Genomic DNA, 71740 nt, shown 5'->3' on the forward strand with positions numbered 1-71740 from the left:
CTGGGTGGCTCAGTCAGTTGAGCATCTGACTTGGGCTCAGGTGATGATCTCACAGTTGGTGAGTTCGAGCCCCGACTTGGGCTCTGTGCTGACAGCTCGGAGCCTGGAGCCTGCGTCAGATTCTGTGTCTCCCTCTCTCTCTCTCTCTAACTTTAAATATATATATTCATTTTTTAAAAAAGAAAGCAAACACTTTGAGGGGTGCCTGGGTGGCTCAGTTGGGTATGTGTCCAACTTTTGATCTCGACTCAGGTCACGATCTCATGGTTTGTGAGACAGAGCCCCACGTCTGGCTCTGCACTGACAGAGAGGAGCCTGCCTGGGATTCTCTCCCTCTCTGCCCCTCCCTTATACACACTGTGTATGCATGCACTCTCTTGCTCTCTCTCTCTCTCAAAATAAATAAATAAACTTAAAGAAAAAAACTAGAAAACACTTTGAGACAATGAAAACCAAAACACAACATACCAAACCTATGGGAGGCAGGTGAAAGCAGTGCTGGGAGACAAATATAAAGCTAGGACTACCTTGAAAAAGAAGAAAGATCTCAAAGCAATAACCTAATCTCCCACCTGAAGGAAACGGCCAAGAGCAAACTAAATGCAAAACCAGCAGAAGGAAAGAAAGATTAGAGTGGAGATAAATAGAGACTCAATAAAACCGAAAGTTGGTTCTTTGAAAACAGAACTGATACAAACAAAATGGATAAACCTTGGCCTCACATTCCCTTCTCAACTTAATTTTTGTTCCCACCACTCGAGACTGCACCTGTCTCATCCAAGGACCACTGCTGTTCACAACTTACTTGAACTCTTACCAGCATTTGAGCACCTGAGCACTGCCTTCTTCATTGGACTGTCCTGCCACTCTCTTGGTTTCCGTTCCTTGATGCCCAATCCTTTCGTATCTCCTTTGCTGGCTTCTCTCCTTAGCCTGTTCCCTAATACTGGAAACCAAGAGCTCTGCCTAGGCTCTCTATCAACAGACTCTTCTTATGTGGCCACATTTCATGGCTTTGTTTTTGTTCACTGTTTATAGACTGCCTCCCCCAAGGATGGATGTACCTGCAGAGTAGGACAGGACTTTGACCCCTGACAGCAGATCCAGGGCACAATATAGATGCCCTTAAATCGAACAAATGTTAACAGTTCATGCATTTCTCCCCCAGGATTTCTTCTATGCATGCATTCACCAACCCCCCAACACACACACACATATATATTTTTTTAACACATACCTATCAATATCTGAATGAATAACTTGGCCTAAATCTAAGTAACTTGGGCAAGGAAGGTGAATTCTACTTCTCTTGGTTACTCTGATGTGTTAGCAAAAACTGCAAATTATTCTTCCCCATCTGGGGCTCAAGTGGTGGGATAATAAATTGGGCACATATTATATTCAACTTGGTACTCTGATAGGAATTTTAAAAACCTGAAAAGAAGTTCTTTTTAACACTACCACTGGAAAAACTAGCTATCCAAAAATGACCATTTTGGGCTTTTGTTTTTTTATGTGACTTGGGGAATAAAAGGAGAAGAGGAATGTTAGTGGGTGGATTTCATTCAGGATTATTGCCATTTTTTCCAAACTATTCTGACTCTTGCAACATCATGCTACAGGCTTTTAAAGATAATGAACTATACTCGTTATTCTCTCTAAATGCCACCTCTTAGCTCCATCTGCTGTATCTATCTGGTGGCCTCACACTTGACAGGGTCTCTGGGTCAACAGCACCATCTGCTGGGCAAAGGCTGCTGTGCATTTTTCTCTGCATTATGCCAGTGGCTCTCAATTTTTGTGCAACTCTAAACTGGACATCAGTTAGAGTTAGCAACTAAGGCTAGTCTTCCAGGAAGCCAAGCAAGAAGCCCTGATACTCCAGAAATGCTGATAAGATTAGAGAAGCCCCTTTGTCTGAGGATTCCCTTCTAAGAAATCAATTTAGGTTTTTGGGATGCCTGGTTGGCTTAGTCAGTAGAGCTTGCGACTCCATCTCCGGGTTGAGTTCAAGCCCTACGCTGGCTGCAGAGTACTTTAAAATCTTTAGGGGCACCTGGGAGGCTCAGTCAGTTAAGCGTCAGACTCTTGATTTTGGCTCAGGTCATATCTCATAGTTGGAGCCCCATCAGGCTCTGCAATGGCAGTGCAGAGCCTGCTTGGGATTCTCTCTCTCCCTCTCTCTCTCTCTCTCTCTCTCTCTCTCAGCCCCATCAGGCTCTACAATGGCAGTGCAGAGCCTGCTTGGGATTCTCTCTCTCTCTCTCTCTCTCTCTCTCTGCCCCTCCCCCACTTGCACTCTCTCGCTTTCTCACTCTCTCTCAAAATAAACTGAAAAGAAAATCTTAAAAACAAAAACAAAAAAAAAAAAACTTTAGAAAATCAACTTGAGTTTTGATCCAAGACTGGAAATCAGTGCCATTGTGAGAAAGAGCATGACTGAGGTAGATGTGGATTAACAGGAATAAAAAGGGCCACAGTTTTAAGAGGTCTTTGTTCCCTACATTCTCCGCATACAAAATGTTGACAAAATTTAGTGCATTTGTTCTCTTCTTGGATATTCCAGAGGTGATATTTTTCCTCCTTCCCTTACTAAGGACCATGAATTTTTACGGATGCACCATCTACCTCACTATCTTCTTCCTAGGCAGTTTCCTCCCTCACGACCTATCTACTTTATACCTCAAGTTCTTCCTAAGATCTTTTTTCCATCACATTTAACTGTGAATGAGTTTCTTAGGGTCTAAGAAATATTCCACTCATCTTTTTCCCTTCCTTTCACTTGCCCCTTTGACAAACTCAATCTAATATTGGAACTTTCTCTTTATTCCTGAATCTATTTCCACCTTCAATTACTCAAAATGAATTATAGATTTTCTGGTACCCTTTTCATCATGGACAAGAAATGCTTCTTGTAGACTGTAGACTGAATATCTGTGTCCCCCTCAAAATCTGTATGTTGAAATCTAACCCCCAAATTGATGGTATTTGGAGGTGGGGGCTTTGGTGGAGCCCAAGGATAGAATTTGCACCCTTATGTATGTATATATCTTAAAGCAATCTCTGTGCCCAACGTGGGACTCCCACACACCCTGAGATCGAGTCTCATGCTCTACCAACTGAGCCAGCGTGGCAGCCCAGATTAGCGCCCTTTTAAAAGTACCCCAAGGTACCTGGGTGGCTCAGTCGGTTAAGCGTCCAAGTCTTGATTCCAGTTCAAGTCATGATCTCACGGTTTGTGGGAACGAGCCCCACGTCGGGCTCTGTGCTGACAGCTTGAAGCCTATTAGGGATTCTCTCCCTCTCTCTGCCCCTTCTCTGCTCACACTCTCTCTCTCAAAATAAGTAAGTAAACAGTTAAAAAAAAAAAAAAAAAGTAGCCCAAGAATGCCCCTTTGCCCTTCCACCACATGAGGTTACAGGAAAACGACCTTGGTCTGTGAGGAAATGGGCTCTCACCAGACAAGGAAGTTGCCAGCACTGGGATCTTAGACTTCTCAGCCTCCAGAACTGTGAGAAATAAAATTCTGTTTATAAGCCACCCAAGTCCTGGGATTTTGTTAGAGCAGTCCAAACAGACTAACCTCTCCACCCCAACTCTCTGTCAGCTACATAGTGAACACCCTTTTCCGTTAATTCCTTTGTCATCTAGACTCTGGTGCATAATTTTCTCTCATTTCTTCCTTACTTTTCCAATTATTCCTTTACTGGCATTAAGAGACATCTTACCTGTCATCTTCTCATGAGCTTTTTCAAAACTGTAGGAAGTTCATCCTTTTATTGTCATTTGTAGCTTTATCATTTACAAATTACTACCATTTCTAAAATTTACTTGAACTCATTTCCTTTTTATTACCCTTCTATATTTTCATAGTCCTTAGACTTCTTAATTAGTTACTGGAAGATAAAAATTATCAACATAAAATCTTTTATATTCCCTGTCCTCTCATATTTGTAATCTTTTTCTTATTCAAAGCATTTCCAAAATTATTCCTCCAGGATTCATTACAGCTTTTCTTAATTAAGAGAATACTTGCCTCCTTCTAACATTATTTTATATACCTCAAACGTAAGAGTCTCAAAAATCTAAGAAACCCCACTCATAACATGAATGCTTACTATCCAAATGGAATAATAACCAGTGAGGTCATGTATGTGTATATAACTCAAATAGTAGTCAATGACTTTTCACGGCAATGCATTAAAATACACACACAACACACACACACCTCCCATCCACAAGATTCAGGCAAAAACCAGAAGTTCTTATTTTCTCAATCTCTCTTCAGTTTCTCTTTTGCTTACGGCAATAGGTGGCATGGTTCAGGAACCTACACAAAACTGAGTGAAGAAGAAAATGTTTTTATTAATCACAACATGAAATTGACATGACATCCCATTAGGATTGAACCAGGATAAATAATGCTGTTATAAAATTTACACTCTTCATATCCATTTCAGAGGAAAATATTACATTATTAGGGCTCTTCTAGAAGGGTCTTACAGAATGATTTCAGTAAACCTTTTGCTTTTCAATAGTAAATAGCAACATATATTCTCAAACTGCTAAAAAGTAGTTAGAAAGGCAACCAGAAAACTTATGATGATAACAACCGGCAGGATTAGTGCTATTCTGTTAAACATTAAGAACCACATTCCTATTTTAGCTGTTACATCAATGCACCTTTATCATTGGTAAGGCAACCGTTTGCTGGGGCCGCCACAATGATGAGCAAGTTTCCTTGGTAATGGATACCTGCGTCAAGACTCAAATGAGTTTCCTTTCCCAGGTTTGCTGTCTTTTGGAGCAGAAACAAATGGCTTTGACTTCTGTAGAGAAGGAGGCTAATACTTTGAAATTTAGCTGTCGCAATCTTCTAACTTATAATTCGAAAGGGGAATGAATTATTATTAGGAGTAAGTCTGTGAAACACTTCCAGTTTTTAAAATAACAAGGCTTCTGAATAACTTCTCAACCCTACCTTTCCATGTTGGTACACGACTTGATAAACCTAACACGTGTGATCTATACTGCAGTAATTCTTCTATCAGCTATAGTTTGCTTTCAGTTGGGGTTAGGGTTGTGGTTTCAAACAATTTCTACATAGAAAGCATCTTTAAATAAGTTTCCTTTTCACTGAACTGAGACTTTTTTTCACTTATGTGCCCGTGGAAGGCAATTTAAACATACACATATATACACGCGCATACCTGTGTGTGCGTATATATGTCTTTTTTAAGTAAGTTACTTTTACCATTGGAATACAACTAGACTACAGGGACGACTCTGTGAAGATAGGCTGGTCTTCCCTATGAGTCGTCCTCTAGGTTGAGGAAGGCAGGTACAGTTCGCTGAAGGATGTGATGAGGCTGTAGTAAGTCTTCTCATCATCCGTCAGTCCCGCATTGCCGGGTCTCACCACCACAGCGACATGAACATCTGCTTCCTCAGCAGCACTGGCCTCTGTGAAAATCAAAGTATGTGTCAGAGACATCACAATATGATGTCTGAGATTTGCTTCAAAGTAATTAGGGGGATGTGGAAAACTAGGAAACAGGTTTGACCCTGATTTGATCATTGTTGAAGCTAGAAGTTGGCAACATGGGGGTCTGGCCACATTATTCTCTTTTATGTAACTTTTAATGTTTCCATAATAGAGTTGCTTTTTTTTTATTCTTACTATAAAACTATACCTGACAGACTAGAATGGTTTAGACTTCCCTGCCCAGTGTATAGTGTATAGCGTACCCTAGACTTCCGAGCTTTTATTAAGTACTTATGAATGCAGAAGGTAAAGGCCATGTTCTGTCCACGACTCTCCTCCATTCCCTCTCATCAGTCCCACATAAAACTGAGGGTTTCCCAAAAGGCAGGCTGTCCGTAATAATACCAGTTAGGCAGAGATGGGACAAATGGAAGCCCATGATTCAATCAGGTCAAAATTCCTGCTGTCACTTGCCTGGAAAATTCCTACTCTTCAAAATTCAGCTCAAATATCTTATCTTCCAGATAAGATATCTTCCAGGTAAGATTCCTACCATGTGTATTAGAGCATCCCATGTGCTCCTTTAACACCTTGTATTTAGCTCTCTCATGACTATATGAATTGACATGTTGTTATCTGTTGTCTCTCTTCTCATTAGACTTAGTGAGTACCTTAAGATCAGTGACTGCATGTGGACAGAAGTGAAAATAGGACTAGTAAAATGAAACTAGGTAAGCTAGGTATAGCAGGGAACATCTCTAATATGCCTTGGGTTACAGTCCTCTCTCCATTGTTTCCATGTGAAAGATAACAGCTAATGCCTTATATTAGTTTAGCACCTACTATGTGCCAAGTACTATTCTAGGAACAGACATATGAACAAAACAAAGCTCCTGTCTTCATGGAGCTCCCATTCTCATTTAAATCTTCACAACAACCCTGAGGTAGTTAGTATTACTATCCCTATTCTACAGACACGGAAAGTGAGAGCTAGCAAGTGGCAGAGCTAACGTTTCAAAGTGTCAACCTGACTCTATGGTCTCTGCTCTAGAACAAGGGCGAAAAAATTATGACCTACCACCTGCTTCTGTAAATAAAGTTTTATTAGAACACAGCCATGCCCATTCATTCGTGCATTGTCTATGGCTGCTTTTCCACTCCCAGGACAGAGTTTTAAGAGTAGAAACAAAGGCTGTAGGGCCTGCAAAGCCTAAAATACACTACTGGCCCTTTACGGAGCAAGCTTGCCAACTCCTGCTCTAGAGCAATACTACTCCAAGTGTGGTCTATGTACTTATAGTTGGGGCAACCACCTGGAAGCTTGTTAGAAATGCAGAATCTCAAGTCCCCAACATGGAACTACTGAATTAGGATCTGCAATTTAACAAATGACTGACTTCTGAGCACACAGGGTAAGTTTTGATCAGAAGTCTCAAGGAAAGAAAACTGGCAAGAGAGGAGGCATTCTGGGCAGACATAAAGCCATGTATAGATATTGGAAGAATAGAGCGAGTGAGTGTGGGAGACAGCACACAGGTAAGACAGAGCCAAACTGGTGAAGAATCTGAAACACATTCTATGGAGTTTAGATTTGATGTAATACGAAACCACAGTCATTTCCTATCATTTGGAAAACAGTTACACCATCAAAATGGGTTATAGGGCAACAGTGCAGAGCGAGTAAGAAGCTCCCAGAGGGAGTGAATGGGGCAGAGCCATCTCTTCCACGTCCAGCTTCTGCCCTTCCTGTGAAAGGGCTGTCACCTCCCAGAGCAAACAAAGTGCTCAGCAATCCCCTCTTCGTGTGGAAATCCCATCCTCAGGCAAACTCTGCAGACCCCTTCACCCCCAGTTCCCAGCCTGACTGCCTCAAGCAAAGCTTTCCTCTTGACTAGCAACCCAGGATCTCAACTAAGTTGAGCCACCACAATCCACGATCCACGTGGGACCTGACACTAGCCAATGACTTTTGCACACTCAGCCTCTTACCGGCATCACCACGGGGCAAGTGTTGTCCTTGTGCATCTGTTTGCCCTGTTGGCACAATATTGACTTGAAACCCTGGGCCTCCTTCCTTTCCTCCAAGAGGAAAAAGCCTTTCAGGGTCTCTTTTTCATACTTGGATCTTATTTGGGATACCAAATAGTCTTCCATTCTGTCTTGGCAGTGGAGTCTGGGCATGTGGTACCAAAAACACAGGATCAGAAATAACAGAAAAGAACAAGGCAAGCAGCCAGCTGCCTGGCCGCATCCCAGCTACACATGAGCCCAGTTCTGGCCCTACTGCTTCACTGGGTGTGGAGCTGGCAGAAGATGAGGGACAAGAACAAAACCTCCGTGCGGAGGCCTTGGAGAAAGTCAATTTTGTTTTGAGGCCAACTTGGGGATTATCTCTATTCGCTGAAGTTAAGAATAGTTTCTGGGACTGAAGCCTAAGGAAATCACTTCAGTGAAAAGAGAAAAGACATAAAATTATAGATGTACTATGATAACAATTAGAAAAAAAATGTGGCTACAGACAAGACTATGAAGAACCTGTATGTGATCTTACTAGGGCAGGGATTATAATTATTAATAGTAACCATAAAGTGAGGGAGGGGGGAAAGTCTGGGGATCATAACACATTCAATCCCAGAATGCTCGAGACAGACTCCATGCGGAGCTCCGGCCACAAAGCAGGTCTCTGATGCTAAGCCGGCAGAAACTTATCATCCAAACTGCTAGGAAATTAAATAGAAGGCAAACCATTCATTTATATGAATGACAGAAAAGCAATTCACAGATTAAACCAGCTAACCTCAGCAGAGCAGGGCCTATCTCCTTTCCATAAGGAACAAAGCAAAATAAAAGGTATTCAAATTATCATTCCTCACAGAAACTGCTGGCTTTCATACCCTTAACCTGTGTAGACAGTAGAGCAACCTCCCCACCCCACCACTCTAAGTCCCCAAAAGCCATTCTTAAAAGAAGGTAAATCATAACTTTAAATCGGAAGAAGTTTCTGTACAGAAATAAGATAGGCGAATATTTATAGTATATTTATAGTCCGGGGGGAGAAACTGGGTAAAATGGCTGTTATCAAGGTTGATACTTGTTGATGGTACATTTATGTGGCCTGGCTACCTAGTTACACAGCAAACGTTGAAACATCTGTCTCTCTTCTCCCTCGGTGCAGTCAAGCAGTAAATGTAAAGTTTTCCAGGATAGGGAAAAACAAGACAACAGTTTGTAGGAACCCTTGGACTTTGAACTGACCCAAGCCAGGATATGCAAGACAGGGGCTGATCCCCACAACATCTGCTGAGTTTTCAAACTCGAGATAACAAATGGCTGTGATCTGGTACCATCCACCTGGATCAAAATTTCAGTCTACATTCACCAAGGCTTAAAATTTAACAGAAATATTAACAATTACTATATGTCTACCGCATGCTAGGTAAAATTAAGTTCCTCTTTCTCTAGAAAGCATTATTATAACTTTTGGAAGGCATTATATGTGATCTACGCTGGTTAGGATTTTTTTTAAACCGCTTAGCAAATTAGTACTTGCTTAGATACCTGTAACTCTTGCCTAACAGAACGGACCAAAAGCTGGAGGGTCGGCAGCAGAGAGAGAATACAGTTCATACACACTTCTTCTGCTAAGATACCTCTGTCAGCAGCTTGGGTTTGCCTTTGGGCCCTATCTCTGAAAGTCCTAGTGGGTGGGGGTTTCTCGAAGGACTAGAGAGAGGGGTTTGGCCTGCAGACCATTGTAGCTGCCGCCAAGGGGCTCTGGAGTCACATGGAGCCAACTAGGCAAGAGAGCACCCAGCCCTGCACCTCTTCTCCCTGACGCCCTTCCCAGCCTGCTGGGGAACAGTGTGTCAGGGCAGCCACACAATACACAAAGTCTTGTTCTGGGGATAAATGGAAGATGAAACTTCCAATCCAAGGTAAACAGAAGAAACAAATATAAAGAACTGCCCTTGGGGCACCTGGGTGTCTCAGTCGGTTGAGCATCTGACTTCAGCTCAGATCATCTCAAGGCTCATGAGTTTCAAGTTCTGCATCAGACTCACAGCTATCAGCAAGGGAGCCTGCTTCAGATCTTCTGTCCCCCCCCCGCCCCCCCGCTCAGGCTCTCTCTCTCTAAGATAAAAAAACATTAAAAAAAAAAAAAGATGGGGCACCTGGGTGGCTCAGTCAGTTGAGCGTCCGACTTCACCTCAGGTCACGATCTTGCGGCTCATGAGTTCGAGCCCCGCATCTGGCTCACTGCTGTCAGTGCGGAGCCTGCTTCGGATCCTGTCCTCCCTCTCTCTTTGCCCTTCCCCACTTGTACTCTCTCTCTCAAAAATAAATAAATCTTAAAAAAAAAAAAAAAATTGCCCTCAAATACAGGTGCAATTATAAACACACCAAAATTAGGCCCCCTGGAAGACGCACAAACTCTAAGGACAATGAGCATGCAATCAACAGCTGGCACCAGGTGAAGGTGTCCGGGCAAGTCTAACCAAGCAGAGGCTTTCACAGAACAACCAGAGACCAACCTTCCCCCAGCACCCACTATCTCTTCACCTGCCACTGCTTGTTTCCTCATTCACTACCGTTTCCTTCTGTAAATCTCTAGAGGATCTACATTCATACACAGAAACTGGAGTGTGAGCTTTCTATTCTGACCCAAAGTACTCTTGAAGTCACTTATATTACCAGTACGGTACAGTATATACTGTTACGTGGATTCAATACTTAAAATAATAATGCATCTGGCTAACGTACCCCATATAATAAAGTACTATTATAATGGGTAAAAAAGATGTGTATCTTTAAACAGGTGGATCATGCCAAGAAAGTCCTGAGGTTCAGAGCATGACGGGTGCCTGGGGACTGGGGTCACCTGAGGGAAGGTGGAGAGGAGGCTCCTAGTCACCAGGGAGGAGTGCTTATCAACTGGAACAAGAATGACACAAAAGCTCTCAAACCATTCAGAGTTCTCCTCCCCTCTAGCTTTTTGTTTCTTTTTTTGGTATTTTTCTGAGTGTGCATAGCTCATCTCAGTGCTATTAAATACATATGATCACGTCTACTGTAAGCTGATGTCCCTCACCACACACCTACCCTCATACTCGTGTCTGCATGCTCCATCACCCAGTGACATCCCTTAAGTTGTCCTTTGTTATTTTGCCATTTCATCCATGTGTGTGTATATACAGAAGGATGGGTGGGAGACCATGGATAAGAGTTACAGTGAGAAGATCTAGTCTTTCCAGTACTACTTGCCCACGCATAACCCCCAAGGAAGGGTAAATGGAGAGAAACATGGGTCATTTGATTCACTGCTCCCTTTTATAAACCCGTTTCATTTTTCGAGGATCCACACAAACTTTCTTTACAGAGGCCACATGTTTGCAGTGCCAGGCCCAGCACTTACCCTGGAGTATACAACAGAAGAAGTCAGATTACTCGGGGCACCTGGGGAGTTCAGCCAGTTAAGTGTCTTAACTCTTGATTTTGGCTCAGGTCATGATCTCTCACGGTTTGACAGTTCGAGCCCCACATCAGGCTCTGAGCTGACAGTGAGAAGCCTGCTTGGGATTCTCTTTCTCCCCCTCTCCTAACCACAACCCTGCCCCCCCGTCTCATGCATGCATGTGCTTTCTCTCTCTCTGTCAAAAAAAAAAAAAAAAAGGAATCCAATTACTCACCTAGAGTAACATCTGTCAAAAACAAGATGTTGTTGGTTGAGCACCCAATGCTGTTGGCAATCTTTCGGTAACTCTCACTCTCCACTTTGTGTCCAATCTTGGTATCAAAGTGACCATCAACAAGCTGCACAAACGGAAAGAAAAGACTGACGTCATAAATACACTTGCAACCCAACTCCTTTGTCTTTCCATTTTCTCGGAGATACGTAACAATCATAGCGATTTCATCCCCTCAGTAAATAATCCCTGAAAGCCTTATGGAGGCTACAGAAAGAAAACATAATGTAAGATTTTATAGAAATAAACATTTGGAAGAAGTAAACAATTCAATGTATATAAGATCATATTTTAATTTACTTAGTTTTCTTTGAGAAGCATTAATTTTATATCCAAAATCTTTTAAAACACACATGCCCTACTTTCTATCCTTAAAACCCCATTTATACTCAAAAACTACTTATTGGACTGGGTTTCACTCCTGATGACAGGTCCTGAACATTGTCCTCTGATCCCAGAATGAATAGATCTCTCTAACCTGTCTCACTAATAAGCTGTTACTTAACTTTCAAGAAACTTTCATTTTTTACATTTTGAAATTCTACCCAAGAGCTAGTATATATATCCTTCCTGTCTTAAAGATAACTGGGATCAAAATATGTAACTTGCTTATTTAACTAACATGAACCAAAATAAGTCCACATTTAGGATCAGCTATTATGTGATACTTTGAATATTGTCAGAACTTTTCACAAACTAAAAACAAGCCTAACAACACTCAAAGACAAATTAAGGTAATATTAATACTATGATTTTTTAAAACTTTTAAAAAGTTAAGATCGGTTTTATAGATTTTCTTTCTTTCTCAAGTCTGCCTCACTTAGTACTTTTTTATTATTGAATTCAGTAATTACTGTGTCTTATCTACTATCACCTTAATGTCTGTTCCACTAGAGAGAGCAAAACGGTAGTTTACATCTGTATTCAGAGATACAGATATCTGTACACCAATAATGCAAGGGTTTTATTCCTGACTTAATATTTGATTTAAACTAAAACACAGGGAAGTACTAAAATGAGAATATGACAATCTCCAAAGCCAAAGTATTCTCTGTGCACAGTAGAGACTCAATGAATACTTGTTTAAAAGATAGCTGGCTGGATGACCTACTATATATCACTACATTCGGCCTGTATTTGGTTAGCTGGCATTTCTTTTTCAGGTCCTAAACGCCTGCCTTCTTCCACTGACCACCGTATCCTCCAGAAGGTGTAGGGATGGTGGGACAGAGGAGCCGGCAGGAATTGTCTCATCTACAAGAAACGTAATAGGTGGCCTGCACGTATCACTCTTCGGTAACATGCCCAGTTCTCTCTTACAGAGAATGAAATTTCTGAAATGTCTCTCCAAATCGCCAGAAACAAATGAACCCACACTGCACTCTGCTTCATGAAAGAAGTTTATGTGTGCATGTGTTTGGATGGGGTATGTGCCACTATGGACCACTTACCTGACTTTAAACAACCAAAACAAGCGGGCCGTTAGTGTCCTCTGAGTTGACAATTTTCTGATGTTGGCAAGGTAGCTGATTTATAAGCCAGCTCCTATTTTATTAGCTGTATTACATATACATCTATATATAATATACATTTATATATTCCTGACCCCATCCCAGACCTGCCAATTCAGATCTGCTAGGAAGCATGGCCCAGGGATCTACACTTTTAACAGACTCCCAGGTGATCATTATTCACAATATCTTAAGAACCTCCAATGCCAAGACTGGCTCCACAGAAACAGTTTATCCTTCCCTCGAATGTATTCTCCAGTTTATCCAGTCTCTTTACCACCTGCTTAGCATATATGCATGCAATGATCTGATTGCTGATTTAGCTTATAACTGTAGAATATTCCTTTAAGATTCTTTATTTCATGCTTTGATAGTGTCCAAAAACAAAGTAACCTACCTCAGTTAACCTACCTCAAGAATATCTCCCTCTGTAGAATGCCCAAATAATAGCTTCTGGGCCTCTACACTCCCTGAAGAATAGATGTACACCTTCATTCCAGCCTCTCTCCATTTCCTGACTGCTGGAACTACATCTTCAAAGAACCTGGAGGGAAGAGCACCAAGGTCAAGTGAGGGAACACATTATTCAACCAGATGAAAACCAGGCAAAATAGTTGGAACAAGTTTCTCTATTTGTGCCCATGAGAAGCATCTCCAAGAGACTTCGAGTCCGGTCTGATAAGCTTGTCACTGGAGATTCAGGATCACAGTGGATTAGAAGCAACAACTTAGGTGGAGAGGACAGTTTTGGGCAGACAGCCACACTAATGACAGTAAAAAGTGATTACAAATAAGGGATGAAATAACAGTGTTTTTTAAAGTTCCCAAGGAACTCCAAAAAGCAAATAACAATCATGGAATCTTTGATGTAATCCATGACAAGAAAAGGTTAAATTATGTCCAGTGTGTCTTCACAAAGCATGGCAATGCCTTTAAAAAGATGTGCTTCCAAACAATTAAAAGAAAAACATTTGCGGGTTCAAAGCTATTAATATCTGATCAGCTAGAAAATGGAACTTCACTTCTTGAGAACTAAGAAAACCTAAAGTTTTACTCTATAGAAAAAAAATTACAGAATAAACCAGTTAAGAGACTTGTACCATCTCACATTGGCAGGTCAGCAGTGTCTAGCTTTTGATTCCGGACACTAAGTCCTGCTTACCCGTTCCACAAGGTCTTCCCTATCCGGTGGTGGAAATAATATCGCAGGAAATAGGTGCAAAGAGAAGCATAAGAACTTGGAATGTGGAACCAGTCATCTCTAAAAGATTAACTGGAAAATGTCAGAGAAGTCTCCTACTGGATAAAAGAGCTTAATATGTAATATTAATTGAAGGAAAGAGATCAACTAGTTCAAAACCAGTATACATAATTATGGGTTACTTTGTGCATTACTTTATACTCCTAGAGACAGGATTTCTTCCACGTTGCCAGTGCAGGGCTTAGAAGTCTAAGAGAACTTATTTCACGTCTCTGGTTCTATAATTAAGGAAACCAGACCAAGAGAAGAAAGGACTAACTACTCCAAGCATTCTCTCCTGGCTCCACTCTTGTGTTTTACAAAGTGAACCAGCAGACATTCCCAGATCATTGGCCGATCTGGAAATTTTTTTTTTTTTTTTTTTTATTAAAAAAAAAAATTTTTTTTTTACATTTGTTTTTGAGAGACAGAAAGAGAGGGAGACACAGAATCAGAAGCAGGCTCCAGGCTCTGAGCTGTCAGCCCGACGCGGGGCTCAAACCCACGAACTGTGAGATCATGACCTGAGCTGAAGTTGGACCCTTAACCGACTGAGCTACCCAGGCTCCCCGGCCTATCTGGAAATTCTAATGCAGCCTTTAAAAAGGGGAAGCCCCTTGTAAAGTACATAAAGGAATGGTATCTCATTTGACAGAAAAACAAAAGAAATACAACAGCTAGAAGTGGACTTGGATCTTAGGGTTTACATCAGGCAATGGCCTAAAATCCTTAGTTGGCAGTGTCTAAGAATTTCTTGGGCGCCTGGGTAGCTCAGTCAGTTGAGCGTCTGACTCTTGATTTCAGTTCAACTCATGATCTCATGGTTCGTGGGTTCAAGCCCCAAATCTGCCTGCATACTGACAGTGTGGAGCCTGCCTGGGATTCTTTCTCTCCCTCTCTTTGCCCCTCCCCCGTTCTCGCTGTCTCTCAAAATAAATCAACTTAAAAAAGAATTTCTTAGCAGGGTGCCTGGCTGGTTCAGTCAGTAGAGCGTGAGCTTCTTGCTCTTAAGGTTCTAAGTTTCAGCCCCACATCGGATGTAGAGATTACTTAAAAATAAAATATTGAAAAAAAAAAAAAAAAAAAAAAAGAATTTCTGAGCAATACAGGACTCCTGGTCTCCTTTGACAGGAGCGCTCCCAGAACACCACAGCCAAGACTCCAGTCAGGGTGGTACTCCTAACACCCTGAGTAACCCCAAAGTAACACGTAAATAATGGCACCCATCTTTCTCCTCTAACAGAGCAGAAAGCAAGTGATTGAACGGTCCTGAGACATAGCCCGACAGTGCCGCCACTCGTATGCTAAGGATCAAACAGGACTTAGTTCAAGGAAGTCACCATCTTCTAGGAAGCTGTTTTACACTGGGATAAAAAGTCCTTCGGCCATCCCACAAAGCCAGGCATGCTGGTCTGGGGAATTTAGCCGGATGGAACGCTTTCCCCCGGCTCTGAAACAAACAAAACAAACACTCACTTGTTAAAATAAAAAGAATGTTGACTTTATCTATTTTATGAATCACACAACGAACACTGGACAGAGAGGACCAGTGGAAAACGCATTCGGTTTTGGGGCTGGTGAAATGTTTTGAGTTACATACTCTGCTTTCATGCGCCCAGCTGCAAAAGCCGCCCTCCACATGTGGCCCTGCAGCTGTTTCAGCGCCGTGGTCTTTCGATCCAGAGACATCTGCCAGCGCACGTTATCCACCACGGCCTGGATCATCTGCTGCAGGTCATCCGCTCCATTCCCAGATGCAGCAGGGATGGGAACAGCCCCATCCAGGTGGGAATCCTCTTCAGCCTTAAAGTCGTAAACAAGATGTTTGGTTCGGACTTATTTTTAAAAAGATCACTTAAAATGAGACCTGAAAACCAAGCTGAACAATTTTCTCCAACTATCATTAGCACCTAGCACTGTGACAAATTAAAGTGTCTTACACTTTGGAGAAGGATAGTGAACGATTCCTAAGGGAAAAGTGGATTCTAATTAATGAATTTACATTACCTTTCCTATATTGCTAAAGCTGAAATTTAAATCAAGAGGCATGTTGTACATGAGAAAAGACACAGCATATAATGGTAAAATGATACAGTAAGACCCAGTGTGTTGATTCACTTACTGGGATCAACAAACCAGGACTTTAATTACATCTGATCATTTTTTCTGCACTATAATGAACTGAGGAAGAAACAAAATCTCAACAAAATCCGTTTCTGCCTGGAATTCAATGAAAAGAAGCTAGCAAAGCAATGTCTGGGGTTGGTTCTTTTTCAGTATCTGTCAATATGAAAGGAATTTTTTCTTTGCAAAAAAAAAAAACAAAACAAAACCCTAACAGCTATTTAGAACAATGACTGTGAGTAAGCATATTCCAATGATTTATACACTACAATGGGGGAATATGTATGTATATTTCAACAACAAGAGTTGTAAGACAAGACAAAGCTGAGGGAGGGGAGTTTCAGATGAACCCTGAGTTATCTAGAATATTTAACAAACCCAAATGCTCCGCGGCCCAAAGGAAGGAACTGTACATCCAATCCCAAATTCAACCATTAAAACATTTCCAGAGCGTTCCACATTGTCCGATGTAGAAAACTAACTAGAAAGTAACTGCCAGAGTTCACCCTGCACAGCATATAAGATCTTTGCCACTGAGGCAATTTTAATAAGGAAAAAAAAAAAGCAGCAACAACAGAGGGGTGGCTGGGTGGCTCAGGAGGTTAAACGTTTGCTTTCAGCTCAGGTCATGATCTCACAGTTTGTGTTAGAGCCCCGCATCGGGCTCTCTGCTCTCAATGCAGGGCCCACTTTGGATCCTCGGTCTCCCTCATTTTGCTCCCCCTGCCCCCCGCTCGTGTGCGTGTGCGTGTGCTCTCTCACTCTCTCAAATAAATAAACGTTTGAAAAAGAAAGAAAGAGTCCCATATTGAACTTAAGTTGGAAGAGGCGAGTCCGGTCTCAAAATGGAGGTAAAACCGCCGCCCAGTCGCCCCCAGCCCAACTCTGGCCATCACCGCTACCACCGGGGGGAGGAGGGCCATGATCCAAAGGAACCAGAACAGTTGAGAAAACTGTTTATTGGTGGTTTCAGCTTTGAAACTACAGATGATAGTTTAAGAGAACATTGTAAAAAATGGGGCACACTTACAGACTGTGTGGTGATGAGAGACCCCCAAACGAAATGTTCCAGAGGTTTCGGTTTTGTGACTTACTCTTGTGTGGAGAAGGTGGATGTAGCAATGTGTGCTCGACCACACAAGGTTGATGGGCATGTAGTGGAACCAAAGAGAGCTGTTTCTACAGAGGATTCTGTAAAGCCTGGCACCCATCTAACTGTGAAGAAAATTTTCGTTGGTGGTATTAAAGAAGATACAGAAGAATATAATTTGAGAGACTACTTTGAAAACTATGGCAAAATGGAAACCACAGAAGTTATGGGGGACAGGCAGAGTGGAACAAAGAGAGGATTTGCTTTTGTAACTTCTGATACAGTTGATACAACTGTTGTTCAGAAATACCACACAATTAATGGGCATAACTGTGAAGTGGAAAAGGACCTTTCCAAACAAGAATTTCTGTCTGCTGGATCGCAAAGAGGTCGTGGAGGTGGATCTGGCAACTTTATGGGTCGTGGAGGAAACTTGGGAGGTGGTGGTAACTTTGGCCGCGGTGGAAACTCTGGTGGAAGAGGAGGCTATGGTGGTGGAGGTGGTGGCAGCAGGGGTAGTTATGGAGGAGGTGATGGTGGATATAATGGATTTGGAGGTGATGGTGGCAACTATGGTGGTGGTCCTGGTTCTAGAGTAGAGGAGGCTATGGTGGTGGTGGACCAGGATATGGAAACCAAGGAGGTGGATATGGTGGCGGTGGTGGCGGATATGATGGTTACAATGAAGGAGGAAATTTTGGAGGTGGTAAGTATGGTGGTGGTGGGAACTGTAACGATTTTGGAAATTATAGGGGACAACAGCAATCAAATTACGGACCCATGAAGGGGGGCGGTTTTGGTGGAAGAAGCTCGGGCAGTCCCTAAGGTGGTGGTTATGGATCTGGTGGTGGAAGTGGTAGATGCGGTAGCAGAAGGTTCTAAAAATTTTCAGAAGGGCTACAGTTCTCAGCAGGAGAGAGAGCGAGGAGTTGTCAGGAAAGCTTCAGGTTACTTTGAGACAGTTGTCCCAACTGCATTAGAGGAACTGTAAAAATCTGCCACAGAAGGAACGACGCTCCATAGTCAGAAGAGTTCCTGCAGCTTCAACAGGAAACCCTTCTTGTTCAGGACGGTCATAGCCACAGTTGGTAAAAAGTGCAGCTATTGATTAATGCAATGTAGTGTCAATTAGATGTGTGTTCCTGAGCTTTTCTTTCTGTTGTAGCTTTGTTTTTTTCTTTTCATTACATCAGGTATATTGCCCTGTAAATTGTGGTACTGGTACCAGGAAAAAAAAAATTAAGGAATTTTTAACTTTTCAAAACAATAAAAATAAAATAAAAAGAAAGAAAGAAAGGAAAAAAATCAGTTCTTTCCCAGTTCCACAATGTGGAAGGGAAAAACGGACTGTAAACCGGAGGGTGAATAGAGCAGAGCACCACAAGAGACAGACGCTGGCCCATGAGCAGGGAGACAGGTCTAGAGGGCTGTATGGATGTGAAGCCCGAGGAGGGCTGTGCAGGGGGGGGCACGGCTCCTACCAAGAGGCAGAAGAGAGTGGAGAATGAGGTGCTGAGGTGCTGTCACTGGGAGACATTAATGAAAAATGTGACAAGACAGCACAAAACCTTTTACACACTACCCAGAAAAAGCTTCGTTTTAAAAATACATGACATTTTTATGCTTCTGGAATAGCTCCAGAGAGAAGCAACTGTAGAGACAATGAACTGCCATGATCTGCCCGTTTAATTATGTACTGTGAATTCCTAAGCAGGCAAGTCACTGCAACTGCCATGCCCTGAGAGCCCAGAGAGCTTCTTTTACAATATGCTCAGAGCGCATTCTAAGTCTCCAGGCATCCTCAGTTCTCAGACACTTGGGAATGTGGAAGCAATGGAAGAGAAGTGTCCCAACCTGTTTCCTCAGAAGATTGACATCCTGCTGGCACTCCTCTTCTTCCCAATGTGTCTGCAGATACTCTTTAACATTTTCTTTGATGTAAGGAAATAAAATGTCCTGGGTAAATGAGTTTAAAAAAAAAAAAGAATTAGCTTCAGTCATTTGTATGAGATCAAGTTCTTCAACAATCTCACTTTGCTAGTTGTGGCATGTAAGCCACTGAAAACTACATTGAAAATATGAAAATTACTGCTGTGGATACAGGAGTGAAACAGAAACAGAGACCAAGAAACAAATGAATTAGATCGAGTCAGCAAACTATAGCCCATGGGCCAAATCCACTCTACCTCCTGTTTTTGTAAATGAAGTTTTGCTTTTTTGTTTTTTTTTTAAAGTAAGCTCTATGTCCAACATGGGTTTTGAACTCACAATCCCAAGATCAACAGTCATATGTTCTACCAACTGAGCCAGCCAGGCGCTCCTGTAAAGCAAGTTTTATTGGAACACAGCCACTCTCACTTGCTTGCATTGTCAGTGGCTACTTTGGGGCCACAATGGCAGAGTTGAATATCTGTAACCAAGACCATATGGTCCGCAAAGTCTAAACATTTACTGTTCAGCCCTTTACAGAAAAAGTCCACTGACTCCTAAACTAGATTGTTGACCATAGGTCCTTGAGGGTAAGGATCAAATATACTTTGCTCACAGCTGTTATCATCAATACATACACACTATCTGGCCCATGTCCATGGATGACAAATATTCAAAAAAAAAAAAAAAAAAAGACAATTTGATCACCATGATTTTTTCTTGGTAATCAGACTACCTATAGAATACCCTGTAAAACAGTGATGGGCAAAATAATTAAAAAATAAATACCCTGTCAGTAATCCATACACTAGGACCATGATTTCTCTTAGGTCAAAATTTTTATTTACTTACCACTGAGCTTATGTATCTTTTCTTTTTTTTGTTTGTTTATTTATTTTGAGAGAGAAGGAGAGTGAGCAAATGGGAGGAGGGACAGAGAGACAGGGAGAGAGAGAATCCTAAGCAGGCTCCATGCTGTCAGTGCAGAGCCCAACTCGGCTTAACCCCGTAAACTGTGAGATCATGACCTGGGGCCGAAATCAAGAGTTGACATTTAACCTACTGAGCCACCCAGATGTTCCAAGTCTATGTATCTTTTCAAAGTAAATGTGGTACATTCAATAAGTTTTGGGTTTTTTTTTTGTTGTTGTTGTTGTTGTTTTTAGTGTCTACTAGTGGGGCACAGAAAAGGGAATTGAAAAGATAAAATAAATCAAAGTCCCTTTTCTCCAAAAGCTTAAGAATCTAGTGGGGGGACAGGAGGATGGCAAGCAAACAAAAACTTGTGATATGGGGCAAAGGGTGAGACAAGCAGAGTATAAGCAGAATGCTGTACAAATCCAGAGTATGATAACCTGCAAGAGTCTTAGCAATTACCAGTATTTTCCAAATATTGTATTTTTCTAAAAAATACAGAAAAATTAGTATACACTATGATGTACACCCCAAGTATACAATTCAGAGAAGGTCTCATACTTTAAGGAAAACTGTATAATCAAGTTGAACTCAATAAGTCAGTTTATTGGGGTGCCTGGGTGGCTCAGTTGGTTAAGCATCCAACTTCGGCTCAGGTGATGAACTCAGGGTCCATGGGTTCAAGTCCCATATCAGGCTCTGTGCTGACAGCTCGGAGCCTAGAGCCTGCTTTGGATTCTGTGCCTCCCTCTCTTTGTCCCTGTCTCTGTCTCAAAAATAAATAAACGTTAAAAAAGAAGTCAGTTTATTTAGGGGCACTTAAGTGGCTCAGTTGGTTGAGCATCCAACTCTTGATTTTGGCTCAGGTCACGATCCCAGGGTTGTGAGATAAAGTCCTCCATCAGGCTCTGTGCAGAGCATGGAGCCTGCTTGAATTTCTCTCTCTCTTTCTGTGCTCCTCTCTATTGCTCGCATGCTCTGTCTCTCTCTAAAAAAAATAAAGTTTTTTAAAAAGAAGTCTGTTTATCTAAACTCATCCACTTATTTTTTTAATGTTTTTATTATTTATTTTTGAGACAGTGCAAGTAGGGAAGGGGCAAAGGGGGGGTAGAGGATCCGAAGGGGGTTCTGCACCAATAGCAGCGAGTCCTATGTGGGGTTCAAATCTATGAACCACGAGATCATGACCTGAGCCGAAGTTGGATGCTCAACCAACTGAGCCCCCCAGGTGCCCCTCACTCACTTATTTCTTTACTCAAATATTTACAGAATGCCCTTATAACTTCCAGTTACAAAATAAGTAAGTCACAGGGATACAAAGTACAGCATGGGGAATATACTCAATAATACTGTAGTAACTTTATATGGTTATGGATGGTAATTAAACTTATTATGGTGAGGGTTTCCTAATGTAAAAAAATGTCCAATCACTACGTTGCACACCTGAAACTAATATAATATTGCATGTCAACTGCATTTCAACAGAAAAATAAATAAAGAGTAGGGCTGATGCGTTTACCTCTCTTCATAACACATTATTCAAATTTCACCTGGCCTAGTAAAAATAAAGTCATTCAATTTTGCTTGTTCCCACATGGCGTTCCAGTAAGTAATGGATCATTCAGCAGATTTAAAAGCGTACAGTGTAATCAAGCAAATTGTTCAGCATACTTGACAGAACAGCCTTGTTTAAACTCAATAAAAACTCAATCCTGATCTAAAAGAAGGAAAATGAAGAGCTGAGATTGACAGCTTGTTTTTTCCGCAAGAGACTCCTTTTACCATACTGATAGGCTTCTGTTCTTTAAATACTTGGTTTTCCCATCATGCCCTACATCATGCCCCTCCTTATCCTTCCTTTCACCTACTAATTTCTCCCGGACTCATGTACTGTAGCAGGACTGCAAGCTGGCCCCCTACTCAAGAATGCTGAGAAGATACACAAAAACTGAAGGCACACACAGCCAGTCCTCTCCTAAGCATATATCATAGACAAACTCTAACACAGGCACACAAAGAGAGAAGTAAAAAAAATGTTTATTTTAGTACTGGGTGTAATAACAAAATCAATGGAAACAATCTAAATCTTTATTAGCTAGAGAATAAACTCTAGTATATTCTTTCATTCTCTAAAACAACATATATATAAATAAATAAATAAGTAAATAAATAAATAAATAATAAAAATAAAAAATACAACAACATACAGCAGTTAAAAACTCAATACTGAGGGGCACCCGGCAGGCTCAGTCGGAGAAGCATATGACTCCTGATCTTGGGTAAGTTTGAGCCCCACGCTGGGTGTAGAGATTACTTAAATTAAAAAAATAAAATACTTGAAAAAACATCAATGTACTGAAATTATGATTATAAACGTGAATATAAACCCTAATGTATAAATAAAATTCATACAAAATGAGAGGTACTCAAGAGTCTCACTTATATTTATAATGCTTTATTTCTTTAGGATCTAAAACAAAATAGTCTCAAATTTAAAAAGCTTTGTGGTGGATGCATGCTCATTATATTAATCCGTATTCTTGCTTATTTAAAATGTTTCACAATTAAAACACAAGGCAACTTTGATCCCTCATCCTCTACCTGCTTCTTTCTCACTTGGTCATCCTCCTCCAATGTCCTATCTCCATTATTCCTCAACTCCCAAGCAACTGGAAACATTCCTGGGGAAAAACTTTGGGTTAGATTCATGGCCTCTCAGTAAATGAAAAGCTGAAGTACTTGAAAGGCATAAAAACAGATACAGTGCCATAGTACTTTGTGTTTCACAAAGCCCAATTTCCCATATCCAGCTTTAATGACCCCAAGAACAATTTATGGAGAGCCTGTGAGAGCCCAAGTCTTTAACCTCTCTGGCAGAAGAGAAAAAAAGACTATAGGCAGTATGCCAGGCCAGGGGGTCCTACCTCTGCTTTTTACTGCCATATTCAACTTACCCCCTCTCTGAGCCTCAGTTTTCTCACCTGTTAAATGGGAATGATAATACCAAGCAGTCACTGCAGAAATTAGAGATAATTAGATAGAAAGCACCTAGACCTTACCACTTATCATATTCTCCAGCACAGACATTTAAACTGGACAAGGATCACCTTTGACCCAAACTGAGTGACAAATAATAGCAGAGAAGTTCCCAGAGGATAAATCACAAGCACAATCAAGTCATACATTCAAGTTTTACTGAGGACCTACTGAGTGCCAGATGCCGCTGATAACAGAGTTATGAACCACAGCCTCGCCTCAGCGAACTCACAGGTGCAAGGTTTCAAACAATTTTGAACTTTTAGGAAAAGCTTTAAAAGTTAAACATTACTTTGGAATTCCTGTTCATCCAATTTGCCCCTTTCCTCTAGACATAAAACTCCCTTCTGCACTAAGTACACACACAAAGCTAGGCAATGAAAGCAGAACTTAGTATGACACACGGAACAACAAGACCACCTGGGAATGACATGTTAGCAGACTTCTATTTTAGTGCAAAAGTGTTACTGCATCGTATAAAAGTACATGGGGCACATAACTAAATTGTGAAGATTTTATCCCGTTCTTTCAACATACTTTCTGAGCAATCTATTCTGTGAGACAAATAAAACGCCTTCAAGTTGCTTATTTTTAAAGTCAGTAACAATATCGATTATATATGCTATGATAACATATAAGAAAGCTCTAAAAATAGACTTCAAAGAGCTAATGCTTCTTGCCCAACCCTGCCCATTGAACATTTTCAGCCTTTAAAAGTAATTCCAGAAAGAACTGTAATGATAAACGCTTTAACTTCAGTCATAATCCATTTATGGATAATTTCAGAATATTATAGCATGAAAACAATGCTGCAGTAAACCCAGGATTCTACAAGTGTGTGAATGTTTTTAGTCCACCAGGCACCGAAGGGGCTGTTATGCTTTAGTAGTACATATAACAAAAGGCCATGGAACTAAATGAGAGTATTTGTCTTTCAGGCGACTATGATTAAATTCCACTAAATGCTGGAGGGGATACTATGCAAGCAGCAATTTACATTACTCTGCACAGCTCAATGGTAGCTTTCTGAAAGAGCTCCATTAAGGCTCCTTAAGGGCCACAAAATTTCTGAACGTCTAATTAAAGAAGTTGCCTCATTAATGTTTAGAAGTCCAAATATGGATTTGCTTTACAGTCAAGTGGTCTGGTCGTTTTAATAAAAAGGTCATAGAATCAATAAAAATAAAATAGTTGCTATAATGTTTACTCAAGACTCCTGTGAGGAAAATGGGTAATAAAAAGGTAATGGGTAATAGAGTACAGCTATTTAAAGAAACTATTTTAAAAGCCTTCCAATGAACCACATAGCACGACAAATGATTCAAAGTATTTGAGAACTTAGAATTTTTTCGGCCAGAAAATTAAACATGAAGGCAATACTTTTAGGCTACTATTTTTCTATTAATCTCAGAAGATAAAAAGCAAAGGAAAATTAAGTGGGGTCTTAATTCTCTAAGCAAATCACATCCTCTAAATAAGAAATAAAACAGGTTAAAAATAAAGAACATAATCCCATTCTGGGGAATATCTAATGCACAGAACAAAATTGAGGGGAACATGGACATTTACACTGCATTACATTCTCACTGGGTCAGGAGGTCATTTTCTACAATGAGAGCGTATAATCTTTTTTTAAAATTGAGATATAATTGACATATATTAGTTTGGAGCGTACAACACAGTGATTTGATACATGTATATAATACTGCAAAATGGTCACCACAATAAGCCTAGTTAACATGCATCACCACACAGTTATAAATTTTATCTTGTGATGAGAACTTTTAAGATTTTTCTTAGCAACTTTCAAAATATACAATACAGTCACCATGCTGTACATTATATTCCAGAACTTACTTATTTTATAACTCTAAGTTTGTACCTGCTTGAACACTTCCAATGTTGAGAATTTACTACTTCTTGGAGTGGTCCATGCCACCTGTTAAGACAGCTTCAGCAGTGGTGGTATTAAAATTGCTCCTTCAATATCCTTCCTGAAGACCCTACTAGGAGCTACCAAAAGTTTGGTGCTCTGGCTGCTACATGGGGCCACAGGAGCTCAGAAATTATGACTTTGGTGTCCCTATCTTCAGTGGGGTAGGAAGGGATGTAACCATTCCTCTTTGAAAGCAGAAGCCTTTAGGAATAAACATTAGATTTCATCACCTGAATTCAAAATGATTAAATATGTTGCTGATAAAAAAAAAAAAAAAAGTGTCTTCTAAATCCCGTTAAGGAGATTAAACTGTAATTAAAGAAAGATAAACTATAATCTAATTAATTGCAATGAGTCACATCACACAAGGGAAGGTTGTCATTACAAGGGGCTAGTAGCTGGGATAAGGTTTGAAAAAGACGCACAGAGACAGAATTATCAGTATCTCATGAATTTCAGAGAAGGAAACCAGATTGGCCTGGAGTCCTAGCCCCAAACAGTAGAAGGGAAAGGAAAGGAATTGATAATTAGCTTTTTGAATCCACCTACCGTCCCTGATGGTGACCCCTCTGAACACATGATGAAGCCTGGGTTCTAAAAGGTTTCATTGCTGGTACAAAGTAAAGGCACAACTCAAACCCAGGCCTATGAAATCCCAATGCCTGAGTCTATCCAGCTCTGTGAGTAGATGACGTTGGGGAGCACTACTCTTGGGATCACCCAACACCCTGGGGACCGTGATATTCTCTACAGATAATTCTAATATACCTTTGGTTTCTCAAAGACATTTGTACAAAGCAAATGAGAGATTTGAGGGGCACCTGGGTGGCTCAGTCGGTTGAACGTCTGACTTGGGCTCAGGTCACGATCTTGCAGTTTAAGATCATGTGAGTTCAAGCCCCGCATTGGGCTCTGTGTGGACAGCTCAGAGCCTGGAGCCCACTTCAGATTTTGTGTCTCCCTCTCTCTCTGCCCTCCCCTGCTTGCGCTCTTTCTCTCTCTCTCAAAAATAAATAAACATTAAGAAAATTAAAAAATAGAAAAAATAGAAAAAAAAAGAAAAAGAAAATGAGAGATGTGAGTTCACCTGGCAGTTCTATAACATTTCCAATAAACAGTAGTAATAATATAAGTAAGTTTTATAATAGTGGGAGTAACTGCCAACATTTACTAAGTCCTTATTATTCCAGGCACTCTCTATCTATAGTCAATCTTTAGTGACCTCTCATCTAATTTCATGATTTCAAATACCATCTCTTACTACTGACCCTCAAATCCAAGCTTTAGTACATAACTTCTCCCTGAACTACCAAGCACTCCAAATTTATTCAATGGATTAATAAACGGTCTGAATGATCTCATTTCAATTCTCTTAATAACCCTAATGAAACAAGTATTATTATTTCTCCCATTTTACACAAGCACATAAAGGTTAAGTACAAATTAATAGACTATGGTAACGGTTTATCAATCAGGTCTTGTTCTGTTTTGTTTGAAGAACCAGATCCCAGAGCTTCATCACCCTGGCTGCAGGGATCTAATGAGCTTAACTGAACCTACAGTGACTTAGACCCACACAAGGTCCAGCCCAGGAGTCAGCCAGCCTCTTGGAGCATACCAAGAGAACTGCGAACACTGGCCTGACCACGGCTCCTCTTCAAAGTCCCACCCAGGTCCCACTCTCGGGATTACCACTAGTTTCCAAACTATGTGTCTTAGTCTCTTTCCTCAGTGAAGGGTGTTAGCTCCACACTTTTTAGACTTAAGGAAAGGAATTTGTTCAAAGGTCACAATAATGAATCATTGGGAAAAAAATCAAGTTAATGAACCCCTCATATACACACCCAGAAGACAAAGAACCTTTTTTTGTATTTAAGACTTCTGTCTTTGAAAAGAAATCTGTGTTTCTGAAATAGAATCCCCTGGGAAGAGGTGCCAAGAGGTTCCAGGAGGGCCTCTAAGGACAGAGCTATTGACTATGTTCACATTCTTTAGAGGAGTGATGGAAAACTGGGTACAACAGGCTCACCGGGGGTTGCCTTCCACCCCTCTCTGACCCCTACATACACCAAAGCCAATTTTGAAAATTAAATGAGCAATTAATTATGAAAATCAAAAGTATGATACAAAAATAAGTTTGTTTTACTAAAGAGAAAAAGAATACCTTTTTTTCTTTAGTAAAGGAGTAACATGGGGGTAAGCTGTAAGAATGGAAAATGTTAAGAATCATCAAACACGGAGGGCGCCTGGGTGGCTCAGTCGGTTAAGTGTCCAACTTTGGCTCAGGTCATGATCTCACAGTTCAAGGGTTCGAGTCCCGCATCGGGCTCTGTGCTGACAGCTCAGAGCCTGGAGCCTGTTTCAGATTCTGTGTCTCCCTCTCTCTCTGCCCCTCCCCTGTTCATGCTCTGTCTCTGTCTCAAAAATAAATAAACATTAAAAAATAAAATTTAAAAGAATCATCTAACAGAGAAGGACTTCTCAGAGCTAAATACAGGATATACTTAAAAAGTTTATCTGGGCAAGATAGAGGCCTACCTACATATTTAAAAAGTGGGAGTTAGATATTATAATTGGTGCCTTTTTTTGGAGTAGATCAGACTACATTTATTTCAATAATCTCAACTGCTCTACGCAAAGGAAAAAAATCAGAAGGAATAGTCACCAAATTCTTAACGGTCATCTCTGAGTGGCAGGAGCAAAAGGAGACATTCACTCTCTATACTACGATATTATACTCTTCCATGATGTGTGCAATTTATAACAAACATGAATTACTTTGAGAAAAACTTGGGGGGAAAAGACTTTCCTCTATTCTCACAATAACAGATACAAGTTTCCATAGGAGAATATATTTAACTTTTAAACTTAATTTTTTAAATGTTTACTTATTTATTTTGAGAGAGAGAGAGAGAGCACAAGAGCTGAGGAGGGGCAGAGAGAGTCCCAAGCAGGCTCCACACCCCCAGTGCAGACGTGGGGCTCGAACTCATGAACCGTGAGATCATGACCTGAGCCGAAATTAAGAATAGGATGCTCAACCAACTGTGCCACCCAGGTGCCCCATAGCTTTTTTTTCTCCAATTTTTTTTTAAGTGTATTTATTTATTTGGGGGGGGCGGAGAGAGGGAAAGAAAACCAGTGGGGGAGGGGCAGACAGAAGATCTCAAGCCAGCTCTGTGCTGACAGCAGTGAGCCCACTGCAGGGCTTAAACTCAGGAACCATGAGATCGTGACCTAAGCTGAAGTAGGATGCTTAACCGATTGAGCCACCCAGGTGCCCCAACCCCACAGCCTTTTAACTTAATTTTAATTGTTAATAAAATTTCTACCTTTCATTTTCTTTTTAAGTAAACTCTATCCCCAAGACGGGGCTCGAACTCATGACACCAAGTCATTACACCGAAATCAAGAGTCACATGCTCCCCGACTGAGCCCGCCAGGCGCCCCTCTTTCATAGTTTTTAAGGTCCATTTCTTGCTGATTTCTTCCTTTGGACTTCTAGGTTTTAGAAATGTTGATCAATGAAAAGTCTAATGTCATTCTAGAAACACTTCAGATAAGTTATATGCTGTTCAAATGAGATAAAGTACTACCTTGAGGAAATGTGAAATAGCAAGGACAGACAAGGTGGGGAAAAACTCAGTCCCAACCCTGTCCATGACCATTCTGGAACACATCATACCACCATCACAGAGCATTTACTGAATGCCTTATGTGCCTTTTTAAAAAATTCTTATGTTTTAGATTGTATTGGGCCCCAATCAATTCATACATACAAAGTTACGCTATGTAATTGTTGACCATTACCCAAATAACCTACCAGGTTTTCCATCTAAGAAATAAGTAAATTAAACAGTTGCTATCAAAATTTAAAAAAAAAAAAAAAAAAAAAAGGAAAGAAAGGCTTCAGTCTCTGTCCATGAGGAGCTCTCAACATTGCTGGGAGACGGGACACAAATATAACACCAGAGGCAGCATGTGCTACAGTGGCAAATATACAGCCCTACAAAGGAGGGAGAGGATTCTGAAATTCCTGCTCAAACAAAACTCCTTTGAGAGCAGAAGCAGATCTTACTTCTGCGTTTCCATAGCCTAGCACAATAAATATTTTTTTAAGTTAATGAGTACATGGAACCAACCTGCACTTGGAGAGGAAAAAGTATTACATTCTAAGCTGAAGGAACAGTGGTGGCATGAAAGGGCATGACCTGAATGGGCATTTTCAGCTATAAAACGTGTAACAGAATAAAGGGACAGAAAATTGGAAAATCCTGTTCACTGAAGTGCAGAAGTTGAAACTTTATCTCTCAGCCAACAGGAAACCAGAAAGGATTTCCATGGTGTAAAGACAACCTATTCATGTACCTGTCCTCCTTACCAGGTTCCGTGAGGGTGACGGCTGGGTCTTAACGATTCTGGATCCTAGAAGAGCCTGGCACATGATTGGTATTTAAATAAATGTGAGAGGGGCGCCTGGGTGGCTCAGTCGGTTAAGCGTCCGACTTCAGCTCAGGTCACGATCTTGCGGTCCGTGGGTTCAAGCCCTGCATCGGGCTCTGGGCTGATGGCTCAGAGCCTGGAGCCTGCTTCCGATTCTGTGTCTCCCTCTCTTTCTGCCCCTCCCCTGTTCATGCTCTGTCTCTCTCTGTCTCAAAAATAAATAAAAACGTTAAAAAAAAATTTTTTTTTTAAATAAATAAATGTGAGAGAAAGGAAGGAAAGATCAAACAAGTGCAGTGACACAAAAGGTTCTAGAGTAAGAGACCAGAAAGTCAAGCCAGGGGTGCTTTCCATCCACTTCTTGATATACTCAGACCTAATACAGTGATTCTCCAAAGCCTCTTCCCTTTGTTTCTGGTTGAATCAACAAAAATCCTCTCAGGTACCAAACATGGGTATATGTCCCTTTCGGAAACAGAATGAAGCAATGGGGAAGGTTTGGGAGAATGTTAAGTAAACCACCCAACAGCTACTTATCAAGACAGTCCTGCCATTCTAGTGGTTCCACAAATTCTTTGAAAGTAGATACACTGGTCTCATTCTTACTGTATTTTTGACTAGAGCCATAAGGAGTAGAGGTGGAGGTAATCATGGTGGGGAAAATATGTGGAGCAGTTGTCAGTAAATGTTAGTTGCCCCTTTTCCTTACTGAATTTTCACAAGCACTCTCTGTATCCCTTAGTCTGATACTTCTTGCATTATCATCAGTGTTTCTACAGAGCTTTATAATTTTTCAAAGTGTTCTGCATTCTATTCCATTCAGTCTTCATCACCACCTGATAAGCACACCAGATCCTACTATCTCATCCTTGCAGATGAAAAAGACTAAATTCAGAGATTCAATGAAGACGGGGAACGTAACTCAATTGCAGTTACTGGTGTCAATAATAAACAGTATAGGTAGAAGGAATTTTCTAGTTTGCCGTCCCTTGAGGGCTGTCTTCTAGCCAGTTTCATATTGAGGGCAGAATGGGCATCATATATTTCTCAGTGCTAAAAACGGTAGAAGTGACAATACTTATCATTTGGATGTTTAACCAAAGTTGGGATATACTGTCAGATAACACAAGCTCTCTTCCCAGAAAAACCATAAAATTAACATAGCAGTTGGGGCGCCTGGGTGGCTCAGTCGGTTAAGCGTCCGACTTCGGCTCAGGTCACGATCTCATGGTCCGTGAGTTGGAGCCCCGCGTCGGGCTCTGGGCTGATGGCTCAGAGCCTGGAGCCTGCTTCCGATTCTGTGTCTCCCTCTCTCTCTGCCCCTCCCCTGTTCATGCTCTGTCTCTCTCTGTCTCAAAAATAAATAAACGTTAAAAAAAAAAATTAACATAGCAGTTTTCATGAGAAAGAAATGTCAACCTCAACATTTCTCAATTATTATCTTTTAAAATACACTGCTGAAATATAAAAGAACATATAAGAGTAAATTACAAGCATCAGTAAACAATCAAGAATACATCAGTCATTTCTAAAAGTGTTTTAACCTAAAATATATTTCAAAAATATATATATATTAAACTAACACTAGAAAAGTATATAAGCAGGATTATGTTTCTAAAGGGAATCAAGAAGCACCTGGCTGGCTCAGTCGGTGGATTGTTCTATTCTTGATCTTGGGGTTGTGAGCTCAAGCCCCACATCGGGTGTTGAGATTGCTTAAAAATAAAATCTTTAAAAGTAAATAATAAGTAAGTAAATAGAATCAAAACCTGTATCATTTTGATCTCAATCATTTGCTCTCAATGGGTATCTGCTGGGGCGCCTGGGTGGCTCAGTCAGTTTAGTGTCTGACTCTTGATTTTGGCTCAGGTCATGATCTCACAGCTCCTGGGTTTGAGCCCCGAGTCAGGCTCTGCACTGAAAGCACACAGCCTGCTTGGGATTGTGTGTGTGTCTCTCTCTCTCTCTCTCTCTCTCTCTCTCTCTCTCTCTCTCTCTCCTTCTCCCCTGCTAGCATGTGCACATGCTCTCTCAAAAATAAACTGAAAAAAACAAAACAAAACAAAAACGGGTATCCACTACCTCAAACAAGTATTTATAGGATCAAGGATTTGTCTGTTTAATTAGTATCTTCTAAAACATAGAAGGTTTAGTTTGAGATTTTTTTTCCCTTAGTCTAATTCAAAACCTTGCCAAATATCTCATTCTCTGAGGTAAAACTCTAGCCCTTAAACAATGTCTTTACCAACCTCCATACCAGCACAATCCTTAAACACCAACACAATCTTTAAAACAAAAACTGTCAGGGACACTTGGGTGGCTCAGGCGGTTGAGTGTGCGACTTCGGCTCAGGTCATGATCTCATGGCTCATGAGTTTGAGCCCCACGTTGAGCTGAGCTCAGGCCAAGAGCTCAGAGCCTGAAGCCTGCTCAGATTCGGTCTCCATCTCTCTCTCTCTCTTTGCCTTTCCCCTGCTCGTGCACACTCTCTCTCTCAAATATAAATATTAATAAAAATAAGAAAAAAACTGTCAAATCTTAAAGAAAACATTATCGATTGTATCCAACACCATTAATGATAAATTTGAAAAGTGGAGCAAATATAAATTCTAATTCCTTTATAGCCTAGATCCTCTAAAGGCATCTATTAGAGATGTTTGTGCTAACCAAGCATGGTAGAGGGGAAAATTCCCCCACCCTCAGATGTCCATATCCTAAACCTCAAAACCTATGAATATGTTACTTCATATGGCAAAGGGACTGTAGATATAATAAATTAAGATTCTCAAGATGGCAAGATTATCTTTGGATTATGTGGTTGGGCCTGATGCAATCCCAAGGGTCCTTATAGGTAAAAGGAAGTAGGAAGGTCAAAGTCAGAGACTGAAAGGCTGGTCTCAAGATGCCATACTGTTGATTCTGAAGACAGGGGAAAGGCCCAAGAACCAGGAAATGTGGGCAGCCTCTAGAAACTGGGAATGGCAAAGAAATTTTTCTAGAATTTTCTAAAATCTTCAGAAGGGACACAACCCTGCCAATACCTTTTTTAACTCCGTGAGATCCACTTCAGATTACCCTCTAGAAGTATAACATGATAAATCTGTATTGTCTTAAACCACTAAGTGTGTGGTAATTTTGTTACAGCGACCAGAGGAAAATAACACAACAGGTTTAGCAAGGCACTATTTACCTGCCCCTCTGCCAGGATATCCAAAGGCTTATTATACGCAAGTCCCTATTATACATACACATTCAACTAAATAAACACTTAAGTGTACTACGTAGTTACTCCTGTAAGTACACATAACTCCTTGCTAACAATTCTATTTGTCCTTTAAGAAAGGGGCTTTTGCTTTACAGTTCAGTTTTGGAAGGCGATTTGCAAAAAAAGCTGGGGAAGTGGCGACCTGCTATTAATCCTTTGGTGTCTACCAGGCTTACTGCATGACCTTGTTCCCTTGTATACAGCCTTACTGATTCATAGTCAATTTACTTAACCTCTCTCTCAGAGGTTGTGGTTCTGTTAATGGTGATAGATCTCTCATCTATACTCTTTCTTGGTCTGCTTTACCATATCAAATGGGCCATCAGAAAAGAGCAGTGCTAACAGGCCTACACATAGGTATAACTTGCAAATTTCTATGACGCCTAAAACCTTAAAAGTGTGGTACATAGGATGGCAGCAGTGGCATCACCTGGGCATCTGTGAGAAACTCAGCATCAAGTCCCGTTCCAGATCTTTATACCAGAAACTCCATTTTAGGGGCACCTGGGTGGCTCAGTCAGTTAAGTGTCCAACTCTTGATTTCGGCTCCAGGTGATGATCTCACCGTCTGCAAGTTCAAGCCCCATGTCAGGCTCTGCGCTGACAGCACAGAGCCTGCTTGGGATTCTCTGTCTCCCTCTCTACCCTAACCCCATTCATGCTCTCTCTCTCTCACTCTAAATAAAAATAAAAAACAACTTTAATTTAAAAAGTGGGGGGGGCACCTGGGTGGCTCAGTCGGTTAAGCATCCAATTCTTGGTTTCAGTTCAAGTCATGATCTATAGGTTCATGAGTTCGGTCCCCGAATCAGGCTCTGCACTGATGTGCAGAGACTGCTTGGGATTCTCTCTCTCCCTCTCTCTCTGCCCCTGCCCTGCTTGTGTGCTCTCTCAAAATAAACTGGGAAAAAAAAAATGTTTTTTTAATAAATAAATAAATAAATAGATAGATAGATAAATAAATAAATAAATCTTTAGAAAGAAAAAAGAGCCAACTACATTTTAGCAAGGTCCCTAAATTATTTGTATACACATTCAAGTCTGAGAAGCACAAATACAAAAAACCTCTGGCAAGGGTACCCACCATGCCCCACTTAATATATTTTAGGGACAAAAATCCCAATCAGGTTCTTATTTTCAGTTAATGGAATCTTCTTAATTACCAAGATTTTCTTTTCAAGCACAAGTTTTCTTAAGGCATAAATGAAAAACATGCTCCCTGCCCACTATTCACTACTACGATTTGTTGGAGTGGTAGGATGAAATATTGATGTAAATATATTCATTTATCTTACAAAGTTTTTTCAAGGGTTAAGCATTCATTAAATGTTGTCAGTAGCCTTATGAGGTAGAGATCCACACAATATAGCTGAGGAAATATGTACCTACACTCAGAGACATTAACTAACTTGTCATAAAACATCTGGGAGAAGCCAGAATGCTAATCCAGACCTGTATAGTCTCCAAACCTATCCCTGTAACTACTACTCTATACTGTCAATCCTCATTATTTGTCGGTTCCGTACTTACAAATTCTCCTACTCACTAAAGTTTATTTGTAACCCCAAAATCAATACTTGCTGCACTTTCCTGATCATTCAGAAACAGGTACACGTGCAAAGTGGCAAAAATCTGTAAACACTTGATGTACACATTCCCCCACACAAAGTGACGATTTGACTTGTTTCACCTCTCATAGTTTAAACAAGTGTCCTTTTCAGAGTCGACTTACTGCCATATTTTTTGCATTTTGTGCTTTTTGTTGGTGACCTTGCACTTCAAAAGGGCTCCCAAGCAAAGTGCCTAAATGCTGCCTAATGTTCCTAAGCCCGAGAAACTGTGATGTGCCTTAGGGAGAAAATACAGGTGTTTAGATAGGCTACACTAAAGCATGAGTTACAGTGCCACTGGCTGTGAGTTCAACGTTAATCTATCAATAATATATATTAAGGGAAACAGAAACACACATAAGACAAGGTTACTACTAATCAGCTCACAGAAATGCTATGACCAGAGGCTCACAGGAACCTAACCCTGTATTTTCTCTAGGGGCAATGATTCATTATTTGCTAATATAAGATTCTCGGTGACTTTATAGAACTTAACTATGTCAACTGTTAGGTGTACAGATGCAGCACGTAACAACAGGAAACCCACCAAATTAAAGAGTATTTTCAGAAACAAGAGGATAATTGTCTCCAAACCCAGAAACAATAGTTGAAGGCTCCTGACAGGATAACCACAGAGACAGGTGATGGTGTTATTTCACAGGCTTATAGATTAAAAACACTGGAATAATACACCATGCAAAGTCAGAAAGTGAGTATTACAACACATGGACAAAAATCAAGTGGTGGCTCCATGGCCATGCAAGATGATTCAACAGGGTAAGGGAACAGAGTGTAACAACCTTTGTTTACATTTATTACTTTAATCTCATCTTCGAATTCCAATGTGTTTTATAACTTCATAATTAGACCATAAAATGTGTTCACAATTTATAAATTCTACTGGCAATGCATGCTCCAATTCTGCTGATGGTATATATGACCAAAAAATGTTAGGAGATTAGCACTGTAAAGGATCAGAATCAGCACCTGAAAAGAAAACAAACTCCAGAGGCATATGGCCTGCAGTGAGGGGCAGGGCTAGAGGCTTTGAGAATTCAGATGCACTGTGAATATCTAAGGAAAGCTGGGCTCTACCGCTGCTCTGCCTCCAACAAATTGTAATGATCTTCACACAGGACATCCCTCCAGGCATCAACTCATGAGAAATTAATTAGTCGGTTGAACATTCACTGCATGATTCCATCTAGGAGCCCCTCCTGTTCTAAAAATTAGACAATGCTATGACTCAAGAGAAAATAAGATACACTAGCTGGTAAATAAAACCATCGTTTTTGTTGCCTGACACCTAAGGGCTGAGGCATGTCGTAATAGAGCAGCAGGCTGTCCAGAGAACAGCATTTCCCAGACTGGGAGGAGTCTAGGGAATCCCATGAGCTATTCCAAACTGTTAAGTTTTATTTTACATAGGAGCGCCTGGGCGGCTCAGTTGGTTAGACATCCAACTTTGGCTCAGGTCATGATCTTGCGGATTGTGAGTTTGAGCCCCACGTTGGGCTCTGTGCTGACATGTCGCTCAGAGTCTGGAGCCTGCTTCAGATTCTGTGTCTCCCTCTCTCTCTGCCCTTCCCTCTCTCACACTGTTTCTCTCAAAAATAAACATTAATAAAATTTATTTTTAAAAAGTGCTATCTTATATAGTTAAGGTACATCATATACACATTTAACTGTAAGTGCTCAGCCCAAAAAAAAAAAAAAAAAAAAGGAGAGGAAAAAATAACCAGAGCCAGTGCTGGCAATCTGTTATTCCACTTAATGGGGGTGTTCTGTTGCCCAATGAAACAGTCTCGTTTCCCACGGTCTCTTACAGTGTGAGTGGCTCAGTATGAGGCCTATGTTTGACACAACATATTTTTCATTTATATCACCTAATCCCAAACCAACTACTTCCTCTGATGCTAAAGGGAAGAAGCAGGGATATGTTTCCACCCTAAAGGAAAAATGAATGCATGACTTACTGAAAATGGAAATCAGCCTATAAAGAGGAATGACTTCCTAAATTGCTTCCTAATTCCTAATTGCTTCAAGAGCAATTTTTGACAATACTCAATTTTCATAGTATATTCAACTACAGAACCAAATCTGCAAATAAAGACTCAACTATAGTTATTATGGCTCAAGGGTTCACTCCTAAACCTATCACCAAGGGGTAGTATAATTTTTTTTTAAATGCTTATTTATTTCTGAGAGAGAGAGAGACAGAGCATGAGTGGGGGAGGGGCAGAGAGAGAGGGAGACACAGAATCCGAAGCAGGCTCCAGGCTCTGAGCTGTCAGCACAGAGACCGACGTAGGGCTCGAGCTCACAAACCGTGAGATCATGACCTGAGCTGAAGTCGGTCGCTCAACCAGTTGAGCCACCCAGGCGTCCCTCCAAGAGGCAGTATAAATTAAAATTTGTTACCATATCCTTTTACGATACTTCGTGTTGATTGAAGTGTTATCATATCAACTGTGTCATTTAATATACACAGAAGCCAAGCAAAGACACGGAACAAGCACTGTGGTTTCCATTTTAGAGATCAAGTGCAATAATGTAAATGTAAGAGTTTCTCAGACAGACAATCTGGGTGCAAATCCTAGGTATAATAGTTCAACTTTTAAGAACCTTAATTTCCTATCAGTAAAATGCAGACAGTGCACACACCTCAGAGTTTCTGAGAATGAGTCAAGTATACAAGTCACCTATATACAATTCTCAATGTTTGTTTCCATAGGAAGTGGGGCTACATGTTCCATACACCTAATGTGACTAATAAAGTCCAAAGTAAATAAAGTCGGATTCCCACCTCCATCCTCAGAGATTCAAGGACATAATTTAGTATCTCTTTAAAAGATGTTAAAAAACAAACAAAAATAAATAAGTAAAAGATGTCCAAAAGTTAGTCTCTGACATAGTCTTCAAAGTTTTTTGTTCAAGTAAATTTGTGAAATGCCACTCTCTTGAAGACTTATAAAACATATGTGTGTGTGTGTGTGTGTGTGTGTGTACGTATGATAGAAAAGCTCAGAGAAGCTGTGCAATGAAGAAACCTAGTTGAATATGTATAGCCTAACATTTCGCAAAAGTGCATTTAATAATGGAATCCTTTTTGCATAGTTACTATAAATATCCACACAGACTTAATGCTCTTCTTAACATACTTTTATACTCGGGGCGCCTGGGTGGCTCAGTCGGTTAAGCGTCTGACTTCAGTTCAGGTCATGATCTTGGGGTTTGTGAGTTCGAGCCCCGTGTCAGGCTCTGTGCTGACAGCTCAGAGCCTGGAGCCTGCTTCAGATTCTGTGTCTCTCCATCTCTCAGCCCCTCTCCTGCCCATGTTCTGTCTCTCTGTCTCTCAATAATAAATAAGTGTTAAAAAAAATTTTTTTAAATAAAAAAAAAACAACATACTTTTATACTTGATCTTAGCCAAAAGGCAGAGAAGTGATGAACATACTTTTAGAAACACCAGTTTTGATAAAGTAATGTGTAACAAATTAATAACAGGTTATTAGACTACAATAGATCGATAATCATTATGAAAAAATAATAATAGATTATAGGACAAAGCACAAGAAACTATCCTTTGAATAAAATCCCCAAATCATTTTTTGTAGCCTGCCTTGACTTTACCTATAGATCAGTGTCAAACTTAAAAAAAAGAAAAATCTATTTAGGCCATAAAGGCATTTTAACTCTCAGGAAGATGTCAGAATAAGTCTATCATAAACAAAGATTTCAAGAAGTGGCTCATAATGTCATCTGGCAGAAGACAGGATTGGGAAGAGGTGGGAGAGGCACCTATATTTTGTTATAAAACTGATTTGCATGGGGCTACCTGGGTGGCTCAGTAGGTTAAGCATCCGACTCCTGGTTTCAGCTCAGGCCACGAACTCATAGTTTGTGGGTTCAAGTCCCACATTGGGCTCTGTACTGGCAGCACAGAACCTGATTGGGAGTCTCTCTCTCCCCCCCACTCTCTGCCTATTCCTTGCTCTTGCTCTCTCTCTCTCAAAATAAACATTAAAAAAACTGATTTGCATGAAGTATCCTATTCCCTAACCAACTTTCCAAGAATGGTATGTATATATCTTATGCCACATCACTACCTCTCCTGTGATTACCCTTGGTGGAGATAATAAGCTGTGAACTACAAACTACAAATATGAGGAATCATTTTTTCTCTGAAAACTCTAAGAAAGCAATGGTTCTGTCACAGTAGGAAAAAGAAAGTCACCTCCATTATCAGCATTTGGTCAATCCTGAACATTTCTGCAGAGGCCTCACATGATTAAAAACTGAGAAAAAATGTCAAATTAGATTTCTTAGGAACATGTGCTAAGATGGTATTGTGATTCTTCTAAAAAATTTGCAAGTGGTTCTATATTGAAGTCCTAAAATGTCTATTTGATTGACATCAAGAAAATCATTCTTCACAGGTAATTTTCAAAATAAAACTAACTTGGGTGCCTGGGTGGCTCAGTCGGTTGAGAGTGGGACTCCTGTTTGGCTCAGGTCATGCACGATCTCAGGGTTGTGAGATGAAGTCCCATTTCCAGCTCTGTGCTGAACGTGGAGCGTGCTGAGGATTCCCTCTCCCTCTGCTCCTCTTTCTCTCTCAAAATAAATCAACATTTTTTAAAAACAATTTTAACGTTTATTTGAGAGAGTATGAGCGAGGAAGAAGCAGACAGAGACACAAAATCCGAAGCAGGTTCCAGGCTCTGAGCTGTCAGCACAGAGCCTGACGCAGGGCTCAAAGTCAGATGCTTAACAGACTGAGCCACCCAGGTGCCCCAATAAGCATTTTAAAATAAAAAAATAAATAAAATAAATAAAACTAACAAAAAATTTTAAAACTCACGGGGTGCCTGGGTGGCTTAGTTGGTGAAGTGGACAACTTCAGCTCAGGTCATGATCTCTCGGTTTGTGGGTTCAAGTCCTGCCTAGGACTCTGAGCTGACACCTTGGAGCCTGGAGCCTGGGTCAGATTCTCTCTGTCCCTCCCCTGCTTGTGCTCTCTTTCTCTCTCTCTCTCTCAAAAATAAAAAAATAAAATAAAATAAAATAAAATAAAATAAAATAAAATAAAATAAAATAAAATAAAATTTTTAACTCAGGGTGCCTGGGTAGCTCAGTCAGTTAAGTCACCAACTGGATTTCAGCTCAGATCATGATCTCTGTGCTGACAGCACTGAGCCTGCTGGGATTCTCTCCCTCTTTCTCTCTGTGCCTTCCCTACTCTCTCTGTCTCTCAAAATAAACAAATAAACTTAAAAATATTTAAAACTCAGACCGCTTGGTTTGTTGAAAGATGGGTTTTTCCTAAGTTGTAAGTAACCTATTACTGTATGTAAACCCTTCTAGTTAATGCTTTTATCTTAAACCTCTAGAAATCAAATAAAGGGTAGACTAGACCAAGGAATTCTTTTACAAATTACACTAATGCTTGCTACTTACTCTGATAGAATGTATGTATTTTTTAAAACTCTGCTAAAAGCAGAGCTATATGCTTAGGAATTATGTGTAGGCAAGTGTTTGGTTAATAATGACGCCCTAGAAGAAAGGCTCTGTGTAAGAGCTTCAAGTTTCCATGGTGTTCAGAGGAAAATGAACCGAATCTAGACATGTTTGATCCATAGCTTAGTAAATCAGCGCTACATTCCACCGTGCCCAATCCAATAACACGAAGCGTGCAGTTGGCCACTAATGTTGCAAGAGTGGGAAGGGGCGAAGAATAACCACTATGGTCCAAGATACCAGGGTTACCTGAAAAGTTATCTTGACACTTCACTCTACGTTTTGCGCGACTAGACGTCTCCAGGACCACTCCATCGCAGCCACCGCCTAGCCAGGCCCAACCTAGAGCCAAGCAGGCGCTCACCTGCGGGGCGACAGGGCGCACACCTGGCCGGAGGGGGGCGCCCACCTCGCCTCTCCCAGTCCGAGCGCATCTGCCCTCCTCCACCCTTTTTCGCCACCATCTCCACCCATTCCCCACCCATCAGCATCTAACCAAGGACAGGGAATGGCGAGGATGATGAACAGGGTGCGGTGACGAAAAGATCCCCGCAACCTGCCACAGCCTTTCTACTTCCTCCCATCTCAGAGCGGCGCAAAGCCACACCACCTTTCCTACGCCTCACTCGCGTCTGTGGTACAAGGCCTGCAATACCTAAAAAAAATGTTTTTAATGCTTTTAAGCACAAGTCACTTCCCCGCTCCCTTCCGCCCCTCACCTTCACGAAAGCAATCGGGGTTGTGGTACCTTCGATATCTAACAGGATCACAGTGACTTCGGCGGGCACGGAAAGCACGACCATTTCCCTACCGGATGCAACTACCAGAATCGGCCTACTGGTAGGTAGGGCAGAGGGCGGCGCCGGCTGCGCCCTCAGCACCGTTCTGGGCTTCCGACAGCCCCGCAAGAATCGCCCACCCGGCAACCGCGTGCGGCCCGAAGCTTAAGGTACAGGACCACCTCCACGCCCCTAAAGGTGGATCACACGGCCGTACAGGGGCCCAGAAGTACAGAGCTGCCAAGGGCCAGAGGACGAGACCACGTGGGCAGGGAAAGGGGGCGGTCCTCGCAGGGTTCCGAAGGGGTGGGGGGAGGTAAATGCGTCGATGCCGATTGGCCGCCAGAGGGCCTCGAACCCGATCCGTCAAAATGGGCCTCGCGTGGGCGGGAACAAAGAAGCGAACGCGGGAGCCGGGTCCGCGGGCGCGCGCGCGCTCTCCGCAGACTGGTTGAGCGAGCGGGAGAGGCCCGGGGCACGTGCAGACGGGAGCCCCGCGAGTGGCGCGCCGGGGATGTGAGTGTCCCTTGCCCTCTACGGCACCTAGCCCCCTCCCCGCCCACTGCCTCCGCTTTTGCATATTTACAGTAACCTGACCGGGCTCGCGCCCCTCCTCCCGTCCTCAGCCAGCAAAAGAGGCCGTACCGGGACTGGTTTGCCTGACTACGTCGGCCCGGGCTCCCGCCGATCGGTTAGGGAGGCCCGCCGCGCTTCCTCGGCCCGCGCGCCTGTGGCGGTAGCGGAAGAGGCGCCCGCGCCGCGCCGCTGTCCGGAGGGGCCACCGCGCGCCCGCTTCCTGTTCGGCTGGTTCCAGCCAGCTCGAGGACAAAACACGCGTGCGCGCGGCGGAGCGCGCTCGCTGTCTCAGCCGCCGGCGCCGGGCGCAGTCCGCCTTTTTCTGGAGCGACCCGGCCACGGTGCTAATCGGTAGCAGCAGCCGCCACCGCAGCAGTCCGCACTGGGGGACCGAGGGCTTTGGAAAAAGGCGGGGTTGATGGCTCTGTACTAGGAGTGGGCTGGACCGGACGCCAGAGACAAAGGCTCTCAAGACAAGAGGGACTGTGGCCCTGCGACGGCACTGCTCGGGATTTTTGACCCCAGGACTTTTCGCCCCTTCGTTTTTCTCTTCTGACGCTTCTCTCATCTTAAGCCCGCGTCCCCTCACCCGCGACCTCGCTCCTCACCGGGAGGGCCGCGATGGAGGTCCCGCCCCGGCTCTCCCATGTGCCGCCGCCATTGTTCCCCTCTGCTCCCGCTACTTTAGCCTCCCGCAGCCTTTCCCATTGGCGGCCGCGGGCGCCTCGGCAGCTCGCCCCGCTCCTCCCTTCGCTCGCTCCCAGCTCCGCCCGGCAGGGGGCGCGCCGGGCCCAGCGCCACGTCACCGCCCAGCAGCCCTCCCGATTGGCGGGAGGGGCGGCTATAAAGGGAGGGCGCAGGCGGCGCCCGGATCTCTTCCGCCGCCATTTTAAATCCAGCTCCATACAACGCTCCGCCGCCGCTGCTGCCGCGACCCGGACTGCGCGCCAGCATCCCCCGGCCGACAGCTCCGCCACCATGGAGGACATGAACGAGTACAGCAACATAGAGGAATTCGCAGAGGGATCCAAGATCAACGCGAGCAAGAATCAGCAGGATGACGGGTACCGCACGCTTCTCTTTTCCCCCTCCCCCAGCGCGCCGCACGCGCCCTTCATCCTTCGGGAGCCGCGCGCTATCCCGGTTCTTGCCCCGAGTCGATTCCTCGCGTGCCCGCCGGGCCCCACTAGCTTAGAGGAAAGAGGAAAGTAGGAAACGGAGGGGTGACTCCAGCGGAGGGTGGGGGAAGGGCGGAGGAGTTGGAGGAGGAGGGCGGCGGCGGCGTCTGTGTCCCGAGTGCGCAGGCGCCGCGTGGGGCCCGAGGGGGAGGGGCCGGCCTCGCTGCGCCACATGCTGCAGCTGCTGCCGCCTTTTCATTGTGTCTGTGCTAGGGCCCCGCGCAGTTTTCCTGGGCGGTGTTACGGAATTAATCGTTTGGAATCGGTGTGTGAGTGGTACTTGGATCCCCAGGACGTGTTAAGAGTTCTTTAGGTGGCATGTTTGGCTTGACAGCTGTGAAAGAGGATGAACCTAAATTGTGAGGGATCAGCTTAGGAAGTTGGGGTTTTTAAATCTTAAAGCAATCGAACATACTTTGCTGGTCTCGTTTAAACTTCGTATCATGAAGCATGGCGAGCACGCTGTCCACTGTTTCGAATAAGCGACCTCGATGGAATTGGGGAGAAGGGTTGTGTTTTTTGTTTTAATACTTGATGTGTAGACCCGGATTGAATTCCTTACATATACAGTTAAACTTCCTCGTTCTTGGTTCGTAGTTAACATAGTTCCAGAACTGAAATAATCGTGTGAGGCGCTGCTAATCTTTTTTAAAAAAATAACTTTATTTCTAGTAAAATGTTTATTGGAGGCTTGAGCTGGGATACAAGCAAGAAAGATCTGACTGAATATTTGTCTCGATTTGGGGAAGTTGTAGACTGTACAATAAAAACAGATCCAGTGACTGGAAGATCAAGAGGATTTGGATTTGTGCTTTTCAAAGATGCTGCTAGTGTTGATAAGGTAGGAGCAGGTTTTGCATTGTAGTCCTTCTGTGTACTTTTGCAAATTGTCTGGGGGTTTTCCTTGCATAGCGTTGTCAGATTAAATTTGTCTTCTAGGTTTTGGAACTGAAAGAACACAAACTGGATGGCAAATTGATAGACCCCAAAAGGGCCAAAGCTTTAAAAGGGAAAGAACCTCCCAAAAAGGTTTTTGTGGGTGGATTGAGCCCAGATACTTCTGAAGAACAAATTAAAGAATATTTTGGAGCCTTTGGAGAGGTGCGCTTTATGACTACTTTTGTGTATGTTTATGTAATAATCCCTGGGTTTTTACAGAAAAGAACATTATCCGATGTGGAAGAGATTAAATTAACTACTCAGGTCCTTTTTAGTCACTACCTTAATCACTGTTTACTGTGCTATGATGGAAACCCATACCGAATTTGTTTTGGCCAAAACACAGGTGCTTTGGTGTGGTCAGTGTTTGGACTTCTACCAATGGCATCTATTGGGTACAAAATAATAAATGAAGTTTTGCTCTCCTTTCTAAATGCTTCACAGACGAATCTTTGCAGTTTGAGTTGACAGTAAAGTAGGAGCTTTTATACAGATGTAATGTGACTAGAGTAACATGCAATATGTGTTTGAAACTTGGAAAGGACCTGGGGTATTCTAAAACCTTTTGGTAGCTTTTATCATTACTGGATGATCGTTGAGTGTGCTTCTTGATTTCAGATTGAAAATATTGAACTTCCCATGGATACAAAAACAAACGAAAGAAGAGGATTTTGCTTTATTACATATACAGATGAAGAGCCAGTAAAGAAATTGTTAGAAAGCAGATATCATCAAATTGGTTCTGGGAAGGTAAAGCCATCTTGATTCTATTAAGTGAAAATGTTGAGGGTGGTTTTTGTTTTGTTTCTTTTAGTGAATTTCTCAAAATTTGTTTTGAGAAGAATAAAAGGGCTTGACATAGTAAAAATTCTATTTTTTTTTTAATGTGTTTATAGTGTGAAATCAAAGTTGCACAACCCAAAGAGGTCTATAGGCAGCAACAACAACAACAAAAAGGAGGAAGAGGTGCTGCAGCTGGTGGACGAGGTGGTACTAGGGGTCGTGGACGAGGTGAGACTTAATTCTTTGAAGATGGCTCAGTGGCTTAGGCTGCAAATTGCTAAATAGGAATAAGCCCATAAGAAAGTAAAGCTAGTTTTAAACTGTTTGAATATGAAAAATTCTCAGGTTAGTGGGTGGGTCTTTGTTAGTTTACTGGTTTCGCCTCTTCAAAGAATGGCCAGCCTGACAGGGCCATTACTAATGGAGAAATAATACCACTTAATGTGGTTAAGATTACATGGTACATCATGGCATGATAGGGGTTTTTTTTGGGCAGGAGTCCTTGTTTTAAAGCTAAACGATCTACCTGTTTTCACCTTCTCCTGATTTTCCTTCCTGTTAAAGTTTATTTATTTTGAAGGACAGTGCGCACGTGTGCGCATGGCGGAGGGGCAGAAAGAGATAATCAAAGGCAGGCTCTGCTTGAACTCAACAAACCTTGAGATCATGACCTGAGCTGAAATCAAGTCTGTTGCTTAACCAACTGAGCCACCCAGGTGCCCCTGTCCTGATTTTCCATTACATGTAGGAAACTTGATAACTGGCACAATTGGACTTTCTGCCCCCTTTTATGATAATTAAAATAATAATTTTCTCCAGTCAGATAGCAGTATAGATGTACATTCTGCCTGTTTAAGATTTGTGGAGTGAGAGACAGGAACACAACATTTTATGTTAGGATTGGGGGTCAGAAGTTGTCTCCTAACAATCATTGTGCATTGTTTCAGGTCAGGGCCAAAACTGGAACCAAGGATTTAATAACTATTATGATCAAGGATATGGAAATTACAATAGTGCCTATGGTGGTGATCAAAACTATAGTGGCTATGGCGGCTATGATTATACTGGGTATAACTATGGGAACTATGGATATGGACAGGGATATGCAGACTACAGTGGTAAGAATATTTAACTTAATTTCATAAACCAATGGTATTAAAAATTCAGTGTTAACAGTGCAATCCCATTCTGCAATTGTGTGTGGGTTTTCCGTTTTTTGAAGTGTTTGGGAGTTTTTGAAGCATTTGATAGTCATAGGATGGTTACTGACAAAGATTTTGGTTAGAAATGTTCTGGAGTATGTGATACATGACTAGTTTATAATAGCTATTTAAAATACATGATTTTGATGTTTTGGCATGCAGAGTATTACACATTTAATAGTTTTCTATTAACATTTATGATGAAACTTTTATAGAAAGCATTCTTAATGTAATTTTTTTGTGTTTTCAAAATAGGCCAACAGAGCACTTACGGCAAGGCGTCTCGAGGGGGTGGCAATCACCAAAACAATTACCAGCCATACTAAAGGAGGACGTTGGAGAAAACAGGTGTGTATAAGAGTACAAGAAACCAGTGGAAATGTCTAATTTAATTTAAAGATCAATAGACAAATGAAAAATAAGTAAAAACAAAATATTATGTAGTCTGTTTTTACTAAATTGTTAATTTTTTAATTGCTTTATGAGCCTGTTTTGCCTAAAGTGTCTATAGATCTTTAACTTTAAAGTCTTATCTCACCTTCTTTAGTATTACAGAAAAACTTAAGAGTTTTTCTGTTTGCTTTGTGTACCAGGTGGTCTAGAGGAATAATTAAACATTTTTAGAACTATTAACAGGTAAAGTACTGAAATGGGTACAACTTAAGGAAAACAAGAATGTTGTCTTCTAACTCTGACATTATACCTTGTTTGTACCCGCCAGCGGGAACTTCATTGCAGGCCGTGTGTCACCCTGACCACGTCTATCTCTGGGGGTCGCACGTTGCGGGCAGAGCGCAAGGCATACACCAGAAAACGCTGTCCTGTGGTATGGTCTCTTCCAACTTCATGTACCAGCGTAAAGATTAAAGTGGAAAACTTCAGACTTTGGCTTCTTTTTTAATCTTTTTGAAGATTAAGTGTCTAAACTTAACTTAAATGGTTTTTTACAGGAGTTAAAGTACATAAATGCCTTTTTACAGCTTAATCATTTTGGTCTTCTGTTTAGTGTTGTATTTCAATTGTGGAGCCTCATTTTAAGTGTTCATTCTTTAAGATTTAATGCTTGCTTTTTCTTTTTATAGCTAATAGTGAAATCTACAAACCAAAACAAGAACTTTAAAATCTGGGATATAAATTAAAGATCATATGCACACAGCAATTCGTTTTCTTATAATATAATAAGCCTATTAGGAATTCATTTTTGTAAGAGCATTTTTTGGCTTACTAGAGATGCTTCTAGTAGACCTAAATCTAGTATACTTCAGTCTGAATATGGGAACATTGCATTCCCTGATTCCTTACTAAATTTAAATTCACTATCATTTGGGAACTGCAGGGTGAATATTAATTACCCAATCTCCATTTTGCAATTCAATATGCATGTGATCTTTAATTATTGAAGAAAAGAATAAATTGAGGACTTAAAACAATTCATGAAAGTGGACCTTTGAAAGCTTTCAGAGTTACACAAATCTAATTGCTATTTTGTTTTTGTTTTTAGGAGGAGATTGCTAAAGTTAACCCATCTTGCAGGACGACATTGAAGATTGGTCTTCTGTTGATCTAAGATGATTATTTTGTAAAAGACTTTCTAGTGTACAAGATACAACTGTGTCCAACTGTATATAGCCGCCAATTAGTTTTCTTTGTTTTTACTTTGTCTTTTGCTATCTGTGTTATGACTCAATGTGGATTTGTGTTTATACAAATTTTATTTGTATGATTTCATGTTAAACCTCAAATAAATGCTTCCTTATGTGATTGTTTTTCTGCGTCAGGTACTAAATAGCTCTGTAAAAGTGTAATTTAAAATAAGCAATAATTAAGGCACAGTTTATTTTGTAGGGAATATTGGTCCATAGGGAGAAACTGTGGTCCTTTTACGAATAGCCAGCTACAGTGTGCCCCTGTTCCCCCTTTTTGTTAGATGTAGTCTATACTCTAAGGCTTCATTTCCCTGCTGAGGTTTCCACCACACCTGTAACGTTTCTCTGTGTATTTGGAGACCTTGTCATAGTGTTGTCATTAGTGGAAGCTTTCTAGCAGACCATCAGTCTTCTGGATTATATTTTGAAGAACTGTACCTTTTTAGCACAAAGCATGTTGGTAGTTCCTTTTCGTAAATAGAAGTGATTGTGCTTTGTTCCTGTCTCTGGAAAGCCATTGATTAGGGTAAGCTCATTCAGAATCTGGTCTGTTAGAGCTTTGGCTAATTGTAATACCATGACTTGACTTGTTTTCTTGATTAAAACATCCAGATATACCCAGGGAAAAGGCACTGTTAAACAGTGTGTTGGAGCTACAGTTTGAGTATCTGAAATCGTTACAAGGATTTTGGCAGATAGGTATGAGGTGGTTAAAATTTGAGCAAAAGTTAGATGCAGATATTTGAAGTAGTGACTTGAGGAAGTCAGTTGTATTCTATTGGTATTGTCACAGCAAGCACCAAACTGAACAAAATGTTTTCTTTTGGGGGGTTTTTAGGAAGCTATATTGGGTGTTAACTGTTAATGTGGTGTGAGTTTTTAGAAAAAGTCATGCTAGTAGATTCCATCATTTTTAATGCATTAGTGCATGAGCTGCATAGTTAAGCATTCCATATTCAGACATAGGAGTAGTGAGGAAAAGTATAATTTAAACTTTATGTCAATGCAAATCTAAGGTGACCGAGTCATTACAACAGATTTTCCTGGTGAATCAAGCAGTTTTAGCTCTAGGTTTTGGAGAAATTCCTGGGTAAATCTAAGCTTCAAATTTTACATTCAGTGTAGTTGGATTTAAGGGGTTTTTTTAAGTTTTGTTTCTCTGGTTCTACATTAGCCTTTAGGATTGGCATATGTGTTCATATGCAGAGCAGTTGACCTCACCTTCAACCAAATGTAAATTTTTTATGCTGATGAACCTGCCTTTTGTTTTATTTGGTGCCTGCAGCTTTCTTTGTTTAATGATGTTTGTACTCGCTGGCTATCAAGTTACAATGCACTTGGCCTTGTTCTGCTCCTGTTTTGCTATTTGACCTTAAACCTAGGCCAAGTACCAATGTTGGTTATTGCAAGGGACTGTTTATTCTTTCGACATGCAACCTTAGGGAACAAGGGAGATTTTCATTTTAAGTTATGTTGTCAAAGTCTGTAGGTGCAGTGTCTAGGGCAGTGAATCCTGTTAAGTTCAAATTTATGATTAGGTGACAAGTTGACATTGAGATTGTCCTTTCCCTGATCAAAAATGAATAAAGGCTTTTTAAACAAAATCCAAACTCTTCAATCAAGTCTTGGTATATATGGCTTTGAAGAAATACACTACATCTAGAGATTATTGTCTGAGGTTTACAAAAAAAAAACAATGTGCTTGGTTTTTTACCCCCTCAAGAAGCTTTGGACTCTTACTAAGAATTTAGGCTCTATAAGTGCCAAATGATGTAAATTTTAAATAAGCCAAGAAAAGTGCTCTAGGCACTTGATTTTGATGAATGAAAGTTATCAAGATACCCTGAAGTATTAATTTAGAACTAAGTAATTTGATAAGTTAATTGAAGGGGTGAGGATGGAAATTCTGAAAGCCTATGACAAACATATTCAAGTAGCCTGTGTATTTTGTTAAGCATGCTATCTGAATGGTTTTGACCAAGTTCTGTGTGGTGTTCCTCATCCTAATAGAAACTTGATTTCATTAGTTTCAGTTAAATTTATATAATTGGGGATATTAAGAATTAAGATGTGTGTTGGGGTACTAATGTGGATAAGCAGAGCTTTTATTCCATTCTCAGATGCATCATTCAAAATGGTGATAGGGACTGGACTTCTTGATAATCTTACACTTTAATAATTTTTTAATATATGAGAACGTCATCACTACCCAATACCAAGATTTGATAAGATGTCAACCACGGGATGCTAAATTTCACTGAATCACTATTAAGGATGCTGCAGTTGTATAAACTATTTTTTTATTGCCTTTTCTATGAAGTCATTCATAAAATATGGTCTGTTAGGATTAGATGGGGTTTCGTATTTTTGTCTTGGGTTGGATGTGGAAGGGTTGGATGTGGAATTTCAACAAATTTTGGTTGAAATGGTAAGAAACCACCTATAACACTGAACTGCTTTTTATAAACTAGGATAGAATATAGTGCTGTCCTGGGGATTACAGGAAAATAAACACTGAAGATTTGTGTTTATGTGGCAGTTTGACCCCTGGTTTTATTCTTTTAGGAGTCATTTAAGAGGTGCACCCCTTTGGGTTGCTGTCTGGCTTAGGCAGTGGATCATGTGTGTTGATCCCAGGGTTGTAAGTTTGAGTGCCACGTTGGGGGTAGAGAAAACTTAAAAATCTTTTTAAAAAGGTGTACCCCCATTTGGGGGGAGGTACATTGTCAGAGGGTGTTGGGAGTAAGTTGTAGGCTGTTTGTTCTTTTAAGTTTGTTTTGAGAGAGGGGAAGAGAGTCCCACAAACCGTGAGGTCCTTACCTGAGCCAAAATCCAGAGTCAGACACTCAACCGACCCGAGCCATCCAGGTGCCTGGAGTTGTAGTTTTAAAAAGGATATTCAGTATAATTTCTGATTTACTTAAAACCTAGAAATGTTGAATAACAGAATGGTTAGAGTTTATCAAAGGCCAACACAAATTAGAAATATGTAAGAAAGTATCTTGCAGGGGTGCTTGGGTGGCTCAGTTGGTTAAGCGTCCTACTCAATTTTCAGTTCAGGACAGGATGTGAGGGTTTGTGAGATAGAGTCCCCTAACAGACTCTGCACTGACAGTGTGGAGCTGCTTGGGATTCTCTCCCTCTCTCTGCCCCTCCCCTGCTCATGTGCTTGCTTGCACGTGCTCTCTTAAAAAAAAAAAATTTCCTTATGCTTTTCCAGTGGTTATGTCCTTTCCAGAATCTGACCAAAAATGAATTCTCTTCTGACAGAAAAATGCCTATCCATACATAAATATTTTAAGGGTGGATTCAGAGAAATTCTTTGAAAGCTATCTACTTTAAAAGGCTCTTGGCAGTTGGTGGCTTTTATGGTAACTGACTAAAATTTACTGAATTTGCTATCATTGATGAGGTTGCACAAGGGGTGTCTTCAGATGTTCTCTACTTGGGTATTTGTGTCTTGGGTTGTCAACACTTACATAGGGTGATAGTTTTATTAAAAGACAGGAGCTGCCAACCCCACAAAAGGCCCTATGAAAATTTTGGTTAATCCCCTGATTTTAAAATTGTAGAAGTTAGCTGATTAAAAATACCAACTCACAGGGCACCTCGTGTCTCAGTTAAGCATCCAACTCTTGGTTTCGGCTCAGGTCGTGATCTCAACAGTTCAAGCCCTGTGCGGAGGTCTGGGCTGACAGCACGGAGCCTGCTTGGAATTCTCACTTGCTGTCTGTCTCTCTCTCTCTCTCTACCCCTTTGCCGCTTGTGTGTGCCTGCACTTTCTCTCTCTCTCAAACAATCTTTAAAGAAAAAAAAAATGCACTACATTTTGGAATCTTAGATTTCTATTCCCTTAAGCATCTCTTGAGTCCTAGATTATGAACAAGCTTTTGCCACCTATGGGAATGATCTGTTAGCATTAAGATTGGTCAGCAGTCTTTAATACAATTAATTTGTAAGTACTGAGATCTTTTGTAGGAAAATAAGATTTTAGTACAATTGATTGATTCTTTTCCCTCTGATGACACTGAAGCCTTGATAATCTGTAGCAAACTCCTTATTCTCATGAGAGATCTGTCCAATGGGATTGACATTATTTAGGTTGTCTCTTGAACCATGAGACATTTGGGACATAAGTTTCTCATAGACCATGTAAGTGGAAGGATGAAAGAATGATGTGATAGTGGGGGCTAGGTGGTATTTTAGGATAGTTCCAACATTTTCCATTACCAGGACAAGTCTTTTAAATATATTCTTCCATGGACTATATGTTTTGAATACATGTTATCAAGTATATTGCTCTCATGTGATGATACTTTTTTTTTTTTTTTTTTTTTTTTTTTAGAGAGCGCGTGCTCACACAAGCTGGGGAGAGGGGCAGAGAGAGAGAGAGAGAGGGAGAGAGAATCCCAAGTAGGCTCTCTGCTGTTGGCAGATCCCGAGACTGTAGCAGGGCTCAATCCCATGAACCTGTGAGATCATGACCTGAGCCAAAATCAAAAGTCCAATGCTTAAACAACTGAGCCAATCAGAATTTCCATAGTGTGATAATCAGCATCATACCACCAAATTTATTGCCAGTCAAAATCAAAGCAATAATATTTTCATTGGCTTGTGCAGATTTTTTAAAATCTGTGATTTCTATCAGACTTTTAAAATACTGAAAATAGGGGCGCCTGGGTGGCTTGGTCGGTTAAGCGTCCGACTTCGGCTCAGGTCATGATCTCACGGTCTGTGAGTTCGAGCCCCGCGTCGGGCTCTGTGCTGACAGCTCAGAGCCTGGAGCCTGTTTCAGATTCTGTGTCTCCCTCTCTGCCCCTCCCCTGTTCGTGCTCTGTCTCTGTCTCAAAAATAAATAAACGTTAAAAAAAGTTTTTTTTAAATACTGAAAGTAAGTCTAAGAATTTTCATTACTACTTTCTAGGACTGTAGCACTGCACTTAACATATCATTGGAAATAAGGAAAAGGAAAAGGCATTTTCGAGTATGCATTACTTCATATTCTGGATGAAAAGTGATTTTAAAATACATGCAGTATGGATACAATTCAAATTCTTTTAAATTATACATTTGAACGACTGCATCAGAAACAAAAAGACTCCCCAATTTTACTTTTGATCTTATTTAAAATATATACTTCTGTGGCACCTGGGTGTCTCTGTTGGTTAAGTGTCCGACTTCGTCTCAGGTCATGATCTCACCATCCGTGAGTTTGAGCCCCACGTCATACTCTGTGCCGGCACCTCAGATCCTGGAGCCTGTTTCAGATTCTGTGTCTCCCTCTCTGCCCCTTCTCCACTCGTGGTGTGTCTCTCTCTCAAAAATAAAATAAAAACGCAAAAAAAATTTTAAAATACACTTCTATGTTTTTCATGTATTTATTCTTTAGTTATAATCCATGTAAACATAGGACTTAGAGCCTGTCAAAACCGAGAATAAGTTCACCCCGGCCTAGGTCTTACCTTATTCTTTTAATTAAAAGTTATTTTAATTACTATTAGCATGATGTTTTAGAACACGAAGATACAGACATCAACAAAAGGGTTTTTTTGTTGTTGTTCCCCAACCAACACAGTGACATTCAGTCACACCATATCATATCACTTTCAGTTCTCTGCTGACAGTGGGATTCTTTTCTTTCTTTTTTTTAAATCTTCAACCCCAAGAGAGGAGGGTCTTGGTGTTAGTGGCAGGTACAGAGATTTACCAATGACCCATAGCCAAGTTCCACAATACTACTAGACTAGTGTTATTGTTGTTTAAATCTTTCTATTTAAATTCTCCTGGGTATAAATATTTGCCCCTTGATGAAATCATCCCTCTCTTCATTTAGAGACACAGGGGACAAATTTCTCTCCTTTGCCTTTTAATAGAATCAATCAGATACTCTTAACCAGGAAAAACATAGGCATTAGGCGTTAATTACTGTTCTCTTGGCAATTCTGGAAAAGGTATGCAAATTTTTAGTACAATTTAGGAACAGTGGTCACAATTTATTAACTACATTTGTTGCCATGAGAAAAGAAAAAGCATTACATGAAGATGTCAAAGGTTCTTAAAATTATTCCATAAAATGCTCCTAAGATCATATTCTATTTTTTTATTTAGTAGTACATACATTTCCATGCATTAGCACATTCCTCCATATAGGGTAATAATATGTACTCAAGTGTATGTCTATAACTATATTAGAATTATCAGACATAATTTTTTCAAAAAGTATTGCATAATTCTGTTTTCAGCAACTATGGCCTAAGTAATTCAAACGAATCCTATGGAAGACCAGCAGGATGCAAAATATTTTTAAATATCCTTAAAAGAGCTAAAAAGATCATGAATAATTCACCTGGCTAAACTCTAATCTAAGAGAATGTTAAAACCCGGAGAATAAGCCTAGCACTCAAAGTTGGGTTTGATGGCCTCACCAATGGGCACAGAAGTCAAAAGCCTAGGCCACCCCCAAGGGGAGACTCTGATACCCCAATTAGTCAAATTAAAGGCTTACAAAAGACAAGAGAACCCAGTTTCCTTACCTGGGCAGTTAAGGGAACTTTAATCTCAGAATTTAGATTAAGATAGTTCTAGTAAAGTAAGGGGCATCAAGTGCCTGGAAAAGCAAATGAAAATAATTTCTTCATCCTTGATTTCTGATTGTTTCTATGAATGTTTTTTCAAACATAATAACCAATACATAATAAAATCCACCGTGAGTGAGAACACAGTGAACAAACCCAGCAGATATTAGGCCCCCCCATGCTTATTACATTGAAATAAAATATAAGCTTGAAAATATCTCCAAAGAAGAGGAAGCTATTAAAGCAACATAGTAGTGGCACCTGGGTGGCTCAGTTGGTTGAGTGTCCAACTCTTAATTTTGGCTCAGGTCATGATCCCAGGGTCACGGGATCAAGCCTGGTGTTGGCTCCACACTGAGCTTTGAGCTTGCTTGGGATTCTCTCTCTCCCCCTGCCCCTCTTTTTAAATACTTTTTTTTTTTTTAAAAGCAATAGTAGATCTGATAAAGTATCAGAACTTATACAAATAAAACAATACAATAAACGAAATTAAAAACCAAGGATGGATGAGTCTGAAAACAAGAGTAGATGCAACTTAAAAATTAGTAAACTGAAGGACAGATGAGAAGAAACTATCTAAAATGTAGCATGGAAAAACAAACACATGAAAATTGCCATGGAGAACAAATGACATAAAGGATATAGCAGCCAGCTGAAAAGGTGAGCAAGGTGCATGGCTGAGGGATGGGAGAGGAGCGCTAGGGTCTTCCTGCAGGGAGGCCCACCCCACCCCCCCCCCCCCAGAAAAAGAGACAGAATAAGAGACAATATATGAAGAGAAAATGGCTGAATTTTTTCCAGAATTGATGAAAGACAATCTACAGATTCAATATACCAACAAATTGCAAGTAGGAAAAATACAGTGAAATCTATACAGAGATACATCTTGGTGAAGCCAAAATATTTAACAACAAAGAGAAAAACCTTAAAGGCAGCTAAATCTAGATCCAACCACCAGTAACAAGGAAATAACAAGAAATGGAGACACATGTTAAATTACCATGAGAATGCAACCATCTAAATCTGGAATATGGAAAATTCAACAATTAGAATGTTCCATTTCTTCAACAAATAAGTGACTTGAAAAAAGTGTGCAGTGAGGTGGTTCCAAGAGTAAAGAAGACTTATGGAAGGCAAGATTATTATCGCAAGCAACCATTTAATGTACAAATCATTATGCCTTAATTATGACATTGTACGGATTATATGCAAAATGGAGAGAACTTCCCCATGTCTGGAGAATTCTTATCATAGGAGGCCTGGCAAGAAGTAAGGAGAAACACTCAAAAAAAATTTTTTAAGACATTTTTGGGGGGCACCTGTGTGGCTCAGTCAGTTAAGCATATGACTTCGGCTCAGGTCATCATCTCATGGTTTGTGAGTTCCAGCCTGCATCAGGCACTGTGCTGATGCCTCAGAGCCTGGAGCCTGCTTCAGATTCTGTGTCTCCCCTTATCTCTGCCCCTTCCCTACTCAGTCTTTCTCTCTCAAAAATAAATAAACATTAAACAAATATTAAAGATTTTTGTTTGTTGGTTGGTTTGGTTTATTTTGAGAGCGAGAGAGAGAGAGAGAGAGAGAGAGAATCCCAAGCAGGCTCTGCGCTGTCAGCATAGAGCCAGACGTGGGGCTTGAGGTCATGAATTGTGAGATCATGACCTGAGCTGAAATTCAGAGTCAGACACTTAACTGACTGAGACACCCAGATGTCCCTAAAATAGTAATTTAATAATCACCTTCCCAGGCTCACAGCCAGAGCACAGATTTGTGACCTATCAATCAAAATCCTCCTACATTAGACTTGGAGACAGGGAGCTAGTGAATCAAATTGATTTAGTGGAGTCAGTGCTAGGACAGGTGGCAGCCATGGTTGCAGGTACTTTCTTAAAGGAGCTAATTTCCTAAAGGTTCTAGTGGCAGCATCTGTGTGCAACAGGAGCAGCAGTGGAAACAGAGGAATCCTTATGGAACCAATTCTGTGGTATGATTCAGGAATTGTTCCTGGATGAGAGTTTCAAAGTGTGGCTTTCCAACTCTCCTAGAGGGTGTGAGATACTAAATAGTCATTATTAAATTACTAAATTTATTAGTCATTATTAAATATATATGTATATGTGTATATGGAGTAGATATACAACAGACAGTAATCAGAAGCACTTACAGAACAGCAGAGTGAGGACATCCAAAATTTCATTTTGCTATAAAAGCAATGAGGGCAGTGGCAAAAAACTGTCAAAATCAACTTTTTTTTAGGTCTCTGGAAATAGTCTTGCAACAATCCAAGATTCTTTTTTTTTTTTTTTTTTTAATGACTCAGAACTTTATGGTGTTGTAACTCCCCTTTAAGGGAATATAATGAACAACTGTATACCAACAAATTAGCTACCCAGGTGAAGTGAACACATTCCTAGAAAGATAAGAACTACTGAAACTATATAAGAAGAAATAGACAAATTGAACAAAAGATTGAATTAATAGTTTTTTTTAAACTTTCTATGAAGAGGGGTGCCTGGCTGGCTCAGTTGGTAGAGCATGCAACTCTTGATCTTGGGGTTGTGAGTTCAAGCCCAGATTGAGGATAGAGATTACTTTAAAACTTAAAAAGAAAAATTGAAGAAAGTATTTTTTAAGTTTATTTATTTTGAGAGAGAGAGCACATGAGCAGGGGAGGGACAGAGAGAGAGGGAGAGAGAGAGAATCTCAAGCAGACTTCCCACTGTCAGTGTGGATCCCAACACAGGGCTTGAACCCATGAACCATGAGATCATGACCTGAGCTGAAATTAAGAGTTGGACACTTAACCAACTGAGCCACCCAGGTGCCCCCAAATAAATTTTTTTTTAACATAAAAAGTACAAAATTAAAAATTTTAAGTTAAAAAAAAAAACTTTCTATGAAGAACCTGATGCTTCACTGGTGAATTTTACCAAAATGTTTAAAGAATTAACAGACAGCCCCCCCCCAAATAATTAAAACCAATCCTTCATGAACTCTTCCAAAAAACAAAAGAGGAGAGAACACTTCCTGACTTAATCTATGAGGCCAGTATTACCCTAATATCAAAACCTGGCAAAGATATAACAAGAACACTACAGATTAATATCTCTTATGAATATTTATACACCTAAAGTCTTAAAAAAATTCTAGGAATTCTAGGAAAATTCTAGTAAAGAGAATCCAGCAACATATAAAAACAATTACACACTATGACCAAGTGGAATTTATCCCAGGAATGCAAGGTTGGCTTAACATTTAAAAAATCAATGCCACATAACATACCATATTAATATACAAAAGTACAAAAACTATATGATAACCTCAACAGTTGCAGAAAAGCATTTGACAAAATCCAATGCCCTTCCATGATAAAAAAAAAAAAAAAATTCAACAAACTAGGAATACAAAGTGTTATGAACTAAATTGTGTTCCCTTGCTAAAATTCATATGTTAAGGCCCTAACCCCCAGCTGTATTTGGAAATAGGACCTTTAAGGAGGTAATTAAGGTTAAATGAAGTCATAAGGGTATGATCCTAATCTGATAGACCTGGTATCCTTATATGAAAGGGAAGAAACACCTGAGATCAATCTCTTCCTCAACACACATACACAGCAAAGACCATGCTAGGACACAGCAAGAAGGAGGACATATGTAAGCCAGTAAAAAATGCCTCACCAGAATTCATCCCTGCTGGCACCTTGATCTTGGACTTCTACCCTCCACAACTGTGAGAAAATAAATGCCTACTGTTTAAATCACCCAGTTTGTAATATTTTGTTATGACAGCCTGAGCAGACATATAGAAGGGAACTTCCTCAACCTGATAAAAACTATCTAGACAACGCCACAGCTAATATCATGCTTAAGAAAGACTGAATGCAAAAAAGAAAACAAAAACAAAAATACTGAATGCTTTCTCCCTAAAATGAGTAACTACACAAAGATGTCAACTCTTGATGCTTCTATTGTACTGAAGTTTCTAATCAAACTGGTTAGGCAAGATTGAAAAATAAAAGGTTTCCAGATTGAAAAAGAAGTAAAACGATCTCTATTTGCAGATGACATAATCTTGTATGTAGAAAATCCTAAAGACTCCACAAAAATTAGAAGTAATGAATGAGCTCAGCAAGGTTGCAGGGTACAAGATAAATACATGAAAATCAGCTTTATTTCTATACATTAGCAATGAACAATCCAAAAATAAAATTAAGAAAACAATAATTTTTATAATAGCATCAAAAAGAGTGAAAGGCTTAGGAATATATTTAACAAAATAAGTGTAAGACTTGTAAATATCTAACTATAAAATATTGCTGAAAGAAATGAAAGAAGACATTGTTAAATGGAAATCCTGTGCTCAGGGACTGGGCTTAATGTTGTTAAAATGACAGTGTTCCCTAACTTGATCTATAGATTCAATGCAATCACTATCAAAACCTCAGCTGCATATTCTGCAGATATTGACAAGCTAACCTTAAAATTCTTGTGTAAATTTACATGACCCAGAATAGCCAAACAAACTTAGGGGAAAAAAAGAACAAAGTTGGAGGACTCACCCTTCCTGATTTCAAAACTTCCTACAAAACTTCCTTCAAAAACTTCCTACTATATTAATCAAGACAGTGTTGTACTGGCATAAAGATAGATGTATAGATCAATGAGATAGAGTTGAGGGTACAGAAATAAATCATTATATTTATAATTAATTGAATTTTGACAATGTTACCAACACAATTCAATGGAGGAAGCATAATATTTTAAACAGACAGCATTGGAGCGCCTGGGTGGCTCAGTATATTAAGCGTCCGTCCAACTTTGTCTCAGGTCATGACCTTGAGGTTCACAAGTTTGAGCCCTGCATCAGGCTCTGTGCTGACAACTCAGAGACTGCACCTTGCTTTTGATTCTGTGTCTCCCTCTCTCTCTGACCCTACCCCGCTCACACTCTGTCTCTCTGTCTCTCTCTCAAAAGTAAATAAAACATTTTTAAAAAATTAAACAAACAGTATTGGGGCAATTTGATATCAACATGCAAAAAAATTGCATTTGGACCCGTACTTCATAACATATACGAACATTAACTGCAGATAGATATAACATCTAAATACAATAGCTAAAACTATAATATTCTTAGAAGAAAATGTAGAGGCATAGGAGTAAATCTTTGTGTTTAGGCAACACTTTCTGAAAGAAAAAATGCAAAAGAAAAAAATAGATAAAGTGGATTTCATCAAAATTAAAAACATGTACTTCAAAGGACAACAAGTAAGTAAAAAGGCAGCACACAGAATGGGAGAGCATATTGCAAAAACATATATGTGATAAAAAGACTTGTATCTAGAATATATAAGGAACACTTACAACTCAGAAAAAAAAAACCCAATTGTTAAATGTGCAAAAACATCCAAATAGACATTTCTCCAGAGAAGATATGCAAATGGTCAAAAAGTACATGAAAAGATATTGAACATCATTAGTCATTAGGGAAACGAAAATATCAAAACCACAATGAGATACTGCTTCACACACCCTAGGATAACTAAATAAAAAAAACAGACAATAACAAGTTTTGGTGAGAATATGGAGAAATTAGAACCCTCATATATTATTGGTTGGAATGTGAAATAGGAGCAACTTTGGAAAACAACGTGACATAGTCCTCAAAAAGTTACATGTAGAATTATCATAGGGCCCAGCAATTTCATTCTTTTTTTTTTCAATATATGAAATTTATTGTCAAATTGGTTTCCATACAACACCCAGTGCTCATCCCAAAAGGTGCCCTCCTCAATACTCATCACCCACCCTCCTCTCCCTCCCACCCCCCAGCAATTTCATTCTTAAATATATACCAAAAAAATGTAAACATGTCCACACAAAAACTGGTACTTAAGTATTCATAGTAACATTATTCATAATAGCCAAAAAATAGAAACAATCCAAATGTTCATCAATTAAAGAATGGATAAACAAAGTGTGGTATATCCATATGATAGAATATTATTTGGCTGTAAAATATCATAAAGCACTGGTACATACTACAACATGGATGGAACTTGAAAACATCATGCTAACTGAAAGTAGCTGGACACAAAAGGTCACATACTATGTGATTCCATTTATGTAAATCCATAAAGACCTAAAAAAGATTAACAGTTGCCCAGGGGCTAGAAGAAGATGTAGAAAATTATTGCTTTTATGTATGAAATTCTTTTTGGGTGAAGAAAAAGTTGTAAAGTGGTGATGGTTGCCTAACTCTGTGAACTGCAAACCATTAAATTGTACATTTAAAAAAGATGAATTTTTTAACTATACGAGTTATATCTCCTTCAAGTTATTACTAAAAAAATACAAATCCATCCAGTACAAATTATATGCCTTTATTTGAAACAGATTCAATCAACCATGACAAGACAGTTTTAAAACACAGTAAGTTAAAATACGGACATCACAATAGTACATAGTTATTTTTTAGAAAGTTCTTACCTGTTAGAGATACATACAAAAAAACATTTGTGCTAACATGGTATGGTATATGGTATTTACAGCATAAGAAGAAAAACATAGAAAAAAAAAAGATAGGAATAACACTGATAATTTTTTTAAATGGGTGATGGGTACATGAGTCCTTTATATGATTATTTCTAGTCTAGTGTATTCTTGGAAGTTTCCCTTTAAAAATATGAAAAAACTAGGGGCGCCTGGGTGGCTCAGTCGGTTAAGCGTCCGACTTCAGCTCAGGTCACAATCTCGCGGTCTGTGAGTTCGAGCCCCGCGTCGGCTCTGGGCTGATGGCTCAGAGCCTGGAGCCTGCTTCTGATTCTGTGTCTCCCTCTCTCTCTGCCCCTCCCCCGTTCATGCTCTCTCTCTGTCTCAAAAATAAATAAACGTTAAAAAAAAAATTAAAAAAAAAAAGAATTTCCTTTAAAAAAAAATAAAAATAAATAAATAAAAATATGAAAAAACTATAAATAAGGGAGTAAAATAACAAGCAACTGGGGAGAGAAGTATTATTTCCAAAGGAGCAGCAGTAAGGCTTATAGCTGACTTCTGAGTGGAAAGTATGGAAGCCAGTCGACAGTGGAACGATATATTTACTATGCTGAAATAGGCTAACTGTGACCAAGAATTCTCTATCAGCCAAACCTTTTTCAAGATTGGAGGTGAAATTAAGATATTTTCTGGAAAAAAAATAACACTTCACCATGAGGAAGTTTTCACTAAAGGAAATGTTAAAGCCTAAGTAAATATAGAAAATAAGTGAACCCCAGAGGAAAGTCCTGAGATACAAAAAGAAATGGAAAAGAGTTAGTGTAAATGTGGGGAAATGTAAATGAATTTTCACTGTGAAAAAATAGGGGCACCTGGGTGGCTCAGTCGGCTAAGCGTCCAACTTCAGCTCAGGTCATGATCTCCCAGTTTGTGGGTTCAAGCCCCATGTTGGGCTCAGTGCTGACAGCTTAGAGCCTGGAGCCTGCTTCAGATTCTGTGTCTCCCTCTTGCTCTGAATCTTCCCTGCTCACACTCTGTCTCTCCCTCTCTGTCAAAAATAGATAAACGTTAAAAAAAATTTTTTTAAAGAAAAAGTAAATGTTCATAAAGAGGTATGTGTTCTTGTATACATTCCACCATTTTTATAAGATCATGGTTACAATTTGGGGTTTTCAGAATTCAGTTGGTATGAAGAAGGCTATAAATAGCTTTGCATAATATTTTTTATTCCTTTGGATTTGAGGAATTCTTGTACATTTCTCAAAGTAGTATAACTGTATATCTATTGTGCTCTTCAAAAAGGCTGAATAATCTACAGGGCTACTTATAACATATTTGTACTAATTCATTTTATTCTTGTGTGTGTGCCAACATTGGTCTTTACTTGTTTTTTCTAGTTTAAGAGAGATACAATGTTAGCTTAAGCCCTTTTAGTTTGCTTTCATTATATCTTAATATGACTGAACTAGTTAGTTCCTAAAATGCAAAATAAATTTTATTATCCACCTTATAATTGTGTTACTGAAGTAGGATACTTTGACTCTGTCATTTTGGACATTCAGAATATTTTCATATACCACTATTTATTCTTTGTATTAGCCATAGTGTGGAAAGTTGTTACATCATATAGAAACTGACCTAAGTATGTGGAGAAATTAGACTGGCCAAATATTAGACCATCTAGCACAATGGAGGAAGCTTCAGTAATTACACACAAAAAGTGTGTAATTTTCTCATGGATTTTCTAAGAGAAAAATACAAATTATCAGTCTTTTGTTAAATCCGAAATGAATATTACTGGTATGAATGACATAAAATAAAAATAATTTCACCTAAAACTGCATATGGTGAAATTAATGATGTAAATTTTATTTCTAAAAATCACATCTCTTTTCATATCATGGAAAATTTTACATATTGACTCAGGAAACCTTAGAAATATTGAACTAAAAGACAATACTTTCAAGGTACCTGAATGGTTCAGTCAGTTAAGGGTCCTTCTCTTGATTTTAGCTCAGCTCAAGATCTCATGGTTTGTGGGTTTGAGGCCTGCATGGGGCTCTGCGCTGACACTGGGGAGCCTGCTTAAGAATCTCTCTCTCTTTTTCTCTGCACTTTCCCACTTGAAAATAAATAAATAAACTTAAAATTTTATTTTAAAAACTTTCAACTGAAAGAAGAAAAACCTTTATTAACTAAAACTTGAAGAACAAAATCTTTTTTTGACAAAATTTAGATGTGAATATTAGAGCTGGGAAAATGTGATTTGGTAGACATTATGGTCATAAAAAGAAATGATAGTGGGGTGCCTGGCTGGCTCAGTTGATAGAATATGCAACTCTTGATCTCAGAGTCATGAGTTCAAGTTCCACATTGGGTGTAGGGCTTACTTACAAAAGAAAAGAAAAGAGAAGAAAAAAGAAAAGAAAAGAAATGTTAGTAGTAAAATCTTCAATGATAAAATTAGACATGGGCAAAACATGACTAAATCTTCAAAATAAAGAATTGATTCTGCTTAAATAATTTCAGAGACATAAAAAGAAAATGAAAAACATTAGAAATGTTTTTACTGCTCTACATATGAAATTAAAAATTTAAATTTACTTTATATTCACCTAGAGATTTGATAATTGATCAAATTAATATTCTATTGAAATATTTTTAATAAAAAATATATGATAAAATTTTTTCTAATTTCAAAATAGTGGTATAAAAACTTTTTTAAAATTTAATTTATTTTTAAAAATTTACACCCAAGTTAGCATATAGTGCAACAATTATTTCAGGAGTAAATTCCTTAGTGCCCATTTGGCCCATCCCCCCTCCCGCAACCTGTCCTGCAACCCTCTGTTTGTTCTCCATATTTAAGAGTCTCTTTTATTTTTGTTCCCCTCCCTGTTTTTATATTGCTTTTGCTTCCCTTCCTTTATGTTCACCTGTTTTGTATCTTAAAGTCCTCATATGAGTGAAGTCTTATGATATTTGTCTTTCTCTGACTAATTTCGCTTAGCATAATACCCTTTAGTTGCAAATGGCAAGACTTCATTCTTTTTGATTGCCGAGTAATACTCCATTATATATATTTGTATATATATACACACATTGTATACACACACACACACACACACACACACACACACACACACATTGTATACAATGTATATACAATGTATACATTGTATATACGTTGTGTACACAGTACAATGTATACACTGTATATATATATACATATACATTGTATACAATATGTGTGTGTGTGTGTATATATATATATATATATACACGTGTATATATATATATACACCCCACATCTTCTTTATCTTTATCTTTGTATATGTATATATATACATTGTGTATACACAATGTATATATATACACAATGTATATATATACATTGTATATACACAATGTGTATATATATATATATATACATATATACAATGTATATATATACATATATATATAGTATATACAGTATATATACTATAGTATATATATATATAGTATAGTATATATAGTATATATATAGTATATATATAGTATCTATATATATAGTATATATATAGTATATATATAGTATCTATATATATAGTATATATATAGTATATACTATATATATACTATATAGTATATATATAGTATATATATAGTATATACTATATATATACATTGTATATATGTATATACATATGTACATATATACATTGTATATATGTATGTACATATATACATATATATGTATATATATAGCATATATACACCCCACATCTTCTTTATCCACTCATCCATCAATGGACATTTGAGCTCTTTCCATACTTTGGCTATTGTTGATAGTGCTACTATAAACATTGGGGCGCATGTGCCCCTTCGGAACAGCATATCTGTATCCCTTGGATAAATACCTAGCAGTGCAATTGCTGGGTCGTATGGTAGTTCTATTTTTAATTTTTTAAAGAACCTCCAGACTGTTTCCCATATTGGCTACACCAGTTTGCATTCCCACCCCAGCAGTGCAAAAGAGATCCTCTTTGCATCCTCGCCAACATCTGTATTGCCTGAGTTGTTAATGTTAGACATTCTGACAGGTGTGAGGTGGTATCTCATTGTGGTTTTGATTTGTATTTCCCTGATAATGAGTGATGTTGAGCATTTTTTCATGTGTCAGTTGGCCATCTGGATGTCTTCTTTGGAGAAGTGTCTATTCATGTCTTTGGCCCATTTTTTCACTGGATTATTTGCTTTTTGGGTGTTGAGTTTGGTAAGTTCTTTATAGATTTTGGATACTAACCCTTTATTTGATATGTCGTTTGCAAATATCTTCTTCCATTCCGTCAGTTGTCCTTTAGTTTTGCTGATTGTCTCCTTTGCTGTGCAGAAGCTTTTTATCTTGACGTCCCAGTAGTTCATTTTTGCTTTTGTTTCCCTTGCCTCTGGAGACGTGTTGAGTAAGAAGTCGCTGTGGCCAAGATCAAAGAGGTTTTTGCCTGTTTTCTCCTTGAGGATTTTGATGGCTTCCTGTCTCATGTTTAGGTCTTTCATCCATTTTGAGTTTATTTTTGTGAATGGTGTAAGAAAGTGGTCCAGGTTCATTCTTCTGCATGTCTCTGTCCAATTTTTCCAGCACCACTTGCTGAAGAGACTGTCTTTATTCCACTGAATATTCTTTCCTGCTTTGTCAAAGATTAGTTGGCCATATGTTTGTGGGTCCATTTCTGGGTACTCTATTCTGTTCCATTGACCTGAGTGTCTGTTCTTGTGCCAGTACCATACTGTCTTGAAGATTACAGCTTTGAAGTATAGCTTGAAGTCTGGGATTGTGATGCCTCCCGCTTTGGTTTTCTTTTTCAAGATTGCTTTGGTATTCAGGGTCTTTTCTGGTTCCATACAAATTTTAGGATTGTTTGTTCTAGCTTTGTGAAGAATGCTGGTGTTATTTTGATAGGGATTGCATTGAATATGTAGATTGCTTTGGGTAGTGTCGACATTTTAACAATATTTGTTCTTCCTATCCAGGAGCATGGAATCTTTTTCCATTTTTTTGTGTCTTCAATTTCTTTCATAAGCTTTCTATAGTTTTCATTGTATAGATTTTTCACTTCTTTGGTTAGATTTATTCCTAGGTATTTTATGGTTTTTGGTGCAATTGTAAATGGGATCGATTCCTTGATTTCTCTGTCACTTCGTTGTTGGTGTATAGGAATGCAACCAGTTTCTGTGCATTGATTTTATATCCTGCAACTTTGCTGAATTCATGGATTAGTTCTGGTAGTTTTTGGATGGAATCTTTTGGGTTTTCCATATAGACTATCACATCATCTGCGAAGAATGAAAGTTTGACCTCCTCCTGGACAATTTGGATGCCTTTTATTTCTTTGTGTTGTGTGATGGCTGAGGCTAAGACTTCCAATACTATGTTGAATAACAGTGGTGAGAGTGGACATCCCTGTCTTGTCCCTGACCTTAGGGGGAAAGCTGTCAGTTTTTCCCCACTGAGGATAATGACATTGGGTCTTTTTTTTTTTTTTTTTCTGCAAAAAACTTCATTGTTTTCATTTGGTTCACGGCTTGGGAGAGGGCTCTAGGTTGGCTAAAAAGCTGCCTAGTGGCTGCAAGGAGAGACTCAGGCACAAGCCCTGACATCTGGGGGGAATGCCAGAGGGACCCTCTCAAAGGCTGCTGGGCTCCAGAGACTTCTAGTCGTGCTTGAGGGTGAGTCTTTCGAAGAGTTACTCGCCCAGGTCGGCCTGGGGGCCGGACAGCCTGCGGAGATTAGTCAGATGGTCGCCCATCTTCTTAATGAGTTTCACCTCCTCATCTAGAAAGTGATTCTCCAGGAAGCCACAGAGATGGGGGTCAGTGCGGGCAGAACCCAGAGCATGCAGATCCAAAAGGCCCTGGTTCAAGTTCTTCTCCAGAAGCAGGGCGGCTTTCATGGCGTCCAGGGTTTTACCCCACTCATCTTGGGACGGCTTCTGCACGTCCAGGAAGAGGGCGCGGCCCCTGAGCTGGTTTTGCATCTTCAAGAGGCGCTCTGCGCCCTCCCGCTTCTCCTCAGCCAACTCTCGGAAGAAGTGGCCCACGCCCTCCAGAGCCACATCGTCACGGTCGAAATAGAAGCCCAGAGAGAGGTTGGTGTAGGAGGCCCGCAGATGCATGTTGACCAGGCGGTTGAAGGCGGCCTCTACCTCGGTGGAATAATTCTGACGAATCTGGGAGCTCATGGTTGGTTGGTAATGAAGAGCTAAGTCTCCTCATTACCCACTGAGGTAATGAGAGTCTTCATATATGGCTTTTATGATCTCGAGGTATCATCCTTCTATCCCTACTTTCTTAAGAGTTTTTATCAAGAAAGATGCTGCATTTTGTCAAATGCTTTCTCTGCATCTATTGAGAGGATCATGTGGTTCTTGTCCTTTCTTCTATTGATGTGATGAATCACACTGTTTTGCGGATATTGAACCAGCCCTGTATCCCAGGTATAAATCCCACTTGGTCCTGGTGAATAATCTTTTTTAATGTGTTGTTGGATCCAGTTGGCTAGTATCTTGTTGAAGATTTTTTGCATCCATGTTCATCAGGGAAGTTGGTCTATAGATGGTATAAAAACTCTTAATTTCGGGGCGCCTGGGTGGCTCAGTCGGTTAAGCGGCCAACTTCAGCTCAGGTCATGATCTCACAGTACGTGAGTTCGAGCCCTGTGTTGGGCTCTGTGCTCATAGCTCAGAGCCTGGAGCCTGTTTCAGATTCTGTGTCTCCTTCTCTCTGACCCTCCCCTGTTCATGCTCTGTCTCTCTCTGTCTCAAAAATAAATAAACGTTAAAAAAAAAACCTCAATTTCATATTAGATTGGGGCGTGAATGGGTTAAAAATATTATTTTTATTTGTTGATTTTTTTCTTTTGTCTTCATTTCCTGATGACAGCCTTGTGAAATAACTTCAAAATTTTATTTCCTACTACAATTCAGATGTACAGGGTAAAAAACAGAAGTTGTTTTTTTGTTTTCCTCTTACAATGGACCTTTTATTCAGTGGAAATATGACATTCTAGTCAATCCTGATATTCTGGGATTCTGTGATTTGTTTGTTCCAAATAAGAATTCATTGCTATGTAATAAATCATCATAAGGCTGTACCATAATGCATTTGTTACCCCCACTGATGTATATTGAAGTCTCGCCAATTTCCCACCAATAAAACAACACTGTAGGGCACAACACAATTGTGTGTTTGTTTGGGATTTTTTTTTTAAGATTTTACTTTTAAGTAATCTCCACACCCACCATGGAGCTTGAACTGACAACTCCGAGATCAAGAGTCACATGCTTTTCCAATTGAGCTAGACAGGCACTCAACCACAATTTTTTTTAACCTAAAATTAATCTGCCCTCCCTCTTCTTTAGTGGGAAAGAAAATTATTAAATATCCAATCCAGGATAAGCTTTGTCTAAATGATCCATTCAGATTCATTAAGCCCGTATGAAGAGTCTCTGGAGTGAGTCAGATAGCAAAACAGAGTCTTATGCAAGGTAAGGTAATCATGGGGGTGATATCTCACCACCTTTGCCGTATTCTGTTCATTAGAAGCAATTAAGAAATCCCATCCACAGTCAAGGGTAGATCATTAACAAAAAAGCGTGCATATGAGGAAGAGGGGATAACGGGGTGTTTGCCACCTTAGAGTTTATCTGACATAGTTGGAAACAAAGAAAGTTAAAAAGAAAGATAATATACTTAGAAGAAAAAATGATAAATTCAAGGCACAAATTCAGGTGGCTGGAGTAAGTAAATCCAAACATAACAGAAACCATGGCATGGATGAATTAAATTCAAATGATATAAGACAGAATGGGTAAACTAAAGACACGTTAGATGCCATTTATAAGAGATATATCCAAAATAAAATGATGCAAGAAGGTTAAAAATTGTGACATTGGTGGGGGGTGGGGGGGGTGCGCCTGGGTGGCTCAGTCAGTTAAGGGTCTAACTCTTGACTTTGGCTCAAGTCATGATCTGTGGGTTCCTGGGTTCAGCCCCATGGCGGGTTTCACGCTGACAATGCAGAGCCTGCTTGGGATTCTGTCTCTCTCCCTTTTCTCTGTGCCCTCCCCTGCTTGTGATCTCTCACTCTATCTCTCAAATAAATAAGTAAACTTAAAAAATATATGTTGACATCAGAAAATATACAGCATTACAACAATATACTAACAATACTGGTATAAGGGAAAAGTGAATTCAAGGTAAAAAGCAAAGAAGGTAATGTGAAATATCTCATATTGATAAAAGTATAAAACGCAAGGAAGATATACTAGTTTTGAGCCTTTATGAACCAAACACAATTCAAAACACAGAAATCAGGCCAGTTTCACTAACGTCAATGCAATAAAATTAAAAGAAAATAACAGTCATTAAGAAATCCAAACATGTAGGGGCGCCTGGGTGGCTCAGTCGGTTAAGCGTCTGACTTCAGCTCAGGTCATGATCTCACAGTTTGTGGGTTCGAGCCCCATGTAGGGCTCTGTGCTGACAGTGCAGAGCCTGGAGCCTGCTTCGGATTCTGTGTCTCCCTCTCTCTCTGCCCCTCCCCTGCTCATGCTCGGCCTCTCTCTGTCTCAAAAATAAATAAAAACATTAAAAAAAAACCAAATTATTTAAAAAAAAGAAAAGAAATCCAAACATGTTGAAATTAAGAAATACTGTATTAAATGTATATACAGCCTTTAACCTGTAACCTAACTTTAAAAATGTTTTAATATGAGGGGCGCCTGGGTGGCGCAGTCGGTTAAGCGTCCGACTTCAGCCAGGTCACGATCTCGCGGTCCGTGAGTTCGAGCCCCGCGTCAGGCTCTGGGCTGATGGCTCGGAGCCTGGAGCCTGTTTCCGATTCTGTGTCTCCCTCTCTCTCTGCCCCTCCCCCGTTCATGCTCTGTCTCTCTCTGTCCCAAAAATAAATAAAAAAAAAAAATGTTAAAAAAAAAAAAATGTTTTAATATGAAAAAGATTGGGATGCCTGGGTGGCTCAATCAGTTAAGCATTTGACTCTGGCTCAGGTCATGATCTCACAGTCTGTGAGTTTGAGCCCCAGGTCGAACCCTTCGTCGGGCTCTGTGCTGACAGCTCAGACTCTGGAGCCTGCTTCAGTTTCTGTGTCTCCCTCCCTGCCCCTCCCTTGCTCGTGCTCAGTCTCCCTCTCTCTCAAAAATAGATAAACATTTAAAAAATGTTTTAATGTGAAAAAGATCATTTTAGAAAAGACAACACACCATAGAGACTATCTTTTTAGACCCCTGCTCCCCCTGTGCAAGCTACAATTATTTCTCTCCTCCCCCCCCATCTGCTAGGAGGAATACATCTGTAATTCTAGGGTCCCCTCCTCCACACTTTCTTTTACATTTCAAGGAACAATGCTAGATATATTTAGCTGTTAACCTATTTAATTCTCACACTAACCTGATGAGAGAAATCCAGCTTAGAGTGTGAAGTAACTTGCTGAGTACAAGTTGATGAAAACTTCAGCAAAGACATCTAATTTGTCCATGTCTCATCCTTTTACAGCCAGGATTTCAAACGTGAATGTGTAGAAACCTGTGCCCTCTTATGTGTGCAACATTGCAGTTTTGTATTCAGAGTTGTTTTCCCTAGCTTGGATCCTTATGGAAAAGTTTATCAAGATGCTCTAGTGGCATCTGGGTGGCTCAGTTGGTTGAGCCTCCATCTCTTGATTTCAGCTCAGGCCATGATCTCATGGTTTGTGGGATAGAGCCCCACGTCAGGCTCCATGCTGACAGCGTGGAACCGACTTGGGATTCTCTCTCCCTCTCTCTCTGCCCTTCCCCTGTAGACCCACACTCTCTCTTCCTCAAAATAAATAAATAAACTTAAAAAAAAGATCATCTATATACCAGTACATACCCCTTAAGTATATTCAACCAGTAAGAATTGATTTATAATATCTCAATCCTATTTTTTTTTTCTGTCCTGAATAGTGTTAGAAAGAGCATCACTTTTTGGCAGGCTTTAAACTTGAGAAAGTATTAAATTGGCCAGAGCTGGCAAAGTAAAAATATGCCCTGCTATGTGTCAGTCTAGGAGGACAGATACAGATAAAGTTAGCACAAATTTAACGAGGAATAATAATGTTCCCCCCAGAGACATGGTGCAGTGGTAAAGCATCAAAACAGCCCCCTATGTTGAGTGACTTGATGCTTGAAATCATAGACTAGAAACTTTGCTGTTTGAAATAACATCAAGAAGAATGAAATATCCCACTCTTTCTCAGAGAATCTAAGGCCCACAGAAGCAAAACTGATTTGCAGTCCAGGTGTGGAACTTCAGAGAAGAGGTTTCTGAAGACAATATTCCACCCTTACTTCAACTTTGCAATTTTCTTTTTTTAAAAAAAAAAATTTTTTTAACGTTTATTTATTTTTGAGACAGAGAGAGACAGAGCCTGAACGGGGGAGGGTCAGAGAGAGAGGGAGACACAGAATCTGAAACAGGCTCCAGGCTCTGAGCAGTCAGCACAGAGCCCGACACAGGGCTCGAACTCACATACCGCAAGATCGTGACCTGAGCCAAAGTCGGACGCTTAACCGACTGAGCCACCCAGGCGCCCCGAACTTTGCAATTTTCAAAGAAACAGGTGCCTGTTCAATTTTGCAGTCCAGATCTGACCTTGCCTCCTTTATATATGACCTTGCTTTGCTTTGATCCTATCAAAACACTACTTCATTTAAATTTCGCCTAAATGTCACTCTTCCCCCAAATCCTATAACTCATCTTCTCCTTTGTTTAGTGGGACATCCCATAGTTTCTCCAGGTGCAGTGTCTCTCATTGCAACAAATGAGTGAATCTCACTTTGTTTGACTACAGGTTTGTCCCAGATGGTCTTTGGCTGATTGGGCCAGAACAATTACTACCACGGATGGCTAAGACCCTCCTGCTATGACTCGGACCTCCATTCAGTAAGAACATGCACATCTGAGACCATTTGAGTTACCCCTGCTCGAGGGCTCTCTGTCCTTGATTGCATGGATTTTGTGCTATATCTGGACTTTTATGATCTCTGTGGCTCTTCAGGGTCATGCTGATTTCTTGAGTAAGTAGGCAGGGCAATTTATCCTTGGGATTAGGGTCCAAAACTCTATGATACTTTTATTTTTGACCAGCTGTCAACCAATTTCTAATGGGTTGCCTACTAATGAATTTGCACTGCTCGCTGACATAACTTCACAGAGGATGGTTGGGAGTTGTAGTGGCTACTCTGAAGAATTTTGACATAAATTATATTTTTCATTTTGGAGATGCCTTAGAATGAAAAGGGGAAAGAACCTCTTGTAAGGGGATTGTCTACCTTTTCTTTTTTCTTTGTTTCTTTGTTTTTTTCTTTCTTTGTTTCTTTACTTTTCTTTCTTTCTTTCTTTCTTTCTTTCTTTCTTTCTTTCTTTCTTTCTTTCTTTCCCAAGCTAGGGAGAGGGGCAGAGTGAGGGAGAGAGAGAGAATCTCAATCTCCATGCTCAGCATGGAGCCCAACACAGTGCTCCACTCTGGGATCATGACCTGAGCCAAAATCAAGAAGCTTAACCAAATGAGCCACCCAGGTACCCTGGGACTGTCTATCTTATCTGTCTAAAAGAGATTTCTTTTAAAGAAGACTCCCTCCTTCCATAAACATCCTTCATTTCCATTCTTATTCTTTGACTTGATGAAATTGCCAAGAGCCCA

General features: G+C 40.1%; 3 protein-coding genes and 1 pseudogene across 7 annotated transcripts; 2 read left to right on the forward strand and 2 right to left on the reverse strand.

The window, feature by feature from the left end:
* Nucleotides 1-5208: 5208 nt before the first annotated feature.
* Nucleotides 5209-41328, reverse strand: ENOPH1 (enolase-phosphatase 1). Of its 3 annotated transcripts, none has more exons than XM_042936074.1 (7): nucleotides 41274-41328; nucleotides 22641-22720; nucleotides 19050-19151; nucleotides 15582-15784; nucleotides 13153-13285; nucleotides 11174-11297; nucleotides 5209-5464 (listed from the first exon to the last, which is right to left on the reverse strand). In XM_042936074.1, the coding sequence occupies exons 2-7, from the start codon at nucleotides 22716-22718 to the stop codon at nucleotides 5325-5327; spliced, it is 780 nt and encodes a 259-aa protein (XP_042792008.1). In that variant the 5' UTR covers nucleotides 22719-22720; nucleotides 41274-41328; the 3' UTR covers nucleotides 5209-5324. The 3 variants fall into 3 exon arrangements, with proteins under 3 accessions (XP_042792008.1, XP_042792006.1, XP_042792007.1); XM_042936072.1 differs by lacking the exon at nucleotides 41274-41328 and adding an exon at nucleotides 40598-40906; XM_042936073.1 differs by lacking the exons at nucleotides 22641-22720; nucleotides 41274-41328 and adding an exon at nucleotides 40569-40906.
* Nucleotides 16951-18077, forward strand: LOC122218097 (annotated as a pseudogene).
* A 169-nt stretch (nucleotides 41329-41497) lies between the features above and the next one.
* HNRNPDL (heterogeneous nuclear ribonucleoprotein D like) lies at nucleotides 41498-48556 on the forward strand. Of its 3 annotated transcripts, none has more exons than XM_042936068.1 (8): nucleotides 41498-42268; nucleotides 43055-43223; nucleotides 43322-43483; nucleotides 43940-44071; nucleotides 44218-44332; nucleotides 45052-45222; nucleotides 45562-45654; nucleotides 46808-48556. In XM_042936068.1, exons 1-7 carry the CDS (start codon nucleotides 41826-41828, stop codon nucleotides 45630-45632), a joined length of 1263 nt encoding a protein of 420 aa, XP_042792002.1. In that variant the 5' UTR covers nucleotides 41498-41825; the 3' UTR covers nucleotides 45633-45654; nucleotides 46808-48556. The 3 variants fall into 3 exon arrangements, with proteins under 3 accessions (XP_042792002.1, XP_042792003.1, XP_042792004.1); XM_042936069.1 differs by lacking the exon at nucleotides 46808-48556 and adding an exon at nucleotides 46028-46118; XM_042936070.1 differs by lacking the exon at nucleotides 45052-45222.
* Nucleotides 48557-65612: 17056 nt separating this feature from the next.
* LOC122217088 (ferritin light chain-like) lies at nucleotides 65613-66239 on the reverse strand. Its single transcript, XM_042933980.1, has one exon. The coding sequence runs from the start codon at nucleotides 66237-66239 to the stop codon at nucleotides 65745-65747; it is 495 nt and encodes a 164-aa protein (XP_042789914.1). The 3' UTR covers nucleotides 65613-65744.
* Nucleotides 66240-71740: the final 5501 nt, after the last annotated feature.

This window comes from Panthera leo, chromosome B1 (genome assembly GCF_018350215.1).
Source record: "Panthera leo isolate Ple1 chromosome B1, P.leo_Ple1_pat1.1, whole genome shotgun sequence".
Lineage (NCBI taxonomy): Eukaryota > Metazoa > Chordata > Mammalia > Carnivora > Felidae > Panthera > Panthera leo.

Excerpts from the sequence above, each read along its gene's own strand:
- LOC122217088 (XM_042933980.1), bottom strand. The coding sequence starts at position 66,239 with ATGAGCTCCCAGATTCGTCAGAATTATTCCACCGAGGTAGAGGCCGCC.
- ENOPH1 (XM_042936072.1), bottom strand. The coding sequence starts at position 40,652 with ATGGTCGTGCTTTCCGTGCCCGCCGAAGTCACTGTGATCCTGTTAGAT. Across the intron at positions 19,152-22,640 it reads ACCAAGTGAGAAAGAAGCAG|GACATTTTATTTCCTTACAT; the intron begins GTAGAGGATGAG and ends TCATTTACCCAG. Across the intron at positions 15,785-19,049 it reads TCAATCTTCTGAGGAAACAG|GCTGAAGAGGATTCCCACCT; the intron begins GTTGGGACACTT and ends TACGACTTTAAG.
- HNRNPDL (XM_042936068.1), top strand. The coding sequence starts at position 41,826 with ATGGAGGTCCCGCCCCGGCTCTCCCATGTGCCGCCGCCATTGTTCCCC. Across the intron at positions 43,484-43,939 it reads ATTTTGGAGCCTTTGGAGAG|ATTGAAAATATTGAACTTCC; the intron begins GTGCGCTTTATG and ends TCTTGATTTCAG. Across the intron at positions 44,333-45,051 it reads TACTAGGGGTCGTGGACGAG|GTCAGGGCCAAAACTGGAAC; the intron begins GTGAGACTTAAT and ends GCATTGTTTCAG.